At 31.9% G+C, this 72,089-nt stretch overlaps 1 protein-coding gene across 1 annotated transcript; it reads right to left on the bottom strand.

Moving 5' to 3' along the window:
* Positions 1 to 30,626: 30,626 nt before the first annotated feature.
* LOC129228528 (voltage-dependent calcium channel gamma-8 subunit-like) lies at positions 30,627 to 47,695 on the bottom strand. The gene is made up of 4 exons (XM_054863208.1): positions 47,344 to 47,695; positions 40,983 to 41,060; positions 35,952 to 36,089; positions 30,627 to 30,871 (listed from the first exon to the last, which is right to left on the bottom strand). Exons 1-4 carry the CDS (start codon positions 47,693 to 47,695, stop codon positions 30,627 to 30,629), a joined length of 813 nt encoding a protein of 270 aa, XP_054719183.1.
* Positions 47,696 to 72,089: the final 24,394 nt, after the last annotated feature.

Below are 72,089 nucleotides of genomic sequence, written 5' to 3'. Positions count from 1 at the left end.
TTCAAATTGAGTTAATTGAACTGAATCCTTTCATTTAATTTCTTACACTAATGTAGAAAAGAAGTAAAGGAAGAACCATAATGCAACACAAAAATGGTTTCTAAATAGTGTAAAAGTAATATAAGAGCAAGAAATTAATTATAAAAAGTTTTTTATGTGCATTCATTGCTTATTCGATGGTTATGTTAGTCACGTTGCGTTATTCACACACAGTTTTTCGTACATTTTTAAAAGTAGATTGTTTAGATCTTACAAATATATAGGCAAATTTCAAATGCCTGCTTAAGTTTCAGAAAAATTTGCCTCGTGACATAAGCATTGTTTCTCAGGGTTGCAAAAATGTTACGTTAGTCATGATGCCATTTTTGGTGAAAAAAAACCTGCCAGCGCTTATTTTGCTTCAAATTCTTGGTAGAAATTAAAAACTAGTCACCTTGTACACTTTAAATCTGCATATTAAACCAAAACACATTTATTTTTACTCCTGGTGTAAGTAAAAAGAGTTTGAAAATCAGCTGCGAATGTTACGTTAGTCACTATGGAATGACCCAAAACTAGTTCGTTCTAATTTTATTTCACATCGCCGTATGAGATGAGCTCCGATTTTAAAAGTATTTACATAAGACTTTTATATGATATATGATTTCCGGCTCTTTTGATGTTTACGTATGTTGTACTGCAGATTGAAAATCAAGGTTTTTGTTGTAAGTTTGAATATTTTCCCGTTATTTAATGAGCTTATTCGCATGTGTTATATATATATATATATATATATATATATATATATATATATCTATATATATAAAAATCTCGTGTCACGATGTTTGTTCGGGGTAAACTCCGAAACTACTCAACCGATTTTTCTCAAATTTCATATCTATGTGTCATTTGGTCCAACTTAAAAGATAGGATAGTTTTTATATTTTTTTATTGCAAATTTCATATTTATTATACAATAATAGTGTGAATTAATTGTTTAGTTCTAAAAATTTTTAATAGATGGCGGTGTAATTTAATTAATCGATATAACTCTAACATCGTGTGACTTACTGCTAAAAACACCATGATAAAAAAACTCAGAAATGTTGCTTAGAATTTCCATATAACGTTTCGGGATATTACAGGTTATTATTCACTTCCTGAGAAAATCAACTATATTTTTCAAAACGTTTCCTTGAATTGCTACAAATTGCAGATTTCACAGCGTTGTGAAAAATATTCTTCTCCACCAGTATCAAAATTAACTAAACGCATTTAATAGGTGTATCGGTTTCGGAGCGATTACGGTTCGTCCAGATTGACGCAACACCCAATGAGTGCGAAAAGATATCTGGATCACGAAGCTTTGCAAGAGTTGCAGAGGAGTTACATTCGAGCTTCTTGCTTGATAGTCTATCTTCGCGTTGGCAATGCGTGCATTAATGCTTTGAGAAATTTCTTAGAAAAGCACGAAGGTTCCAGGCTATTATATTAAACCTGCGTTAGGCTTCTCTGAAGGTGCCAGAATCATAACTGCCTTTAACCAAGAAGACTACTGAATTCTTCAAAAATATTCCATGTTAATTTCAGGAAGTTTAATGAATTTAAGCGGAAAACAATTATTTTCTTTATTTTGTTCCCCAAGGGATTTTTAATATCATTAATTCTTTCAAAGATACGTTCGCAACAGAAAATTGTAGTGACAATTGCATCGTCAGGCATTTCTGCTACTTTTTTTAGATGGTAGACGAACAGCACATTCAGCTTTAAAGTTGCCTATTAGATATTCATAACAAACAAAACGCAATGTGTAACATTAAAGAAAAAAAAAAAAAAGTGGTATGGCTGTAGTGTTGCAAGAGAGTGAAATTATAATTTGGGATAAGTGTACTATGGCTCATTAGTAAAAGCATTCATTCGAAGAACATCATAGGATTGTGCAAGATTTGAACGGCAACGATAAACTTTTAGGCGAAATTGTTTGAATACTGTCTGGGAACTTCCGGCAGACATTACCAGTTATTCCGATGAAATCAACGCATGTTTAAAACAATCGTTTTTATAGCGTAATGTCGAGATAATGCGATTGACCATGAACATGCGAGTATAAACGCAAAATCATCTAATCGTACAACTATTTTCTAAGCAATTGCTGGGTATTGGAAACGGTGAAATTGAACTGTATCAAAATATACAGTACAACAAATAGCCAGACATTTTCTACACTGCCGTTGAGACGAAAAGTGAACTGATTGAGAGTCTATTCCCAGATAAATTTAATTTTTTTAAAGTCATAATTGCCTCTGTAATCGCGCTGGTTTTGTAGCAGTTTTGTTTTCGGTAAACATTCCCGAACAGACAGGAATATTTGGGATCGTCAATTGTCGACTGTCAAATACATATCCCGATGCATGTCGCAAATTGTATTTATTGGTCGGACAAAGTAATTGGGAGTTGACACTTTCTAATGCAGGTTGGATATAAGGAGAAACAGTATTCGTCAACTGTTTAAAACAATTTTGACGACATACTATCCAACACAATCATCATTTTTTAAGGAGAAACTATATAACTTTCACGTTTGAAGACGTATTTCATAAAGTTTAACAAACACACAAATGTCCAAATCCAGATTTTACACCAGAGATGAATATGAAGCTTTAGTTTTAACTGAAGGTTTTTGCGTTTCAATTTCAAATTTGCCACTTAGTTATTATGATATGCCATCACTTGATAGTTGGGGCACCGACTTAGTTAACACTGATTTGTAACGTATAACAACAGAGAAATGACGCTGTTTTAGCTACAATTATTGCGAATAATGAGCCATTACTGACGGCTGGAAAAAAAAAAGCTCCCCATTGTTGCTGAACAAGCCTATACAGTTGTCGATGAAAACAAAGCAGTAAACATTCCAACTGAATTTTTAAATTCACTGGATACACCAGGAATGCGACTACACGATTTCCGGTTGAAAATTGGCTCAACAATTTATTCTTTTTCGCGATTTAAACCCACCTAAATTACGCAACGGTACACGTTTCTTCATCAAAAGTCAACAACTTTGACGGGAAAGTTTAAAGGAGAAATATTTGTGTTGCCACGTAATCCATTAATAGCGTCATAATTTTCAAACACATTTGAAAGGCTTCAATTTTTGATTCGTTTAGCTTTTGCAAAGACCATAAATAGATCTCAAGAACAAACAATGTCTTCTTTCGGTTTGACTTGAAACGTAAATATTTCTCTCATGGGCAACCATATATCGCCTACTCACAAGTGGAAAGTTATCATACTTTTCGTATTAGCAAAAGGCTGGTTAAGCAAGAACATTGTGCACAACTTAGTGCTTAGACAGTTTTCAGTTTTCAAATAATAGAAACAATAGTTCGAAGTCAATGTTATCTACTTCATTGAAAAAATTTAATTTTTATATGTGTTTAATTTAGTTAGTGTATTTTGTAAAGAAGTTATTGATTACAAACTATAGAGAAAGCTGAGGTGAATAAAATGTAGTGTAGAATCTAAAAGTGTATGGTGGTTTACGCTTAGTTTCTACATTCGGTTATTTTACAATCAGTTTCGATATTTACTATCACTTTCAAGTTATTTTTGCTTTTTTTTTTGGCCGAAGTCATACTTACAAAATTTACTAAGCGTAAGTATAATGCTTTTTCCATAGAAAATTTAGTTAGTACTTACTGAATTCAATAAGTCAGCCTGCACTGCAAAAAAAAAAAAAAAAAAAAAAAAAAAAAAAAAAAAATCCGAAACGTTACTGAGTAAAAATTTTCGATACTTGCTTGCAGTTCTGGTTAAGCTTTGGCTATGTTTGCATTACTGCTTATAGAAGTTCCTTAATAAATCAGAAAGGTGCTAAGCTTTTTTTTTTTTTTTATCCCTTCCTAAGTTTACACTAAAGTTCCAGAAACACGACTAGCTTCGAACGGGAAGATCTTAGAATTTTTCAAGAGGCTTCCGAGATAATTTTAGGAAGGTTATTTACTTTTATCGGAAAACTTTTCGGGTTTTGGCATGACATGTTACTGCCAGAAATTGGACACATCAGCTGCCCATAATTTTCCAGGAACATTTATGAATCGTTTTTACATTGAATCACGCCCATTATCAATCTCTTATGTTTTAAAATCGGCTATACTATTTTAAGCTCTATTAAAAAATTTGTTTGATTCTATCAAAATAATGAGTAAAAGTTTATTTTAATCCAACTTCTTTGCCACAGCAACGCGTGGCTGGGTCAGCTAGTATATATATATATATATATATATATAATTGTATATGTATGTGCATATATATCTACAAAAAATAATCTAAGTAAACTTTTTACTGAAGGTGGACTGGGACTGTGAAAAAAAAGGCTTAAAGTTCTATAAATTCAGTGAGTTGATAAAAAAAAGGATCATAGTATTTAAAACAAAAGAAATGTTTAGGGAAGTCACACAATGAATACTAAGCAACGCTAGATCATATGTCTTTTCTCCTCTTTATTATAGTTCTTCTGATTTTTTTTTTCCTTTTAATTATCGTTCAGTTTATAAATTGTCTTTAAGATGAAGACGATCAGTAAAAGCAATTAAAATCAAAGGAGTAAATATGATCTCTTTCTATTTTTTTTTTTTTTTTTTTTTGAAAATTCAACTTATTCGCAATTGATAATATTATTCTAACTTATGGAAAGAGGAAAAAGTGTAAAATATTTGTCTCGACAACAATACAAAGGAATCTCCCTATCTTTAGAATTTATTTCTTGAAGCGATTAGTTTGAAGGCATTTCAACTTGAAATGCAATGACGTAATTTGCGTTACTTATGTAATTCTTATTTGTTGTCAAACAATGCTGGGAGCGGTGAATTGAAGAACAGATGACACAATACGAGAATAGGTGCCAGATGCTTCCAGCTTGATTAAGCAAACGAATTTAACTATTTTAAGGGTAAAAGATGTCGTTAAAAATTACGCAAGGGAAAGGGGAGAGGGAGGGCTTATGTGAACATGGTATGTTTTACCAAGATAACTCCAAGCAAAAAAACTTTCAATCTCAAGTAATGGAAATTTCAGTCTTGGCCAAGCTTTTAGAGCACTGAATCATTTTACGTTTCTGTGGTGACAGCTTCTTTGTTTTAGTAATTGTGGTAAGTAATTTCATCAGTCCTTTTCTCGTGAAAACATATTTTAAGCCAGAGATGGGCAGCTTTTAATTGCATTGACAATTAAAGATTAACAATTGATTAATTGGTAAACGTAACCACAACAACTAACAATTGATCAATTGTAATTGTGTAAAATTACAATTAACAATTACTTAATTGTTAATTGTAGTTTTCTACAGTTAACAATTAATTAATTGTTAGTTGTAGTTTACTACAGTTAACAATTTATTAATTGTTAATTGTAGTTCACTACAATTAACAATTGTCGATTGTTCTGTAATTTTTAATTAAAACTATAGTGCCTAGAAAGAGTAGTGTGCCGATCGACGGGGAAAAAGTGAGGTCAGATCTGAGGAAAATCCAGATGGCGCTGCGCTCGAGGAGTACGTTATGCTCCTCAATCAGACTCGTTTTAAATCAGCGATTGCATGCTGATTTCGCAGTTTAAAAGCCCCGTTTTTTGGATTGAACTTATTTCTGCGCAAAAGACAAATTCTGTAATAAGTGCTAATTGTTACATGGGTGTTCATTTATTTTTTGAAGCATATAAAATTACCTTATGATAATTTATCTTCAATGAAAATAGTAGACTATAAGGGGCCATTCATTAAATGCGTGAGGGTCCTGAGGGGGAAGGGGGTTGGAAAAGCCTCTACGTACCCTTACTTGGGGGGGGGGGGTCCAACTCATTCTTACGTAATATTTTCCAAGTCGGTATTTCACATTAGAAATTGCGCGGTCAAGTGATTTGGCAGAGATTATGTTCCATTTGCGTCTGGAAGGTAAGAAACGTGTTAGGATAAGATGTTTTTTTATTTGTTTTACAAAGAATTTATAGTGTAATATATAATAAAAGAGTCGCATTGTGTATGGCATGTTTTATTTAATTAATATTACATCAATTTTTTTTTTTTTTTTGTAAAACATTCAGTTTAGATTCTAACTTTTCAGTAACTATTTCTTTACGCAAAAGGTTTAATTTAATAATGTGAATTTAATAACGATTCCAAGATTTGTTATTTTATCAATTTGAAAAACGAAATGGAATCTTGTGTAAGAATAGGGAGGGGGGAGGGAATATTACGTACCCTTACATGGGGGGAGGGGGGTCAAAAATTGTCAAAATCATCCTTACGTAATTAAGGAATGGCCTCTAAGTATTCAATAGCTGCACGTCTCTTATTTCTCTACTAATAATAAAACTGAAAGTCTCTGTCTGGATTTCTGTCCGGATTTCTGTCTGGATCTCTTTGACGCGCCCAGCGCCTAGACCGTTCGGTCAATTTTCATGAAATTTGGTATAAAGTTAGTTTGTAGCATGGGGGTGTGCGCCTCGAAGCGATTTTTCGAAAATTCTTTTTGTTCTTTTTTAATTTCAATTTTAAGAACAGTTTCCAAAGCAAAATTATCATAAGATGAACGAGTAAATTACGAAATTATCATGACGTGGAATCGTAACATGGGAAGAGCGAATGAACATAGCCAATTGGCGAGAAATTCATCATCCATCCATTATTTGTAAATATACAGGCTAATCAAATGACCTTTTAATTTTCTCCTCCGTGCAAAGTCGTGCGGGTACCGCTAGTTCCAAAATAAAACTGCTTCTAAATTCTTGAAGCTAATTAAAATTATGAGGGCTTCTAACAATAATTCTTATCAATTTTGTACAGGATTTTAAATGGCTGAAATTCAAGGAAAAAAAACTTTTTTTTAAATATAACTTACGTGCTCGTTGATTCCGTTCGTCCGAAAGTCTTATGGTCGGTCGCTAACAGTTACCAGGCGTAGCGTTGCTGAGGATTTCCTAAATTTCTCCAGACCTATGAACTGTAGAGGTAGTGCTACCATATACCGTGTCCGAGTCGGGTTCTTTTTCATTTAGGGGCCTCATTGACTCAGGGGTCGCTTCTTTCTGCTTTAAACTCATGCTGGCTACATGAATGGGGCTTGAGTTTCCTAAGTGGCATTAAAAACAAGAACAAACTGCGCCCTAAGCCATCTCGATTGATAATACATTTGCCTTAAAATATAAGTATCAAATTTTCAGAGCCAATTGTGTAAAATTTTGTTTTGAAAACATTCTTGTCTTTGTGTCTACTTCAATAATGATCTTTTTATCGTCAATATTATTTTACACATAATTTTCATTATATACAAAAACTACAATATTTGGAGATTTTTTAAATTTCATACAAACCCAATATTTGTTAGGCAAATTAATATGAACAATTTCATTTATAATACATTTATACGTGGTTATTTCAGTTTCATCTGCGGAAAGATCAAGTTTCATTTTTTTCAAACAGGGAACATTTTTTTAACTGCATAATTCCTGATGGACCTTTTCTTTGGTAATTTTTTAGTAAAGTATGTTGGCAGAATTGTCGGAATTGCCTCATCTTTCAAAAAAGGTTTTCCCCGAGGAATCAAAACTTCCTCACCATTTATAATATGCTTAAAATGCGTTTCAATAAAATGTTTTTCGAAATGCAGAGCACAAATTGAGCAATATTTATCAAAAACTTTATCTAACCTGGGAATTAACGAATTCCACTTTAGTTTTTCTTCACCTGCTGGAGCTTTAAAAAGCGTAACTTTTTCCTTGAATTTTTTGTATCCACTTTTGCACCCTGGTTTGAAACAAGATGAAGCTTTATTTCTTCTAATGTTCAACTTTGATGCCCCCATTAAAAGCCTTAAACGCTGTTTCATGAAATATTCACGAAATAAAGGTAAAAAAGAGAAACGCGGAACTAAATTGTAACAAAATCCCACGTCTACTAATGTAAACACCGCGAAATTGAACGTACACGTCGACCGCACTGCCCTCTAGCGGTTTTCATACAATTTGTCTTCAAGAATCGAAGGGAAAAAAGCGTCGGTCGGCACACTACTCTTTCTAGGCACTATAATTAAAACTAACTCATAAGAAAATTACTGGTTTTGTACAATATATTCTACAGACGACAGGTCTACCTGGGACGTGGACGCTAAACGGGTAGCATATTACTATCTAACTATTTAAATACACATGTTAGCAACAAATAAAATATCAATAAAATATCAGTAACTTTCAGTAAATTACCGCCCAATAGCCAGGGCTAAAGCAGAAATATATGAAATACTCGAGTTGAACCGAACCATTGCTTCGGTCACTCGTCTGGTCTGCGATGATTTGGCATCCAGATAATTTGGCTTCCTTAAGACGTTTTCCATCTCCAGTTCAGTCACTTTCCTGTGGCGGACTGATGCGTGCTAATAAGTACGAAACTGCAGTCCTCGGCTGGAAATGACTGAGCTGGTGGTGTATTTCATGTATCAGTAACTTTATTACGAGCAATAAATTATTTACTGCAGCGTCTGACTTTTCTCAAAATATCTTATGACTCCAGCAAAATATCCTCAAAAAAGGTATATTTCAATTAAAAAAAAAAATTCCGTACTAGTAAAAGTCCGAAGAACACATGAGGGAAATTACAGAAATGCATCTTAATTACACGATTAAAAAAAGAAAAATAAATAAACAGAGCGGTCTCTGAGATTTTACGTCCCCTATTATGTCCTTCTTTCTCACCTCCCCTCTGACAGGTTAAACTATAAAACAATGATTTGCACAATTTTAAAACACTTAATTAAAACACAAACATTTACGTGTGGAAAAAACTTGCCAAGACGAGAATAGTTTACGCGACGAGCGAGCAATCAACACTGAACGAAAATACGAATTCGAATAATACTTTGAACTCTGTACGCTGCGCTGTGCCTATTGATACATTAAGTTAATTGTTAATTTTAATTGTTTCATAAAACAATTAAAAAAATAATTGCAATTATTTTAATCGTGAAAAGCGATTAACGTATATTAATCTAATTATATTAATTGCACAGTACAATTTATAGTTTAATTGCAACTAATTTAATTGCAATTACTTTTTTAATCAAATAACAAGGCAATTGAAAAAATAATTGATTAATGTCCAACACTGTTTCTAGCGAAATACATTCGAATCTCAATAACTCAAAGCTTATAAATCGAATATTCCTTGATTTCGAAGTCTTCGCTGCGTCCCAAACTCTTGATACTGTTGTGAAACCTTTCCACAACTCAAACTACCAACGACTCGAACGTTGTAGCCGGTCCCTTGGGACTTCGAGTTATCGAGAGCTGACTGTATTAGACTGTACTTAATAATTGCAAACCATGATATGACAATTTATGACGATGTTTGATTTTTTAAAAATTAAATTAGAAATTATCCTTTTAAGCAAGTTACTAGATGACGGGCACTTGTAAACACAATATTGAAAGACAAAGTTTAAGCACATTTCTTTTCTTTCAGTCGCTCTGTGACCAAATGGTGATCAATAATTTCTCCCTCCCCCAACCAAAGAGACAGAGAGAGAAAGAGTACAAAAAGGAAATAAGTAATTAAAAAAAGACAACATTTATTAGGATATTTCTTCTACTGTTTCGATTTTGAGCCACTTTTCCTCATTAATGCTTAGCATTTCACTCGAAATTCTTGCCCTGATAAAGTTTCTGAGTACAGAAAATAAAAAGTATCAAATATAACGGTTTATGTTACACTGTAAAAAAAATCCGAAACGTTGCTGGTTATTTCCGTGGAACGGCTCGGGATTTCATACGTTTTCACCTATTTCCCCGTAAAAACAAGTATCTTCACAAAAAAGTTTCCTGAATCGCTACAAGTTGCACGCGTGCAGACCTTTCACTGTTGTGGAAAATAATTTTAGCAACCAGTTTAAAGATTGAGTGAACGTGTTGATTAAGTGTATCGGCCAAAGGCTGCTTACGACCTGTCCAGATTGACTAAGCTCCCAATGAGAGTGAAAAAGTCAACGGATAGCTACAGCTTTGCAAGGCAGGAATAGTAGGCACGAGAGTTTGCTTGGTTCCCTCTTGCATAGCTTTGACCGTGGTCGCTCTGTTTTTATGAAGTCTTCTTAGTAGATCAGGAAGGCTTTATGCAATTACACTAAACCTCCTTATTTTTTTCTAGAAGGTTCTAGAGATATGAATGGCTTTAACAGGGGAGATTTCGCACTTCTTCAGAAAGTTTTAAGGTTAATTTCAGAAAGGTTACTGACTTTTAGCGGAAAACAATCCTGGTTTTTCCAAGATATGTTACTGGAAGAAATTGGGCACATCAGCTGCCTATTATTTTCCAGAAACGTTTCTGAATCGTTTTTACAGTGTAATACTTCATTAACCGCGAACCTGAGTTCTCAATCAAAGCATCGTGATAAGGAAATTATCGATTGCCTTTTGGTAATTTATAGCAGGTGAGTGAGGGGCAACAAATTGCATAATTTACGTCGTGCATTTGTCACTCTGCGACGTAATCTACTGATCAACATAATAATGGAGAGCACTTCAAAAGGGTAATTGATTTTATCGTAGGCATTGTGGATGCTAAATGAAGTAAATGGCTCTGAAATCCTGGAAAATGTTGATCAACAGATCTTGATTACAAGTTTTTAGAATTGGAGTAGATACAGTAAACTCGTGATAATCCGTGGACCGATTATCCGCAATCTTTCTCACTGTCACAGTTTTATGCATTTATCTATTTGTTTATTTACTTGCTAAATGTTGAAAAAATATGAACCCATATTGACGAAAACGTCTGGCAGACCTTTCTTGTAGGGGTTTAAACTATGGTTATTAAAAATTTTGGCTATAAAAAATACTGACCCTAAAACATTTTTAAAAAAATGTGTTTTTATATAGTAGATATTTGAAATATTCAAATCAAGAGCTTTCAAGTGATTCCGAGTTCATGTTTTTATGTAGATTCAATGTGATTCAATTTAAGTATTAATAAGGTAGGAATGTATTAAAATGTGTGCCTAATTTTACTTTCAAACTCGATTTTCTCAAAACGTTAATTTTAAAAACTCCTGTTATTTTTTCTAAGAATTCTTAGACTTCTTGACATGTGTCTTTGAAATTTTCACGACATTTTGTTTTTATGTTTATAGTTATAATAAAGTGAAATTTTTGCTTTAGGACACATAGTTTTTTCTAAGTAGCAGTTTTTATGGTCACACAAAATCAGTTTTTCTTTTTTTATTCAAAAGTGAATATTGCTTAAAATTTAATAACTAATGAACTAAATAGAATTGCCTTAAATGTTCACCTTAGTAGACTCTTAGATATTTCTTGAAAACACTTTGAAAATTGTAAGTTTCTACCATTAAAACCTTTTGTGTAAAAGGTACACAAAATTTAGCAATTTAACATTAAACGTACACTGTAAAAAAAATCCGGAAACGTTTCTGAGTATATCGTGCAGCTGTGGTTCATGAAAGTTTCAAAAACGTTTCTGAGTATTTCGGAATCCTCTTTCTGTAATGTCCAGAAACGTGTCTGAGTATTTCGGAATCCTCTTTCTGTAATGTCCAGAAACGTGTCTGAGTATTTCGGAATCCTCTTTCTGTAATTTTCAGAAACGTTTCTGAGTATTTCGGAATCCTCTTTCCGTAATTTCCAGAAATGTTTCTGAGTATTCTGTGCAGCTGTGGTTCATGAAAGTTTCGAAAACGTTTCCGAGTATTTCGGAATTCTCCAAACAATTTTCAAAAACGTTTCCGAGAATTTCGGAATCCTTTTTCCGTGATTTTTTCTAAAACATAATTCTTTATTATAGTATTGCATACCATATCAGTTTCAATTCTTTCATATCTAAGAGCAATAATACAAGCAATTTTAGAATTATTCGTGGATTTTTTTTTTTTTTTTTTTTTTTGGAATTTCTAATGACAAATAGCATGGTTAACAGCATAACATATGCACAGTTATAAATTTTTGAAAAATTATGAAATAATCTAGTAGTTTCATTCCTAATCACAAAATCGTCGGGGAATTGGAGTGGGGGTACCTTCTGAAAAGTGGGGATTGTTTGTTAAACAATCTTAAACTTCAGTTTTTCTCTCAATATTTTCAAGACAAAACTATCAACATATTGTATTTTTAATGCAGAACTTAAAACCATATCTTGTATCAAACTTGATAGCTTTTATCTTCGGATAAAATTTGACAGGACTTACCTACCCTTCGCGTTCCGGAATTCGTTCACCTCAAGTCAATTTCTCTGACGAACAAAGTGTACCGAAAAGTACCAACAGAGAAATTGATGAATTTAAATATGACACCAAGTCCCCCTGCTGGAACCATTCGGGTTGATTCTTCTGTTCTTGCCCTTTTCCAGTTCATCACAAATATAAATACTTATTCAAAATAGGTTACTGATTTTATTTTTACAGTGTGCGCAAAATGCATTATATATTTTATTTATTAAAACATTGAACTCTATTACATGATTATTCCATTTCATATATACGAGAATAACCCCTCCCCCACCATAAAAGTGATGGTGCACCCATAAAATGCTATGAAGCGCCCACCCCCCCTTGAAAAAGCAACATCATATACATTATAAATCAAAGTATCACATACATTATAAATCAAAGTATCATATAAATTATAAGTCAAATACTTTAATATGGTGTAAAAATACAAAATTATTTTATTAAGTCTTTTTTTTTCTTTTTTTTTTTTGCTTTTGGTAAAATTGAGGCTCGTAAAACGAAAAAAATGAAGACACTTTTAAATACATATATGTATCTATTTGTTAAATAAATTAATACACATTTAACTAATTTAAAGCGTTTCGCTAATGCAAATATTTAAAGAGATATCGTCATTTAGATAATACTGAAGCACTATGTTCCTAATTACAAGAGATAGTTTTTTTTTTTTTTTACTTCATACAATCTAGCTACACTGTTTACAAGAGAATGAAAACATGCAACCTTAAAGACGAACTATCAAACCTGACAATTTGCATATTATAACATTTAATTCATAATGCTTGATACATAGCCAAATATTAACTGAGATTGACACATAAAAACAAAGTACACAATAACACATATTTAATTTTTTTTATAATCTTCAATTCATAAATTTTACAGAATAAAACTAGACACACTTGCACTTTAAATATGTGTTCTATGTAATGTAAAATATTTTCAAATTGCAATAGTTCACAACGAAAAAATAATACTGAAGAAAATAGTTTTTTTTAACGAGATTTATATGAACTAAAATCTCTTTAAAATAATAGAGTTGCAAAGCGACTTACCTATTCGTCGGTGGTGGTCTTTTGCAGGCTTTGGTCACCAAAAAGGTGATTTTTATGACAGAATAAAATTCTGCCAACAAAAATTACCCATTTGGTAGAAAGAAGAAAAGTATCCAAGAAAAAAGTAAATTACCTACACAAGTTATGCGACGCAATGAATTTACATGGCGTCCTCTCGGTAGTTATTTGGTTTTCAATTTCAGTTTGTATTCCTTCCGCAAGCATGCGTCGAGAATTTGCACTTCGTACTTAAAAATAAGTGACATAGCTTCAAATTCAATCTTATGACGATATATATGCAAGAAAATATAAGACTTTAGAATTATCTTCAGTGAATCCATGCGAGGAACAAAACTTCTACTAATCCCCTTGATGAGTGTTACTTCGCATACATGAGTCACAGCACTTGTTTTCATTGCGTGCTTTCGAAAGTTTTAGTTTAGATTTGCTGCTGGACTATAAAATTGTGAGCTGCGCATGCGTCGACTCTTACTTTCTTGCTATACGGGAAACGTTTTTGATTATAGCAGAAAACTGCGGAGGGCGTACGAATCTGTGTATTACGGAAAACTTTTTTATATATTCAGAGAGTTTTCCGAGATTTTTTACAGTGTATACACAGGGTGCCGACTCCTCTTCAATGTTATGACTGCGTTATTTTCAGCTTTTAGATTAGAGAGTGTGTGAGTTTTTTCATATTTCTTGTTTCCTTTTTTCTGCTTTTACACGTATTTTTTTTTTACATGTGCTCATGCAGTTTTTAGCTGCACTGCAATGGGAAAGCGAAGCGCAGTAGCAGCATTTATTGTTCTTTCGCTTTATCGTGCTCGCTTGTTTATTTGGTTTTCGATTGAAAAAAAAGCAAGAGAAAAAAACAAAGAAAAAAAAACGACGATTTCCTCATTGTTAGTATAAAATCCAAATTGCGTTTCTTCAAATATCTTAATCGTATTCAAATATTTGAATGTTTAAACTTATTTCTGCAGGTACTGCGCTTTGCCTTTCTACGGCAATATAGTAATGTATGAGTGTTATTGATTTTTTGAGCTATTGTATACAATAGTATCGTTTCTTACCTATTTTGCGGATTAGTAGCGCAATTCGTTTATCCGCCGTTACCGTATCACTCTCTTCTGTGGATAATGGGAAGTTTACTGTACTTTGACGTTATTTTTATCACATTAGATATTATATAATCATTATTTGAAATTTAATTTCGTTCTTCCCCCTCAAAATTTTCAAGCAGGGAGAGTCAAACAGTCTGGCAGATCTGAAGTAATACGAACAACAGAAGCAATATTTCTCAAAACGCTGTCATCAAGAATTAAATTGGTAATTATTAAGCACATTATTATTAATTTTATTATTTTTTGCATATTTATTTTTTTTAATACTTCAAATCATCAGCTTTCTTAAAGTGAGCTAAAAAAAGATAAAATGATGAAATGCTTATCTCTTCGTGCACTCATGACTGAAAAACATATCGCTTAGGTGAGTTTGACTTTAGAAAGTTACACCTCAAGTATTTATTTTTTACATGGTTTTCTTTTCAAACCACAAAGTATCGTAATAGGAGAAGGTTGTCGTCAGTGAACCACATAACACTTTTGACCTTTTTTAGGAAGTAGTTCAGACTCAAACTTTATATTGAGGATAGGAATAATTACTCAGTACATTTCTTCTTTAATAAAATATTCGCTTTTATGTTATCTGTATTTAATAAAGAATATAAGGTAAAAAGAAATATTTTAGTATATGGTCCTATGATGGGAACCAGTTGCTATGGATGAACCTTTGAGTTTCCACCGATGGACCACATTCTCAAATAAGAAAATCAAACCGTAAAATTCAAAGTTATTGCAGGAGATGAACAAACACTACAAATAATAGTATGTTGTTCAAAAAGAGAAAATTGGTTTTTTAAAATTATTTTTATTACAGGGGAAACATAAAAACCTGTCAGGACTTACACAACACAGCTCTTTTCACTACATCTTGCTACCACTTGATAATTTCCAACATGTAACTTACTCTTCTTAGCTAAAATCTCTTTGGGGCTCTTTTGAATAAATGGGAGTCCTGTTTCATCCAAATTCAAAATATTTGATCCACTAAGATTTTACTCGACGACAAGGATTTTTCTATAGCACGTTGATCACCTCAGCACAATGATCATCACCTCAGTTATCCACTGGCTTTATTTCACTGATTTTTTTTTTTTCACGAACAACGAACATACTTCAAACTGTATTAAAATTTACTTTAACAAATACTGAATGGGCTACACAAGTTTTTAAGTTGAAAATATGATAACAAAAAAGAGTTTCCAAAACTTATTTTAAAAATATTTTTTTATCATTATCACACTTATTTAAAAAGAGTGATTATTTATTGAAGATAATTCAGCTGCAATTTTAATAATATTTGTACGATTCCCTGAATAAACTGCTTTGTTTGCTGGTTCATTCATAGAAGCACTTAGTGGTTCAATAATAGCAACTGAGTCATTTTGAATGTTCTCATAGTTGGCACTGCTGTGACGATTCATTATGAAACTTAAAATATGGGGTACTTGAAAATGTACTCTTTGAAATCAATTCTCTCATTTAGTTGTTCAATAATACTTATAGCATGTAAAAACAAAATTTAAACCTCAATCATTAGTATGTGAACAGTATAAAACTTATTTGGACGTTTAAAAATATGACGAATTGATTCAAGCTCCTTCACGATTCTGCATTGGACTGTTTTAAGACAAAAAAAGACACTAAAGCTGATTTCGTGTCTGAGAAAACTCTGGTGGTGAAAATGTCTTTGAAGTCCAGTCGTGGAACCGGTTCATTGTTGGCAAACTTCCTCTATATTCTGCAAAACACTGGCATAAATTAACTAAGAACAAATGAAGCAATTCATATTTCAAGTTATTACTCCATTATGAACCAAGCACAGAATTGTGATAAGCAATGTGTCGAAAATATTTGTTTTAAACACAAATCTGATCTTAAAAGCTCTAGTAAAAATTTAATATTTCTGTGTCTTAAATAATTTTAAAAATACTTTGAAAAAGAAGACAAAAAAAAACTATGGAATGTGTTTGAACTGGTTTTAATTGTTTACCATTTAATTGCTCTTGATAACGAAAGAACAAAACCAATCTAGGCTACACTGTAAAAACGATTCAGAAACGTTCCTGGAATATAAGAGGCAGCTGATGTGCCCAATTTCAGTCAGTAACATATCTTACAAAAACCAGGAACGTTTTCTGCTAAAAGTCAGTAACCTTTCTGAAATATTAAGAAATCTCCCCTACTAAAACCAGTCGTGAACTATCTAGAAAAATTAAATAGGATTAACTTATTTGATCAGAACCTTCCTGATTTACCAAGAAAGCTCCAGAAATATTAGAGCAGCAACGGCCAAGCTACGCGAAAATTGCAAGCAGGAACCAAGCATATTGCTTGCCTGCAATTCCTGCCTCGCCAAGTTGTAGCTATCCAGTGACTTATTTGCTCCCATTGGAAGCTTAGTCAAGCCGGAAGGGCCATAAACAATCTATAGCCGATACTCTTAATAAACACGCTCCGTCAATATTTAAACTGGTAGCAAAAAATATTTTTCGCACCAGTGCAAGGTCTGCCTTCGTGCATCTTTTAGGAATTCAGGAAACTTTTTTGCGAAGATACTTGATTTTTTGGGGAAATAGGTGAAAACCTCTGAAATCACGAAACGTTCCACGGAAATAACCAGTAACGTTTCGGAATTTCTTTACAGTGTATCTTCAAATATCTATGTATATCAATCTATGTTCTCCAACTTAATTATTTCATTTCACTGTTTTTTTACTTAAGGGAATCAACATTTTATATTTTGTTTTCCAAAGATTACATTTCTATAACTTTAAGCGAAAGAAGTCATAACTCAATTTTTCCTGATTTTATTATTTTGGGAAGGAAATTCATAAATTCATTCAGAAACCAGGATAATTTTAAAAAGATTAAAAACTCTTTGAGAAAGAACGGATTCACTTTTTTTTTCTGTGCAGCAGAAATTGTGTGAGGCTAGATACCTCCTGGGGTTTCTTTGAAAGTAAAATTTTGTTTGTTGTCAAGCAACTGTTATTCTAAGAACATTTTTAATGAAAAAATTGAACAAAAGCGGAAACTATCTTCGGAGCATATTACAAAAAAAAAAAAAAAAAAGTTACTTTTTGTTTAGTTTTTTAAAAATATATACAGCTGATAAAATAATTGTTTTGAAAAGTTGATGTCTTAGAAATGTTACCATAATGTCTCTTTATTCAGCACTCATAAGAAATTAAAAATACCCTCTTTTTTCTTTCTATTTCTTTCTGTTTTCCTTTCCTTGTTTTCTTTTTTTTTTCTTTCTTTATTTCTTCTGTTTTCCTGTCTTTTCTGCAATTTTCGAAATTTTGAGTTTACCAGTTACCATTTCACGTACACTGCAAATCTCCTCACACTTTTTGAACGCGGGAAACGTCTCTCCGTTTTAGAAAACTTAAAAGCACTTTATTTTTTGAACGCATTTGTGAACATTTTTTGCACACTGACACACTTCCCTACCTTTAGAACTCTTTGTTTCACATTTGTGGGGGCACTTTTTACAGCACTAATGGAATTCTTCTTTAATTGTACCAATGTACTTTACCATTAATTTTAAAGCAATCTCGCGATGTAGTGTCACCTCCTTGGGAATGCACGGTCTTTGACCAGAGAAGTCTGTTCTGTGTACTGGCTTTCAGTTCACCAGCCGACAGCGATTTTTTGCAGTATAATTTCTAGTAGAATCACATTGAGGGATTCTATTGACTGGTATTAAACATGGTTGTTGAACTTACAGTGTCTCCAGGAATGAACTTCCTGATTTCAAAATTAAATATCTTGAAAACAAAGGCCAATATTGGAATAAAATAAACATTATGTTTATTATAAAACCCATAAAAATCATGTACAGAAACTTGGAAATAATTAAGAAACATTGCCAACAGGAGGCGCTGCACGCTGTAATTGCAATAGAAATTCCCATAAATAGTTATGTGAAGGGGTTAGGCACTTTAGCAGTAGTTTTGCCTTTCAGGGGTTCTTTACATTATCGTACTACCCCTTCGCAGCACTACTTATGGGGACTTCTATTGCAATTATAGCGCGCAGCACCCCCTGGTGGCAATCTTTTTTCTAATTTCCAAGTTTCTGTACACGAGTTTTATGGGTTTCACAATTAACATACCGTTTATTTTACTCCAATATCGGCCTTTGTTTTCGAGATATTTAATTTTCAAATCAGGGAGTCCTTTTCTGGACACCTTGTATATGTGTATATTCGTATGAAAGAAAGCAATGATTTCTCAGGTGTGTCCAAATTAGTTCTCTATCTGTTCTCAGATGTGCCTCCAATCTGTTCTCGAGTGTGTTCCTAAGTTTAAATTTAATAAATGTCCTCCGCTGGACACATTCGTAACAGATTCGGAGCACATTTCGATCTCTTCTGTTTAACGGAGCACATTTTGGAGCATCAAGCAGCTGTAATATTCCAATCGTATTTATAATGTGTCCTGGGAATTAATATTGAATAGCAGAAATGTAAAACAACAGCAAATAGAAAATATCATGAGAACATGTATGCACAAAGAGAGAAGATAGAAAAAGAAAAGTAACTTTATGGAATTTAAATGAAATGCGAAAAAAAGCCACAAAAATAAAACTTTAGTATTGAAAAAATAAAATTAAACGAGCTGATGTGTGCATCACATGACTTCCTTTTACACCAATTTCAAGTTATTCCCCCATTATTGGCAATTTTAATGTGATTCAATAGTTAACTCTTTAAATATCACCAACAATGGCCAAATGGAAACCAGATTAAAAAAAAAAAAATCGCCAAATTTGTCGCCAAGTTGTTGACAAAACTTGGCGACCAAAAGCTTAGCGATATTTTGCCAAGAGTTTACATAAACTATAACACCACTTGAGTTTGCATTGAAATTGACATTGATTTTACCCCCAAAAAGGTGTAAAAGATCCCCTTTGGAACATTCGAATGCAACCAAAAAGGGAGGTGCACAACTAGACCACCCTCGGAGTCTATGTACCAAATTTCAACTTTCTAGGACGTATCGTTCTTGAGATATACGACATGCATACGCACATACGCACATACGTATATACATACATACATACATACGTACATACAGACGTATGATTCAATAGTTTAATCTCTAAATATCACTAACAGGAGGAAAAAGAAAGTAAGTAAAAAGTGTAAAAGGAAGTAAAAAGTGTAAGACACTTTAAACACAAATAATTCACCCTTTTTGAAATAACCATGATTTAAAAGCCATAAAATGCGCAACAACTTTTATGTTTTTCAGAAAAAAAAAAACGATTTTTTTACCTTTGTATCGTACTCAAAAAAAAAAAGTAAATAACAATAATAAATAAATGAGAATAAAAACGATTAATTAGCAATCCCAAAATTTGTCATTCGTTATTCAAATGGTAATTCAGTTGTCAACTATTTCAAAACATAATATAGTTGTTCGATTATATAGTAAGTCCTTTGTTTCTGATTAAGATTGTCAAAACCTTTTAATAATTTGTTAAACATCATTTTTTTATGGTGTTTCTTAAACTTTTGCTTTGACTTTTGATTCTACTTCTTTTTCTATCGCTTTGCAATGCATTCATTTTTTAATTTTTTTTTTTTGCAAAAAGTATTTTTATTAGTACTGGGTTCAATATTAAAAAAAAAAAAAGTTGAAAATTGACCGTAAATGCAAACACTGTAAAAACGATTCAGAAACGTTCCTGGAAAATAATAGGCAGCTGATGTGCCCAATTTCTGCCAGTCACATATCTTGGAAAAACCAGGAATGTTTTCCGCTAAAAGTCAGTAACCTTTCTGAAATTAACCTGGAAACTTTCTGAAGAAGTGCGAAATCTCCCCTGTTAAAGCCAGTCATGTCTCTAGAACAATGAAGTAGGTTTAGTGTTGTTGATTAGAATCTTCCTGATTTACCAAGAAGGCTCCATAATAACCAGAGCGACCACGGACATAGCTAAACAAGAAGGAACCAACCACATCTCTTGCCTGCAATTCCTCCCTTGACAAAGCTGTAGCTATCTATTGACTTTTACGCTCTCTTTAGGAGCTTCATCAACCTGGACAGGCCGTAAGCAGCCTTAGGCCGATACACTTAATAAACACGCTCATTCAATCTTTAAGCTGGTTGCTAAAAATATTTTCCACATCAGTGAAAAGTCTGCACGCGTGCAACGTGTAGCGATTCAGGAAACTTTTTTTTGTTAAAAAAAATTTTTTTTTACGGGGAAATAGGTGAAAACGTGTGAAATCCCGAGACGTTCCACGGAAATAACTAGTAACGTTTCGGATTTTTTTTTACAGTGAAGTGTCAACTGAATTAAAGATGTTAAGAAGAATTTTCAAATATTGAAAGAAAAGAATGTAATAGTTTATAATGCATTTTTTTTTCAAATTTGTTCAAAGAATTCTACTTGTCGGGAGTTATGTGAAGAACTCCTTATTTGCTCTTTATCCTCTTAATTGTTGTCTCAACTTTTTAAAAATTGATTAGAAAATGAAAAGGTAAACGCCAATGTCCTGGTAACTTTGCTCGAGTCGGATAATTCCATAAAAAGTTTTTAAGAAATTCTGGAGACAGGTAGACAGATAGAAATTACAAAATGTGTCTCTTCATAAGCATAATTGTGAAGATTATAAAGATGAGAAAATGTTCATTTCATTCAGCCATTCGATGTTATATGTATCAATACGATATTCATATCAGCTGATGCAAAAAATGTTCTAAGATTTTCAGAACGAAGCAGTAATTGGAATTGTAACCTTGCAGCAGTATCTTTTTATTTTTCTGGTTTTTCAATAAGATGCTTATTTAATTTGTTTTTATCCAGTGTATATTATATATTAACAGATTATTAAAATTATTTAAAAAGAAAATATGATTGCATTTTCCGAAAATCAAACCTTACAGCAAAAACGAAGCAAACAAAAGAATACATAGTAATATCGATTTGAAGGTATAAAATGTATGGCGAGAAATTTTGTTTCATATTTTTTGTCCCTGTGGTGATAGGTCATAGTGTAACATTCAACAGGGCCATAACGAGAAAATAATTTTGGTTAGGGTTTAAAAACCTTCATGTGGAGCTTACGAACGATAAAGAAAGTTGTGCTAATATTCAAGTCGTCGGGTTGTCTTTTATGAAAGCGTTTTATGCAATTAATATACATATGAAAGAAATTTGAGTTGTGTAACAATATTTGTTGAACATTTTTAAATATAAACGAACATTCAAATGTCAAACCGAACTTTTCAGGGGGGGGGAGGTGGAGTTTGAACAATAAGAACCTCTCTTTGTATACGGCCTTGACATTCAAAGTTGTATACAATTTAAACCAAAAACATACTCAAAAATAAGCAGGTCATAAACATCATATAAGAAAACATGCAGTTAATTTGGCATACATCACATTTTTTCGCTCTCAATAATTGTTTAAAACATATTATGTTACAGTTGTAAGTTCTGCCAATGTAGTCACGCATAAAATGAGCTAAAAATAAAAATTAATTTCGATTTCTGAAAAAAAAAAAAAAAAAATCTCTCTTTATTCTGCCGATTTTAAAGTTTGTGCAAAACAAGAAATAAGAAGTAGTTTCCTAAGCAATATTTTTTCTTTAACTTATTTTTTTTTCAAATGAAAATAATTCAAAGTCCAAAAGAGAAATGAACCATAAACGATTTCAACTCAGCAGAGAAACTTTTTTCGCTGTTTACGCTCTTTAGTTATTAACGACACTGAATTTTAGAAAAAAAAAAATTAAAATGTCACAGCCTAATCCATTTCGTTAGTTTTAATCTCTTCCATTTCCCTGAATTGACATTACTTGAAAAATTTAGGTAAAACGATGACTAGGTAAATTCTGGAAACGATTTGGAATGGGAAAAATGTTAATCAATTTAGCAAAAATATTTATTTTAATCTCTTACTGTGAAAACTTTTGTTAAAAGAAAAATGAATCCTCACTTTAATTCTCGTTTTATTAAAAAATATTTTAAACAGTTAAGCTTTTTTTCGATGTGCACTGTTAAATGATTAGCATGTAATAAGCTACTTCAAAGATAATACTTGTCAGCAACTCAAAGATACATCCTTACACTGGCATCATCTTACTTTTTAAAAAATCCTGTTGATTTATAAAGTGATGTTAAAACACAGAGAAAGAGCAAAAGTTGTTTGGCTTGTTAATTTTGACTAAGAAAATTGAATTTACGGAAGTTAATTAGCAAAGAAAATTAGTTTATGATACTGAAAATTTAAACTATAGCCTTTATTATTTTTATCAAACCAATTCGCTCTTAGAAAGCTGCATGTCGGTATACAAGGAAATTACATACAGTATAACCTCGATTATCTGGACCAACTGTGACCAAAGGCAATCCGAATAAACGAAAATCCCGATAATCAGCAAAACTTATCTTTTATTGCAGCAAAAAACATCTCTTTGTAACAAAACTACGTAATATCGCTTCTCGCGAATACTTTATTGTTTAGAGTTAGGCTTGCCAGATTTCTGAAATGTTCAACCGGGATGTAAGAAGTGGTACCCCCCCCCCCTACTTTTTTGTACTACACAATCTATACGGGTTATCAATTAAATCCACCCGTAGTGTTTTTTTTTTTAACTATATTTCAAAAAAATTTTAATGACTTGCGCCGGTAAAGGTTATAGCAAAGTTAAAAGTAGGTTTGACATCTTTTTGCGCAACGTTTTACGTTTTTATTTTGCTAGAATGAAATTGATCTTAATTTTCATTTTGTTGCTCATAATATGATTTGTGTTGTGTGCATTTTAGTTAATTATTAATGCGTTTGCTTATTATAATATTTATAGTGGTGTTACCTCAAAAGTGGCATTCGTGGGCTGATGTAATATGGGACTCTCATGGTATTATGCCCCAAAGCTGTATTTTTTTTTTTTTTTTGTAATAGAAAAAGGAATTTGTAGTGTTCTGTCATAACTTATTTTACACAGCATCTGGATCTGTATTAAGAGAGGCAAAAGGTATTACCTTTAATTTTTCATTTACATAAAAGTTTAAAAAAAGGTTTCTGCTTGAGGGGGGGGGGGTTGATAACCCAACTCCACGTAGGAAAAAATGTAACCCCTGTGCAAATGGATTGAACATTTCAGTTTTAATGGTTAAGCAGCTTGTCTGTATCTGCACTTTATTTCGCTGCGTGTCAACAAAAATAGGTATGTGTACACCATCATTCGTCTAAGCAACAATGGCAAATTCTTAAAAGTTTTCAATAGAAAATGGTTTCCGATAACGCTCGCTTGCGTATCCATAATTGTGTCAGTAAAGCTAAAACTTTGAGATACCTACTTCGTAACAAACACATATTTTTCATAACATTTTTCAGTTGGTAAATCATCCTCATATACATAATAGCGAATGATCGAGTAAAGTTCCTGAAGTCATTAACAATGAAACTCGCGCCAAGGCATGATAATTTGAAAATAATTTTTGGTAATGTTTGGCATGCAGGGAAATACTTTATTTTGACAAGGCAGAACTGGATTCCGTAACTTAACTGTTTTACTGGTACGACTTATTTCAGGGGAATGAAGACACGAAAAAGTGGTCAACAATGAACTCTATCTACTGGATTTTAGAGTTAATCCACTGGAGTTAGGGTTAAAATTCCAACTATCAAAACATCAACCAAACTTGCAATTCCTTTGTTCAAATATGGAAGTAATTTTCACCCGTCATACCTTGACGGGCGATTTTCTTGCCTTAAATAACTTGGATTACTTTAAACATACACTGAAACAAAATACTATTGCAAATACAATGGAAAATATATAAATACCGACGACGCCTAACATTTATATCCTAATTTTTAACTCGTACTGAGTAGCAGCACCTACCAGGGCTACCACCACCATCTCTTGACCCAAAATGGCTGAGAGTTCCTTCTGCTATTTGTATTAGCTATATCCAATTTTTTAATTTTGATACTTACACCCCTTTTCTTCTAGGTGCTTCACATGTAAAAATCACTGCTGGTGTAGTGTTGGATTGGCTACCTATTTAAAACTATTATTTCCAATCCTTTTTTTTTCTCAAAGCAGTCGTAAAATGACAATACATATTAGTTAACATATTTGAAACATTCTTTTAGTTATCTAAGTTGTTGAAAGTTTAGTCAAAATATTCCTAATCGAACGTTTAATGTGTGTCTATTTAATTTAATGTTTTCCAGCAATCCAATACTGACCTCTGTGATGCACTATCGAGATTGATCTCTATTATTTTATTTATAATTTAATAGGAACCAATAAATTCTATCTCCCAGGAAATTTTAGAGAGATTAAAAGATTATATATTTCCCAATAGTTTACTTTTCGTAGAGCTAAAGTTCGTATTTCAAGAGGACATTTCCGACAAGCGAATTCCGAAATATTGGGAAAATGGTGCCTCGTTCCTGCAACACATTCCAAGAAATGTCGGAGCGGAATCTAAATCTTCAAAGACTCATTACAGCTATCGATAAACACACTTCCAATCTGCATTTTGTCACCTTTATGGCTGCTTAAAATGCTAATCGATTTTGCTTTGCAGAGTAGAACGACCCATAAATTTGGCAGAATGTCAGCAATGTCTTTAAGTATTCCGACTCTAGATTGTTTGAATACGTTGAAACGTTAAAGGGAATTTTTTTAGGGGAATCGGAACTTTGCAAAAAAGTAATAATTCGTATTTCTATGTAAAAGCAAACACTCTAAATGTATTTTCGAATATTTTATCCATTTTCTTTGCTTCTTAGGGGATGTTTTGAAATATTTATTTATGCTTTTAACTCACATTTTGGGAAAGAAGCACGAAACAGTTTTTAAAGAATTGAAAAATAAAAAATGCGATCAGATTTTCGAAGTTTTTTTTTTTTTTTTTGTTATTTTGTTTAAAACTACTGAATAAATGGGAAAAAATTTAAAAAAACTTCGAATACCTAGTGCTATTTTACTTTTTCAATCTTCAGCTCTAGAACTTCCTGACCGGTCATTTTGATCGAAAAAGAATTTCATATACTCTCAATTTTTTTTTTATTCATCTAATTTCTTCGATGTGTTTGGTTTTGTTTAAATACAGTTAAACATCTTCCACCAAGAATTTCATTCAGTTATGTTATTTTGTTTCTATGCAAGTTTCAAGTGTACCTAGATCGGCTAAAGACTATCAAATCAACCGTGAGTTATTATTTTTTTTTTCATTTTTTTTTGGATAATGCCATATGAAAGTCAGGAAAAGTGGTTTGGATTTTTAATGATCGACCTTCAGTTAGTTCTTTTTCAGCAAAATATTCGATTGTACAGATTTTAAGAACTTTTTTCTTTTCTTCCTTTCCAACGGCCAGTCAAATTTCTTCCATTGTATTTCAGCTGAGCGCACGTGAAAGTTGCTTGAAATTTATTTTTCGTTTGTTTAATCTAAATTTCTAAGTTAAACTGTATAAGAGTAACTGTATTAGAGCTAACATGAAGCTTTTTTTCGTTTCATACATTTTTTTTACAACATTTACAGCTTCTTTTAAAGAACGGGCACTTTGACCGCAACCGACCGTTCTAGGTATGACGGAATGTCGGCTGTTCTAAAGATTGTTCACTCTCCTTTTTCTTCAAAAGGATCTGATAACCTATGCTGTGCTAATTTGATGCATGCTTTTCAGATATTGGTCAATACTTCAGGGATAGATTAACTCCAAATATTTTCAGCTACTAATTTACACATTATTTATGGCAGAAGGTTTAACTACCAACTGCCATTTAGTTAACGAAAAACAATAAATTTAAAATGGATCATAGTTAGTTTTTGCTTAAATCATTAAAAAAACAAAAAATGTATAAAAACGTTTGAAACTTGAAATGTGTGTAATATATGTGTTAAATTCAATCTATGAATTCAGAAATCCTCCTGTGTATAATTTTTATGCTAGCCCACAAGCAGTTGATATGTATTTTAAGTACTTTCCTTTCTCTGCAATTTTCTTGCCGTTCGTGGCAATTTTTCCAGCATATGATTCCTTACTGTCAGTGGGACCCCTTTTAACTATTTTGTTTTTAACAAAGCTAACAATAATTTGAATAATTCACTACAAATTTCGGACAGTAAGCGCATTTTATGCAAAGCCGTAAAACAATATTTCGTAGTCTTTGGCTACAAAACACTTTGTGACAGTTGGAAAAATTGAGAAGAGTCTCATTAATTGAAAACTTCCTGTAGGTTCGTTAAAATTCAAAGTATAAGTAAGGGCTAAGATACTTCAATTTAGAGGAAGATTTAAAGTTCAAAAATAAGTTTATGTTTAGTTCGGAAAGATTTTCCTAGTAGCCCGCGGGACGCAGGTTGAAGAGTACCGAGTTAGATTAAAACAATGTGTGCAAATTGACAATATTTATAAGTAATATGTTTTAAATCTTACGTAACACTATGAACGTGTCATATTTTATTATATTTAGTTTGTTTGGATTTAAATTTTGCGTAGAATACGTCTCGAAAATAAAACACAAATAAAAAATACTAGAGCGTGCAACGGTTGTAGTACAAGAAAAACTGCCCAACATGTGAAACACTGAGATAATTTATGGAAAAAAACATGATTTATTGCTCATTGTTCTGTACAGTACAGTGAAAAACTTTATTTTTTTTACACAAAAGGAAAAAAATGCACTGTTCATAATATTACACGACACACTTCAAGTTCGTGCATGGTCAAAATAACACGCACAAAAACTTCTGCAGTAGACCAAAACCACAAAACAAACATTAAGTCTTCAATCCTTAAAAACTATAAAAGAAGACAAAATATTAGGATTTCCAAACAATCAGAAAAATACTCTTAGGTATACTAATTCATGTCTATAAGCTGAATGAAATCAGGAATGTGAATAGTAAAAAATGCCAAGGCAGAAAAAAACTGGATAGCACTTGGGGAAAGTGTGATTTTATTCACGACAACGAAGAAAAATTTAGAAGGACAAAAAGTTACTCTTAACAACTATTTTAAAAAACCATATTTAAAATTTTCATCTTATTAGAAAGAACACATTACATTATATTTTTCCGTATAAAGAGCTCAAAATTCAATGTATGTAAGAGTTTTTTCCCCCTCAAATCGGTCACATTTTCAATCATAAATTTTTAAGGAACTTAAATGTTATTTTTTTTCTAACGCCAATATAACAATAAAATTTAAACCTAAAAAAATAAAAAGCTTTTAAATTTTTTTTATATTTTATAGGTTTCTAAAATTGCAATTAATACTTAAAGTTACTGAGTTATTGTTAGAAAACAGAATCAGTTGCATTACAGTGATATAAAAAATTGTAAATAAAACACTTATTAACTTTTTAAGTTTAGTGCTTTCTTTTTCATTGGCATTTATTATTTTTTATGCTTCATTTTCAAAATAAAGAACAAGATATAGAGATAAGCTAAATCAAACTGCCAAGACAAAAATTCTATAATGTTTTTCGCAAAAAACACATTCATATATATGTAATTTATGGCCCAGTAAAGACAAAATAATCTAGACAAGGCATTATAATCACTGAAACATCCCAGTCTTTCTGAAAGAGTTATGGTATCTTTTCTACTCTAAAAATTTTGCATATGTTTTCTGATGTGCTACACATTAAAAAATTGTTACAAATTTATATAAACCATAGTTCACATTTCAGCTACCAACAAATATTGCACTAGAATAAACGATATGTACTTAAATGAGTTGAAAAAGATCATCTCTGAATCAATTGAACAGCATAGCTATTTTATTAGATCCATGAATAAGTAACAAAAATATCATATTAACTATGGAAAATGCACCTAATAAAATATACCTTTCTAAGCTTCAAAACGACTTGTACTTGTGACCATTTAAAAGTAGTACACATATGTCGATAGAAATACATTAAATATCATATACAGTCATTTTTATTTTCAGGCAAAGTTGTGTTTTGTACTGTTGAAAAGAGTGCAAAAAAATCACATGACACTTAAAACTATTCTACGATTCACGATACTTTTATAGCACAGCATTTCTTAAAAATCCTTAGTTCATCCGCTTTTTGAAATGCTCACCTCTTATTTAAGTCATCCATGGAGATTTTGCAACAAAAGTGACCTTATAAGCGGGATGGCCATACGTCAGATAAACCGACAAATCCGTTCGTTCAATACAAAGATATATGTTACTTTTTGTGTTGAGTTTAATTAAGCTAAATACGAAAAATATTTTAAACAAAACGAATATTATTTTGAATTAATTATTTTGCTTTTTTCAAGAAAAGTTGCTCAAACAGTTAATATACTAAATAATGTTAATGTTTGGTGGATTGGTTAATTGGCTATGCCGAAAATTCAGGTATTTTAATTCATTAAATACTGGCTTTGCAAAAAAAGAAATCCTTAAATACTGGTATTATGTGTACCGGTACTGCAATCATCTACACCCAAACCAGTTTTTATGTTAATGTTTTAATGTTAATGTTTGGTGCATTGGTTAATTGGTTATGCCGAAAATTCCGGTACTTGAAGTTATTAAATACTGGCTTTGCAAAAAAAAAAAAAAAAATCCTTAAATACTGGCATTCTGTGTACAGGTACTGCAATCATCTACACTCAAACCTGTTTTTAAGCGGTGGATAGAGATCGCATTAAAAAAAAAAAAGTTCGAAAATTCACGAATAGCTTTGTTTTGCAACAGTTTAAAAATATTTTTTTTATGCGGTGAATAGGACACCGCATAAAAAAATCTCACATAGAAAATAACCCAAAAACCAACCAAACAATCTTTAAACGAAATCAAAATAAACCAAATGATGATCATTTTTTGCCGAGTAGTCGGACAAAATTTCCCGAATAAGGAAGTTTTTGGGAAATCACAGTAACTTCTCATCGAGGTGCTTATGTCGTCACTTGAAGATGTTACCTCGCACTCAATCTCGACAATTAAATCCCAATCTGATTGAAATTTTATCATACCGCACAAAAAAAAAAAAAAAAAAAAAAAAAAGAAAGAAAAAAAAATCGCACAAAAAAAATCGAATAATAAAAAAAAAAGACTGCATCAAAACAGGTTTGGGTGTATATGGCACGCTTTGAAAGACTAATGTATTATTGCGCTTGTTTCTTCACTTCCCTCCTAATGCAGTTATGAATAAAAAAAGGAGTCTTTCAGGATCTTGAGCATATTCCCTACTTTTATGTTTTTGTATGCAGGAAAAAAATGATTAACGTATTTTAGTTGAACACTTTGCTCGAATAATTATCATCAAACGATAAGTTAAAATACACATTTTGGTAACTGGAAGTAACTAAAATTTTGTAGCACAAATATACAGATTACAGAATACACGTGCTTCGGGGTTTCCAGGAACCTTCTCTTCAATTCAAATCTGTGAGCTTTCGGATGTAATGTACTTATTAGTGTATTTATTTCTTACACATTTTTGTATTAGTATATATATTGCTTATTTTAACATTGTGCATAGTAAAGTCTGCACAAGAAACATTTTTGAAATGCAAATAGGAAATATAGCTAATTAACTCACACTACAATGAAATATTTTCGAAAATATAATAAAGTAAAAGCTGGATATAGAAATTATTTTCAAATACTTTAAATTTTAAAAACAGTTTGCTGAAATGCGCTTTCACAAAACAAGAAAATAATTCACAAAAAGTACCTTTACGTATCAACTGTATTTACGAACCTCGCTTTGCAACATATTTTTATATCATTCATACCTTTTTTCTCTAAGTACAGTATTATAGAGAAAAAGACACATATTTGTGTGTAATGTATAACACATAATCCACAATATTAAAATATATTTACATTGAAAACATTCCTGTTAAGCAAAAAATCCCCATTCTCAATAATCATTTTCTTTGCGATGCTAGAATTACTCAGTTCAATTCGTTTTTTTTTTAGCCTATGCACTGATGCCATTCCTTAAAGTAGAACTTTTAGAGCATAGTAACTCAGATATAAAATACATCAGTTGTAGCATGATAATGAAAAAATAAATTTCTGATACGACCTGGTAATTTTTAGTATGGATTTAAAATCACAGATTAGCATCCAAGGCAGTATGACATACGTTTGGAAGCCATTACAACGGTGATATGTGACTTCACACAATAATGTTTGTAGATTCATTGGAATAGCTGATACACAACTACATCCTTCCTAGAATATGCGGCTCGTCATCGTTCGATTGGGTAGCTCGGTCCCCTTTTTTCTTTCCGGAACAAATGAGAAAGGTAGCTCCACAGGCGACTAAAACGACAAAGGTCATCCAAGCGACGGCGAATGAATATCCATAGGACCAAATTGCTCCTTTTGGATGTCTGTCTTGTAGGAATTGCTCTTCATATTGCACTGAATTAACTACTACTTCTATGACTACCAAAACGGCACCAGCTGCAAGAGAAAAGAAATTAGTGTGAGATAAATTCACTGATCTGAGGCCTTATTTAAGGGTGAGTTTTGAGGTTCAAACTCTTTCCGAAATATTTCAAATAGTAAAAAAGTATTCCGAAAACAGTGTTTTTCTTTGTAATTTCTTTTCTCAAGCAATTACCGTTAACATTTTATTTTGAATTTATTTTTTAAAAAGAACAAATGACAGCTTGCATTTGACGTGGGACTGATAAATCGAGATTTTGAATATTATGCACTAGAATTCGCACCCTTTTCTCGTGCAAAACCGCCTCGAGTTCAGTTAGAATGAATGGAGGAGAAAACGCGTATGGACTTCGTTCACTGTAAAAAAATTCTGAAACGTTACTGAGTATGTTCATGAAACGTCTCGGGATTTTAATGGTTTTTATAATATTCCTGAAAAAATCAAGTATCAGTGTCAAAACGTTTCCTGAATTGCTACAAGTCGCACGAATGCAGACTTCTCACTGTTGTGAAAAATACTTTTAGCTCCCAGTTTAAAGATTAACTGAGCGTATTTATAAAATGTATCGGCTTCAGGCCGATTATGGCCCGTCCAGACTGTTTAGGTTCCCAAAGGGAGCGAATAAGTCCATGGACTACGTAACTTTGTAAAAATTGCAAGAAAGTAAAATTATCGATACTTCTTGCAATCTTGTCTTAGCTTTGGCCGTGTTTGCAATACTGCTCGTGAAACACTCTTGATAAATTAGGATGGTTCCTAGCTGTTGTATTAAACCTACACAAGTTGGTTCTAAAGTTCCAGAGATACGACTGCTTTAAATGGGAAGATTTCAGAATTTTTCAGGAGGTTTCCAGAATAATTTTAGGAAGTTTACTGAATGTTAGCGAAAAACGTTCCAGGTTTTTGTAAGATATGTTTCTGACAGAAAACAGACACATCAGCTGCCCATTATTCTCCAGGAACGTTTCTGAATCGTTTTGACAGTTTTCTCTAGAAATCCCACAAAGGCTCAATGACATTCAGCTCAGGGGACTGGGAACATCGAGTAGATGTTACACTTCATCGTCATGCTTCATCTCCATGTTTGAACACAGTGGTGCTTATAAGTAGTGGCGTTGTCATCTTGGAACACAGGACGTTCTCTCGGAAAGAGAGTCTGAAGCATAGAGGGAGGATGTTCGGCGAGAATGATTCAATAATGCCCCCCCCCCCCTATTATTCACCCTCTCAGGGCAACTAGAGCCCCTATAAGTGGAGAGGCCGACGCATCCGCCATTTTGGAGCAAGAGTACAACAGGGAAAGCTACCTTTATTGGCAATCCTTCGCCAAACAGGGAGCGAGAGAATCGGAGAGCGAAGGTGAACATTGGCGAAATTTTGGAAACAGTTGGCGTCGTTTCCAAGCTGCCAGTCACTTCGCATGCCATTATTTATCCATTTCTTTTTTCTTTCTGCATCTACTGGAAATCTGAAGAGCCGAAATCCTTTTTTGGAGCTATTTACACAATTAACAGCCGAACAACCACCCATTTGACTCAATTTAACACATGCTAAAGAAATGTAAACATCGGCAGCAATGCTAACGCTACGAAGCACTGGATCACGTTTGCTCCAAAATGACGGATGCGTCGGCTCCTCCACTATAGGGGCCTTAAGGGCAACAAGAGGCCCAAATCCAAGCAAAAAAAATTTGCTCCCCACACTTTCCCAAGACGAAAAATATGCATGTTTCAACACTCAAAGTCATGATTGAAAGCTAGATAATGATAAGATTCTCTGCATGACTTGAACCGCATTATTCTTCGTTTGTAGTGCGATTTTCTTGGAATTTTTGAAATTGACAGGAACAATTCAAATCCTTTGACCCAGAAAAGTTATTTTGTCCTTTTGAGTGCATTATGAAAAATGCTCCTTTTTTTTAATCTGTTATTTTTCCCGCAATCTGTCGGGAAATTGTACAGATATTTTTTTGTTCTAGTATTTTTAGGTAGACCGTGAAAAGCCGGGCGACGCAGCTAATTTTATATATAAAAAATATTGTTTTGCTTAACAAATAGACGGGGATAGAAATTTATAGCCGAATTTTATACTAGCAGTGACATTTTTTGTGACACGTTACAGGAAAACAATCCCGCCGATTTACTGGGCAAAAAAGGATGTTGGTTGTTGTTATTAAGTATGAAATCTAAAAAAGAAAGAGGGCGCTGAAAGAGCGCACAGATATTGCAAGTAAGAAAGCAAGAAGGCCGATATGATGTGTGGTTATGAAAGCGAGCGAGTGGCGTTCTATTGACATTGTAATCACTGGAAAGTAGTAAATAAAGAAGATTGAAGAAGTCTTTCCCCATGTTAATATCGAGTGAATGAAGATTCATCGTCACATACACAGAAAATAACAATCGATTTTTCGATATTTTTCTGCCTTTATGCAGTTATTGTAGCAAAATGTACTAAATTTAACATTACAGAGTGTTTATAAAGTCTTGCCCTGATTAAGAAATTTCGTTGAGAAAAAATCGTTTTTTAGATTTATACATACATTTTTTTAAAAGTCCTATCTCATCAAGATTTTTTACCGTTAGTACAATACTAGCTAAAGGCATGGAAGTGGCGCTGAAGTCGAAAACTGAAAACAGTGTCCATAAAAGAAAAAAAAAAAACTGTTAGGGGTACTGCAAGGGAAGCACTGAGGATTAGGTGAACCTTCCAGAATCATTGATTTTAAGACGCTTTGCCCATTTTAATATACCGGTTTATATCCAAGTAAAGATTTTCAGAACCAAACACTCTGCCCTATACTCCCAAGAAAGAAAATTTTGGCTACATTAGTATTTTGTGCTAAGGCCCGATTAAGATATCTAGGGACTTTGGACCGAATACTTTTTTGGATTCCCCTGTATTCAAACTTTATAACTTTAACCGTTGGCTGGAACAATTTTAGAGATAGACTGAAGTAATTTTAGCCATTTGGGGCCCCCTAAATATTGAGGGCCCTAGACCACGGCCTAGTTGGTCTATTCAGTAATCAGACCCTGCTTAGCGCACATTTGAAAATCGTCTAAATCTTCTCAGAATAACGAAAAGTGCGCAAGTAGAAGCGGACGTTGTACATTTTTAAGATAAGGGTCGAAATAAATAAAGGATTATGTTAAAATCAGAAGTATTTATTTTTTTTTAATAAACTTTATTTATCAGTAGCAATACTTCATAAACGACTTGTACTTTATAACGGTATAAGTTTTTAAGACTGCTATATGGGGGGGGATATTTTTTTCAGTGTTTGTTTCTCATTTAAACAGTGCTGTAGAAGAATAAAAGAAGATTATAGTATAGTTGGGGCAAACCTAACCTGTCAGCATTCTGAAGGCTTCACAAATCGTAATCAAATCATTAAACGCTGCCAGGTCAGGCTTGCCGCAACTATAGTTTTTCTTTCTTTTTATTTTTTAAGCCTTTCTTTTAAAACTATATAAGAGAGTAGTGCTTATTTACACATTAAAAAGAAAATAACTTGAAAAAGATTTTACATCTCGTAAAATCTAAAATTTTAATGGTATACGCCAAAAAAAATATTTACGAATACTTTTAATTCTTGAAATTTTCAAGCAAATTAGAAACCGAGTCAAATCTAAACTTTAAAAACTTTCAAAGTACATGTTAATTTATAGTAATCCTTTCACAAATTGACCTAACTTTAGGCATTAAGAATTTTAAAAATGTATTTCAAGGATAAAGTGTAAATGTGTATTGTATGCAGAATTTTGGAAAATATATTCGGACTATAGTAATGACTCCTCACCGCTATTATTCTTGGTAATATAGAAACAGCGCCAATAGCATCTCAAAAGCTGTATAATCGGTGCTTTGTTTACACGGGTTCTGCTAATAAGCTAAAAATAAGTAGTAATAAGATACTTAAACGGGGAAAATAGGAAGAGAAAGAGATCAGCAAAATTTTAATTACTTTTCAAACTAACCAGCACTTTCTTCGGAAGTTATTTTAGAGATTACCGCTGAGGAACAAAATTAGAGATTTCACTTCGCAAAAGTGACTTTCATTGACACGAATAGTTATTTGCCATAACTGTTACAGCTACTTGTAAATTAATCGCCTGGTGTACGTTGTATTTAATATTTATAACTATGTATATTTTTTTTATCGTCAGCAATCTTTGATGCTTATTTGCATTTCGTAATTTAATTATCGTATGCGCTATTTATTGCTTTTTTTCTTCAATTTTTATATAAAAAAAACTGTTAATTACGTAAATTACCGCCCAATAGCCAGGACTAAAGCAGAAATACATGAAATATATTAGCTACCAGTTTGTTTGGCACTCTTGGTTTCCTTAAGACGGTTTCCACCTCCATCTCAGTCGCTTTCCTATGCCGGGCTGATGTGTGCTAATAAGCACGAAACTGCAGTCCTTGGCTGGAAATGACTGAGCTGCCGGTGTATTTTATGTGTTAATTACGTATTTACATGAAATATAAAATAAAAGTATCCGTCAACAACGGGCTCAAAAATAGCATCCATACACCAGCGAAACCATCCAAATGTTCAATCTAATTATTTTAAGCGTTGCCGTTTCAAAATTAGCAACAAACAACGCAGAAGATAATCTTTACTAATGATAAAGCTGAAAGTCTATGTCTCTGAATATCTAGATGTCTGTTAAGCGCATAGCGTCTAGACCAATCGGCCGGTTTTCCTGAAATTTGACGCAAAATTAGTTCGTAGCATAGAGGGGAGCACCTCGAAGCGATTTTTCGAAAATTCAATTTTTTTCATTTTTTATTCATTTTTAAGCCACCATTTTAATTCTTCTGCAGCAATCGAGCGAATTACCATAACATGGACGAGTAAATTGCCATATCATGGACAAGCAAATTAACAAAGCATATTGGCGTGAAATTCATCATCCATTATTTGTAAATAGACAGGCGAAGCAAATGACCACTTAATTTTCTACTACGGGCAAAGCCGTGCGGATACCGCCAGTAAATAATAAACGTAAAACACGGCAGACGGTAAATTTACAAGTGGCAGTAACAGTAACTCTTTATATTCAAGAAGATTATTTTTTTTTTTACCTGATATGAAATGCACGACGCCTGCTAATCTTTTGAACATATATCTTGGCTCCTTAAATGTGTAGACACTGAAGCCAAAACCCATTGCAATGAGGCAAAAACTGATGATCGCAAATGCTGTTTCTGTTCTTGTATAATCTAGGGGGGAAAAAAGAACATTAAATCAATAATTTTTAATCCTTCTGAACAGTAGTAAGAAATAAATGGTAGTTCAACAGCTTTGAAAGAAATCATTACGATGAATTCAACTCTGTATTTGAAATGAATATGAATATTAAACAATGCCATTTGCCTCGTAGTTTTAAATGAAAATGTTAGAGATTTTTTTTCACACAAAAAGTTGAACGATTTAATGGAACAATTCTCATACCATCCTGTCTACGAAAGACTTAATTTTTCAAAATTAATAAATCATCTTTCTCCAAATGCAACTTGTTAACTATCAAATGCTTTTTACCTAAATTTAGATGTCTTGCTCGGTGCTTAAAGAAAGGACAAGAACTATATAAATGGATATATTTTAAATTTAGAGTTCGATGCACTGCGCATGATGATTAAATCATTATCTATTTTCTGTAACAAGACAGAATGCTAAACGAAAATATTCCAACATTAAATTATACAAATAAAAAGAGTACTGCAACACATATTTTATGGCTAAAAAGAACCTCTTTTTCAATGCAAAGGAGGTGAGTTTACACTGTATGGAAATTCCGAAAAATTTCAGGTTACTTCCAGGCAACGTTCCAGGATTTCGCGGGTTTACACCTGTTTCCTGTAAAAATCAAGGACATTTGCGAAAATGTTTTCTGAATTGCTAAAAGCAGTGTAATTGCGAAAAGTGGCTTTTCAGCTACAAGTTTCAAAATATAATTAGCGCTTCTATTAAGTGTTCTTATTTCTGAAATAATTCCGTGCTTAGTAAATCCGAATGGTGCCAAGCGATTACTATAAACCATAATATATGCATGATTCCTTGGACACGCAAAGTTAGGAAGTATTAAACTTACATTTGCTTTCGATTTACTGTTGATATCAATGTTATTTGTTCATGTACTAAATTTCTCTCTACAAAATATCGTTCTTCATGAATTTCTGTTTGAGATATATTTTAATTAAGAAATATAAATCGCGGTTTTATTAAAAGAAAATTCGAAATTGTGCTTTTGTTTTAAGTAAGTACAAAGTTGATTTTCCTATCTAAAAATCTGAAAAAAATTCATTACTTTATGAATAATGGATAATAAAGTCAATGTCAGTTTAGGAGAATTTAGTAGTCAGTGACAAATTTCACTTCTGCTTTCCTGATGTAGCGAATACATAACACAGATATTCTAAACTATTATTTTTAAGAACCGTTGTGGATGTTCAAAAAAAATGATAATAATAATAATAATAAAATAAATAAATAAATAAATAAATAAGAAATTAAAAAAAAACATTTAAGGGGTTCGTGTTTTAGTGCACTTTTAATGAAAACAGTTTTCATTTATTAAAGAAGTATTATCTGATATTGCTTCGTTTTGTGCTTCGCCTGTAAAATCTTCTTTTGTGACATACTGTTTTACCCATAGCAGCCCTTCAATAATTTGACTGCAGAGAGCTTAATTCAAATTATCCTCATACATAACAGCGAATTCACTGATCGAGTAACGCTTCAGACGACACCGACAATGAAACTCGTGCCACATCATGATAATTTGATAACATATTTGTTAGTGTTTGACATGTAAGGAAATGTTTTATTTTGACAAGGCTGAACTGAATCCGATAACTTAACTGTTTTGCTGGTAAGACTGAGTCATTTCAGGGAAATGAAGAGACGAAAAGTGTGGTCAACAATGAACGCTACCTACTGGAATTTAGGGTTAATCCACTGAGTTAGGTTTGAAATTTCAACTATCAAAATATCACCAAACAGGAAATCGCTTCGCTTAAATGGAGAAACAGTTTTCACCCGTCATTCCTTGACGGGCGAATTTCTATTAAGAATAATCAACGGACTTCTGTTTTAACATCTTAAATTTACATAAAGGCTTGTTTTACATCAAAATATTACTAGTTTTCTATTTTGATTTCCATAATAAGACCATGATAAGAGCAATAAAGATCATGATAAGGTCATCAACATGCTTAAATAAACATTTTATGTATTAACTCCAGGTCAAAAGATTTGCAACAGCATAAGTCTAAATGAAACAATTGTTAATCTTTTACAATGTAACTATTGCGATAGATTAAAATTTATACGGTTAATAATCGCGCTTGAATGAATTAAATATATGCAACAGAATTGAACGGATGACACATATTTCGCATTAAAGTATTTGGTTATAACACACGAAAGAGTTGACACTGACGCATTAAAGGCATTATTAAAGTGATTTCCTAATTAACTTAGGATTTTCGATGACGAATTACCTCGCAGTTACATTAATTGCAAGCAGCAGGTAAATCATATTTCTGTAGCATTTATTAAATTGAAACATTAGTAGTTTAAATGCATGTTGAATTATAAACAGGTATAAATGTGCATGTAGTGATTGAATTGCAGAAATCTGCAACTGGGATCTAAGATAATTTAACTTTTAAGCATATTTTTAAGACTTTTTTTGGGGGGGGCGGGGTATTTTTTGTTTTATAGTCTCGAAGCAATGTGAGCTAAAAATGCGGTCAACAGTACAGTTATTGGAAATATATTATTTTAAGCTAGGTGTAAAAATATATAAGGGAAGCATGTTTTAAAGGTGTTAAAACATTTCAACAAAATAGCGCTAGGAGATTTGGTCGTTTTGCGATTTGCGATTTTTGATTTTTCGGTACCGTATTAAAAAATGGCCATTTTCTTTAGAAACCGTTAATACTGCAAAATTGTTTTCATATGATATTTGGAAAAGAGTGCAATGTAGTATAACAGTTAAAAACCCTTGAGATAAACAGATGGGATGCATGAAAAGCGGATTTTAGGAGCAATATAATAATATTTTCGTGCATCATAACCTTTGCTGTAGTCAATAACTGTCAAAATTATTTTGGAAAATTTTAGTAACTGTCCCTTACAATTCTAACATTAATTTCACTGGATTTTTACTAAATATCGCCGTTACCACCAAACTGACACCAGATTTGGCATCTCGTTTTTTTTGCCCAATGTGTTGCCAATTTCGTCAAGTTAGTGAAAAAATTTGGAACCAAAAACTCAGAGATATATGGCTAAGTGGTCAACAGTTTATAACAGTACTTCTGACTGCATTGAGAAGTCGCGGATAGCCTAGCGGAAAGGGGAACTCGGAATCGGGGAGTTCCGGGCATAAAACATAATTTTTATTTTTGAGGAACTGTTTTATGATAGGATGTTAATTTATTCATGAATACATAATGTATTTTTGAATTTATATTTTTTTAACGCTTTTTGTATATGTATTCCGAATAAAGCCATCGCTAAAATACAAATGTCAAATGCACAGGTATTGACCACCTTATAACAGTTATTGGCCGTGAGATCTTACAGTTGTTGGCCATATAAAAATGCATAAAGTCATTGATGGGAAATTGTTTTAATTGTTTTATATGCAATCATACAGTCATGAGGTCTATTAAAGTGATCAATGACTATACTGTTTTCCTTATTTTATAAAAAAAAAGGTTAGCATCATATTTTATACAACTTTTAACCTTTTTTAAAAATATTTATTTCTATATTTTACGGGTTTCTTAAAAAATAGTTTTGTGGGAGCAAAATTTTCATGTTTTTCCCAAAGTATTTAAAAAGTTACAATTTTAAATCAAACATTTTATAAACCAGTGCTTCTTATCATGAAAAAACATGGGAAAATGTGGTAAAAATTCAGTCACCGCTTTCATAGCAAAATGAATATAAATAACCGTAAAACAGTGTGAGAAACTCATAAATTTTATATTTAGTCAACCATTGGAAACAGAAAACGAAAAATCTTCAGAAACTGCGATCATAAAGTACACTTTTTGAGTCTGAGTTATGAGGTGAAGAGAAATTTTAGTAGAAATTGCAAAGAAGAATATGTTTCTTGCGAAAATCCGATACCTTTTAAAGTAGTATTTACTTAAGTTTTCAGTTTTTATCGTGAAATAAGATAGCAGTATCCAGAATATAAAAAAGAGATCTATTAATGGTTATAATGTATTCAGCTTTACTTTAAGTTCATTTTAAATACTACAAGTTAGTTACAAAAAAGTGTTTCGTAAATGTATTCAACATTGCACCTGTTATATTGATCTCGTTCAGGGGTTTCCAACTTGGGGTGCGTGCCCTTGGGAGGCTTGGAAAAATGTCAAGAGAGAGGTTAATGGTGAAAAAAATATAAAACAACCAATTTACCGTTTTTTTTTTTTCATTTCTTTTCTTTTTTTTTTCGTTGTATTTGCGTAATTTTCATATACACATCCAACGGGAGCTTTGACGCAGCTACAAACTTATAAATACTGCACGGCAAATCCGAAAAAAAACCTTCAAAAAGTTTCAGGCATAATTCTTGCTAATTCTTACGCAAAATGACCTCAAATTCTCAAATTCTCAAATTCTCAAAAAAAAGAAAAAAAAAAAAAACATATTTTCAAAGTAAAAATCTGATACACTGATTCAATAACAGCGAATATATGTTTCCTTCCTGGTAATTTTACTTTTACCAATTTGACGAGATCTGCATGATCCCGAAACTTTGCTTTGACAGTCCTAGATTTTGAAAAAATTGTAATTATGTTCCAAAACGTCTTATGTCTAGGTTTTTTTGCTTTAATCCAAACTGTACAGAACAAGCACAATAAGACTTTTTTTCTTTTAAATAAAAGTTGAAACATTTGATACCGAAGAGTAATATTTATTTTAGCACTCAATATCTTTACACAGAAATTTTCTTTTCTTAAATATTTTGAAAGCACATTGTAAGAAAATAAATAGTAGCCATGCAATACAATAAAATGAAAACTCATTAAATAAAATCTAATTATTTTAAATTGTGATAAAAATACGTTACAAAAAGGCTTTGAACTTACCTAAAATTGTTCTATCGACTTCAGGGTTCTTTTGTAAGAATTCTGTTGTAGGGAAGAGTCGATGATTGTGACAGTTCTCTAAAGAAAAATAAATATTTATGTTACTGAATAAAATCTTTCTTGTAAAAAGAACTACTTTCAATACAGTAGTGAACCATCTTCATTTCATTTTACGAATAAATATACAAAATACATAAACAGGTATTCATCTAATTTATTTAATATCAATGAAAGTATAAGCCTAAGAAAGCTGGCCCTCTTTTAGAAATTATAGTTATAAAATTGTGTGATTCTGTTTCGTTTTAAGAGCAAAAGTGACGTATGTCATTGTACCAACAATCTGAATGATTGAATAGCTTCGTCTCCACTTTAGCACAAATCACTATTATTGTTTCCTTTTACATTAGCCGTTTTGCCATTGGCAAATGATTTAACCTAGACTTACACCACTCTCACATTAAGTAGAGTAGGGGAAAACTAATTTTTGATGGAACAAATACAAAGCATAAATAATAAACTGACACCTCTTAAGCTTAAAGTAGAATGAGGGCAAAACTAATTTTTGATGTTGCAAATACAAATCATAAAAAATAAACTGACATCTCTTTCGCATAAAGTAGAATAAGCGTAAAACTGAATTTTGATGGTGTAAATAAAAAGCTTAAAAAATAAACTTACACCTCTATCGCATAAGGGGGAACAAGGGTAAAACTAATTTTTGATTGTGTAAATACAAAGCTTAAAAAAATACCTTACCCCAATTTCGCAACAAATAAAATCAGAGTAAAACTAATTTCTGATGGTGTAAATACAAAGCATCTTCTTTACTAATAATAAAGCTGAAAGTCTCTCTGTCCGGAGGATGTCTGGATGTCTGTGACGCGCATAGCGCCTAAACCGTTCGGCCGATTTTCATGAAATTCGGCACAAAGTTAGTTTGTAGCATGGAGGTGTGCACCGCGAAGCGATTTTTCGAAAATTCGATTTTGTACTTTTACTGTTTCAATTTTAAGAAAATTTTCCCGAGCATAAGATGAACGAGTAAATTACTAAGTTATCATAACGTGGAACCGAGCCAATTGGCGAGAAATTCACCATAAATTATTTGTAAATATACAGGCGAACCAAAGAAAGCAAAGCCGTGCGGGTACTACTAGTAAAAAATAAACTTACACCACTTCTGCTCTCAACGGCTCGTGTATCATGCACACACAAAGAACAAAATTGATCAGTTTTAAAAAGATAAGAAAATGAGTAATAAAATTAATTCGTCAAAAAGTGCGAAATTTGAACAAAAAGCAGCCATTTTAAAGTGGTCAGATACTAACCCTAAACCACGAACTAACTGTTCTTAATAGAGCTACGCAATGCGTCGAAAATCCGGGGTTGAAATTCGTTCATATTTGAATGCCCTTTGGTCATACTTCGAAAAGCAGTACATTTGCGAATCTGAATTATCTCATATTTAATGGAATTTCTACTGAGGCGTACGCCGACAAATTTCACATTTCCAGTTGTAAATGATTTCTATTTATAAGTATGATGAGTTATACTCGAGTGGTTTGGGGGTGCATTATGGCGTTCTATTGTTCGGAAATAATCTGCAGCGCCGTGAGACCATATGATGTATACTATGAGCTAGTACCTATTACCCAGAAGAAGTTTGTAAATATGTTTTTTTCAGACGACTACTGGACAAAGTCGTTGTTGAGAAAGAAAATAGAATAAGAAACCCTATATTAAAAAAAAAAATCTTGAATGACAAACAAGATATGTAAATTGCTTTTTGAACGAAAGTTTGTTATTATATTTTCAAATTTACCAAGCCTCAAAGTCCCACTTCAATTTAAAGTATGACGTAGATCTACTATTTTTTTTTTTGTGGGTCATGAGTTTAAAATTTATTTAATCTTCGAAACTATGCGTAAATATGTTTACTATGTACACGTTTACACTGAAATATTTTTACCTAATGTAAATATGTATTGTTATTTGTGTTAAACTGTAATTTGGTTGATTTTTGATTGAAATTCTTTGCTAGCATTGTTTTTAAAAACGTGTTTGCTTTTAAAATAGGAATGACTAGGATTTTTTTATTTGTAGCTGCATGTAATTGAAAATGCGAGCTATTATTTTACTCATTTTTTTCAAGCAAATACAGTGGCTGGCCAAATTAATAGACTAAAGAGTTTTTTGTTTTTTGGTACACTATTTGTACTAAAATACTATTAATTTCACTGTTAAAGTACAGTACATACTGTACACAGATTATTACGTTATTTTAGCGTAATTCAATGTTTACAGGTGGCAGCACTGTCTGCTTTGTTTATGTTCTTTGTTTATCTACCTACCAGGAACATAACCTTAACCAGCTTAAACAGTTCATTAGTTCTTTTTATTAGTGTGTTCTGTTATATTTAAAGTTAGTTATATTGTAATTAGTGGGTATGTGTATGTGAGTATATATAATAGTGAGTATAAACAATCTTTTACCTTCTTTTTTAAAAAGTTAAGAAATGGTGTAAACCTTGCGAAAAGTATGCCAAAAAGACTTAAAATGCTCATCAAGAACAAGGGAATGCATACTAAATATTACATAATTATTTCACTGTTCGTTAATGTGTTTATAGTTATGTAATCAATAAAGAATTTGCTTTTAAATTTTTAGTCTAATAATTTGGCCAGCACTGTAAAGCTTTTAAAAAAACCACCGAATAATGTAAAAATAAAAATAATTACAAAATCCAGTCCATATGAAAGACACAAATTTCAGCACACTAGTGTTGCGGAAGATCAAGGGCAAAACTATATAGATTCGAGATCCTAATGTAACAAAGAGTAATAAAATGCTTACAAAATTTTATTATTGGTATTCTTAAGGGTAAAATTACCAGAGCGGTCAGGTAAAAATGGAGGACCGGTCAACATTTTCCGCGAAATGGGACCAGCGGTTAAGAATCATTGTAAATTAGATTATGCTACCATAGTCTGTTAATGAAAGGTTTAACAATTCAAGAAACAAAAATAATAATAATAACAATAATAATAATAATAATAATAATAATAATAATAATAATAATAATAATAAGATCAAAAAAAACTAATAGTAACATAAATAGGCTGAACATGAATATTTAAAAAAACAACATAAAACAGGAGCTAAATTTTTTTTTAGAGTTCTAAAATGTTGTTTTAGTGATCCGTAAAAACGTGGACTTCAGCATTTGGCGTTAGTCCTGTTGCTTTGTTGACGGCCCAAAAACATTGCACATTCCTTAGCTTGAAACTTTGCCAGTTTTTCATTTCGTTTGTTTAAGTTGACAGATGGAAATGAAACAGATTGTTACTTAAATAAATTTATTGAACGTGGAGAGATGTTTTAATTGGGAAGTAATTGAATCATTAATTGGATTCCAGAAAAAATCTCGGTTGAAAACTTCCAAGAACTCAGAAAAGAACTTAATTATTTCTGATAGCTTAACTCGAGGAATTAGATTAATTGTTCGGTTACTTTCTAGTGATTGTTTGTTAAAAATATTTTTTACTTCCTATTTTAACTTACGTAAATTGAATCATTTTTTTCAAAAACCTGTTAAGCTACAAAATTGCTAATTCTGGGAAAACATCTATATCACCTTATTAAATTATTGAATAATGATTACAACATTGTTTATTGAAAGGAATATACCTACACATGTATCACTTTTAGTTTAAAACATTGAAATCCTAATATAAAAAAATTTAATTCGAAGGTAAAAATGTTTTTTCGAAGTTTTAGCGTTTGTCGCATGACTGGTTTTTGAAATAAACGGTTAAATTAATGAAACATAAAGGAGAAATTTAACAGAAATAATGCACTTTAGTCTCAATTTAGCAAAGAAACTATGCTAATAGGCTATGCAGGCTATAAGCATGCTAAAAAAGACAAATGCGTAAAAGTATGAAAGATTCGCGAACCTAAAAATAAACTAGCACACTGCCCAGTTCAAATATTCGCGACTAACATGGCATAAATCTGTAATACTTACAAGTATTTGGAAACATTGTACAAATTAGTACAGCGGAACAAATGTTCCAAAAATTTTGATTTAGATGCGAAAAGTGAACTGTTTCCAAAATCAGAAATTTTTCGAAATACATCTGTCTGTGTTTGTAAAAGAGATTTTGTATACTACCGTCAAAATCTAACAGTTGCATAGTTTTTTAAGCAGAAAGTCAAAATCTTTAATGAAGGCAACTTGCTAATAACGAGTATGGTACCCCTTTTTTAACTGAAATCTATCCTTGACAGCGGCAAGGAAGGTTCATAGTAGTAGCTTGATTTTTTGTGTTATTAATTATTATTCCTGTTGTAAATCGTGATGGAGTTTTTAGTGAAAGGTGAACTGCAACGTGGAACTCTTCTTCATAACCTATCCCATACACGCTGCATGGGTTTCAGATCCAGTGATCTAGCAGGCCACGCCACTTGTGTTAGTTTTTCTCTTCAGATAATTCCTCTCCGATCATAATGAGGTCGTTTCCAATATTTTAAAAGCATTTTTTTTCTGAAAAAAAAAATGCTTAAATACATAATATCTAACAATTTTTTAAATAATTTGTTTAAGTTTAATATTTTCAAAAAATAGGTACTTAAATCGGTGATCTTTCATTGTTTACATTTCTTGCCGATGACATCACAAATGATGAAATGCCATTCTGTGTTGCCATTCACAGCGCAAAATATTTAATTTGCATCTTTACTCACGTGTATTGGCAACGATATGATTGATAGCAAGCGTAGAGCACAATTTTAATTCGCTTCTTGATTATCATAACGTGGAAGCGCGGTATAAAGATCGCCAAAAAAGCATCATTTGTGAGGTCATCAAGACCACGCCTTATTTGAAAAATTGGACATTTTAAAAAATTAATTAAAAAATAACTGTTGGAAATATGGAAGAATTTTCTGGGTCCAAGTTTTTTTTTTTTTTTTTGCTTATTCTATCAACTTCAGTGACTGAAAGTACTACTTTTGACTGAAGGAAACAAACCTATTTTTATGCCATTTGCTCATTATCGTTCACTAATCTGTATCTGACTGACGTAAGTAAAAAAATTCGAGATTTTCAGTTTTTTAGTGTGTTGTATGTAGAATCATGTTCCACATCTATGTGAACGTAATTCAAAAAAAAAAAAAAAAAGTTCTTTGTCATTATTTACCAGCTTTAAAAGAACGCGCGTTCCATCGTTTGCAAGCGCCAGATAACCGTTTTTCCTCTCTCCCGTGAAGTCGCGACTTACGTTGTTCTGGATCTCTGGTGCAGATATATCGACCCATTAGCCATTGCAGTGAGAAAACTTCGCACTAAAGGTTTAAGATTTCGTCTTGATGTCTAAGAGACGTATGAAGTTCGCACCAAAAGTCGCAAAAACAAACATGCAAAAGTCTGTTCAAGCGTTTGCTGCTATCCCGAGCAAACTGGCCCCTCTATAATAGTGTTTTCTGGTGATGTTTTCTACCAGATTGAGTCACTCCGGATCTCACCATAGCATTGCTCTTCGGCAAACAATTATGTGTTCAATTGAGATTCACCAGTAAAGAGTACGTTGCCCCCCACTACTGTGGTGCTCATTTGTGATGTTCACAGACTCAATGTAATCTTGCTCTGATGCACGCTGGAGACAAAGTCATCCAAGCAACAACTCATCATGAGATCAGTCCTTCTTCACACAGTCTGCATAATTAGTAGTATAATAATAATAATAACTTGTACAATAATCTGCGGTTTCAGTGATTGTTTCAATAGAACAATTTCCATTAAAAAGATAATTGTTTTCCTTGCAAAAATCGTGTTTCCCACAAAAAAAAAAAAAAAAAAAAAAAAAAAAAAACAGTTATAGTGCACAAAACAAATAGGCTGCAAAGATTTATCACATACAGAAATAAATTATTCAGGGGTACAGCGGAGAGGCGTTTTGTTTTCTATGTTTAACCTAATTTTTAAAAATAGTTAAGCAAGTGCATAAAGAAGCCTCCACTATATATCGCTTTGCCAAAAAATTATGTTTTAGTAAAAATAATATGATTTATCTTTAAAATATTCGTATATATGTTTTATATGTTTTATATATAAGCCCAAAACCTAAGAATTATACACAAAATTCCAAGAATCCAAGCTCTCTATTGAAAACCAAAGATTTGGCACAGAGCTTTGGCAACACTGGTTACAACTGCTATGATTTGAAAAATATTTCAAAAGTTGACGTAAAAATTACAGCATTTTTAGTGTAAATTACAGCATTTTTACAGTGTACATAAAAACTATTACAAAAATTTTGAAACTATTGGAAAAATTATTTTAAGTAAAGATATACTTACTTGATGCCAAACTTGTCAAAGTTCCATTTGCGTGAATGTACTTGCAAATAGTCCAAAGTCCAGAGTGGCTTCTGACAAAAAACGAATTTGTTCTGTTCATATAAATAGGAGTGCCATCTGATGAGGACACATGGAACCAAAAGTCTGTACTAACAGCTACTGTCCACAAAATAAAAGCTAAGATCAGTCCAGCTGTGGCTGCTACTAGCAACTTCCTTTCGAACACAAGAACTGCTGCCGGATCTCTGTTGGCTACTCGTTTTCGGATTCTTTGCATTGCACTCGCTTTGCGAGTTCTTTTTTGATTTTGTTCATCTGGGTTAGACGGTTGAGTTTTTTCTCGACCTGACATCTTGATACTTAGTTCTCTTTCAGTGTAAGTATGAGCATAAATTCATTTATTTTATTTAATTTTTTATTTTGAAGCCCTTATTGAACTCAGTTTAGTGTTTTTCGTTGGATTATTCATATCAATGCTAGATGGATTCATTATTTTACAAAACTTCCCATGAGTCGTTTAAAATTTTCTAAATTAGTTTGATAAGCCCATCAGTTATTTTTTTTCATTAAAATAAATAGCTTTTAAACTTATGTAAATATAAGGTATTCGTATTAAAAATGCCTGTATTCTTCCATTTTCTAGAAACTTCTTTTCTGAATGCAGCGAAAATTTATGAAATTATTTAAAAGGGTTTTAAAAACAATTTCACAAAAAATTCTTCCCAAATGAATTGATTATTTTTCATATTTGAAAAACGTAATCACATATCAGATTCTGCATATAGTTTGTTGAATCAATATCACAGAGACTTAAAACTATCAATCTTCTTAAAATGCAACTAAGGCACTAGTATAAACATTTTGATGCAGGGTAGGCTTTTCAAAATAATTTCCAAATCGATGCAGAAAATACAAGAAAGCACTGTTTTACACCATCCTGAAAAAAAAGGAAGAAATTATTATTATTTTTGAGATTTCATGGTAAAGTTTTAGTATACATCATTTATTATTTTTTTGTGGATTATCTTGTAATGATAAGAAAAAAAATTGCGTTTCATAGCCGTATTTTAAATCGTTTTAAATTATCCTTAAAATATTGAAAGAGTAGGTGTAATCTTTGTAATTTCACGGTGTTGGTGCTTTCGACGTTATTAAGGAAATGGCAAGGATTTTTAAAAAATTAATAAATCTTTAATAAAACCACCGCGCATTACTGCAAATCGAACGATGCTTCTACGCATTGTTTTTCTCATATATAGTGGAAACCAAAATAGGTTTAAAATTAAAGCTCAGGATCCGTGTTTTAAATATTTAAGTTAACGAAAAACATTGTATCTGCTACTGAAACTATAGGGTAGTAAAATAGTATTTTTATTAGTAAGAAAAAAAACCCATCTAAAAACTTTCAACTTAAATATTACGCCATGAAAGTTTGTGAGCAAAACTGATATCGATAGTTTACAGTTTAAGGTTCTAATATAAGTTGAACCTTAAGTTGTGGACTTAAAATTTAGAGTACTGTCAACCTATTTTTTTTGCAAAATAGTTTGGCAACATTCTACAAAGCTAATTGTAAAATCCAATGTGTACACTGAAAATTCCCAGTATACATTAGAAACACGTTTGGAATACTTTAGTTCAGAAAAAGTGCGCCAGTTGTCTGAATGTGCACAAAAATTAGTTCCTAATGTGCTCAATTCAAAAGAAATATTACTGAAATGTGCCCCGAATGTGTCCTGTTCATGATATTTGTAAATTTAAACTTAAGAACACATTTTAGAACAGATTGCGAGCACATTTGGAAGCAGATTGGAGACATATTTCAGAACGGATTAGGAACACATTTATTCACTCTTGTTCACCAATCTTGCTATATTTCACACCAACACAATTTCAACTTCTTTCATTAGCTACTTGTCGATAGATTCCTTCATTGTGATATTAGTATATATTTTGTTACAGTAAATCGCTGTTGATCGACGTCTCTGCTATAAAAGGTGGCTATCCATGGTGGAAAGAAGACTAGGAAATGAATGAACTGTTCTGTAGTAACTGATGGCGTTATATGGTACAGTTACGTTGAAAGGAATCCATTGTTATTTCCACAGTGCACTGTGATTATGAAATTCTAAGACGATACAGTTATGATACATTTGCAATCTGAAATACAGGCAAAAAAAAAATTTCCTTTTCTCTTCATTATCTTAAGTAATAAGCGCATAATAATAAACTGTTCTACAATAATTCACATATCTGTTATGAAATGATGTAATTGGAATACAATTACTTTTATTTATTCTTTATACAAAACTATTCGTTTAAAACATTGTACATGATAGAACAAACTTAAGCAATTGAGCGCAAATTATAAATTAAACAGAATTGCATGATTAAATTTACGAATTTATTGGCAATTATGTTTACCATAATATCATGGATGATTTAAAAGCCACCCCTATACTTACTGAACATCATTGAAAACTCAGCGTTCAATATTTACCAGATTACAATATTTATTAGATTAATCTCCAAACAGCTTCTAATTTGCATTTTCTCAGAACCAGTACTCGTATCGTCATGTGCCAACCAAATTGATATTCTATGCGTTCAAGAAGTTAATTTCAAAATTTATGGCAAGATACCGGAAAATCCATCCTTATAGGCTCTGAAGTAAACATTGAATCCATAGCAGGTGCCGCTAAACTTTTCAAAATCTCATTACTGCTTCAGAAAACGTCACTTTTCAAGGTACAATTTCAATACCTTTTATGTCAAAATGCATAATGCAATTTTTGCCGTATAAAAGAATATTTATCTCCATGCATATGTCATGCACGTCAGCCCCTTGAATCATTAATTTTGCTGTGACATGAACGACATATTGCCCCGTCACCTCTCGAATAATCTATGGTGATGTACGTTGCTCAGAATGAAGCATTGGTGTATGAGTTTAACGACTTTATAAAATTAGGTGAGATGAGCTAAAATGAAGATATGATTACATTGTGGTATTGATGGAGATCTTGGTTATTTATTAAATAATTTACTGGAGCGTTCATGTGTTAAAATACTTTTAAAACTTACGAGCTGTTAGGTATTTTAATAATTTTATTAGAAGAATGGTCTGGAAATCTAAAATTGATTACTTGCTTAGAAAACACACGATAATTAAAGTTTGATGATTTTTTTAATGATAAAAGAAATGTTAAAGGAATATTATTAAAAAAAAATAAAATAAAAAAAAACAAGAATTTATAGCCGGTTTTGTAGCATTTGATAAATCTATTTTAATTTGTTAATATTGTAAATTAAGTGAAATGTTCATTTTTTAATATTTATAGCTGACTTCGAAAAGGAGAATATGCCTCTCACTAAAAATAAATTAAAAGCATCTGCTGAAATATATGCGTAAAAGAATAAATAAACAAGCTACCAAAGTAGTAGCACCTTTAAAAAATGCAAAAGCAGAAAATATATTAGTTTTTCGACAAAAAAAAAAGAAAAAAAAATCACAGGAGAGATATTTGAGCTATAAATTCATTTCATTTTGAATCAGTCGTATTTATATTTGACTTGCGTCAATACCAAGTCTACGAGCGAAGCTATTTTGATTTTCATTCATAGCGTTTTTCCTATTTCTGGAAACCAAAAATTAAGAACATATTAAGAATTTGCAAATATTTTTCCGAATTTTTTGTACGAAAAAAACAAATTTTAGTGTTGTTGTTTCCTTAAATTAGAAGTTTTGAATTTTCCCAAAGACGTTACTGTTAAAATTTTTTGAACTGTTCAAAAAAAATATTTTTTTCAACCTTTTGGTATCAGAAAATGTTTTTTCACGTTGTCATTGGAGTTACAAAATTTTAATTGGTTTTAAAAAAACCCTTAAAATAGCTAAATCAAAAAACTTTTCTCTGTACATATTCCTTATCAAGAGCTTTTCCTAACAAAATTTTTTTTTTGAAGCAAATCTGTAATTAAGTTTGAGATTCATATTTCCCACCAGAGGTTAATGTTATTATTATTATTATTATTATTATTATTATTATTATTATTATTATTATTATTATTATTATTATTATTATTATTATTATTATTATTATTATTATTATTATTATTATTATTATTATTATTATTATTATTATTATTATTATTATTATATTTTGAACTGTTCAAAGCTGAATGATAAATTGTTTGCATCAAAAACTATGCGAATGAGGTGCCCTCAAAGAAATCTTTCGAAAAAAAATTTTTTTGTTCGAATATGACTATTAACTCAAAAGTAATTAGGGAGGCAAACAGATATACTGAATAATAGGCCGACTGACACATCGACAGACAGACGCACCGGCGTATACACATTTCTCCCATTTTAAAACCATACTTTACAATTTCTAGTTTGTAACTTATTTAATTATTTTATTTGTTACGAACTTTTCTGTTTTCAACGACATTTTTGATAGGTATTAATCTTTATCATCATACTGTTTGCTTCATTCTCTTACCTTTTCGGGAAAGTTGGCTAAAAAAGATAGAATGTAATCAACTCAGTCATATATTTTTTTTAATCAGAAATTTCAATCTATTTTACTTCGAGGAAGTGCTTTAGCCAAGTAAATTTTAATTTTTACTTTTTTTTGCACAAACATAAAACTGCAATTTGAAAAAGAAAAATAAATAGAAAAAAAAAACTACACGAAAATTCGTGCAGAAATTATGATTTTATACATTATAATCCTCCTATATGATATTAGAGTAATTAAGTTAAACATTTGAAACACACAGGCACACATTTTTTACACACACAGATTTTTCGCAGATTGTTTTGATCAGACGAAGGATGTTTTACTGGTTATCGTGTGGATGGAAGCAAGACATAGTTAAATCGATGCAAGTTTAGAAACACACAAAGCAATGTCTTACTTTGGCATTAAATGACCTCAAATCCTCAATATAAAAGATCTAAATGAGGCTAATTTAATGTTTTCACTCTGTTTAAGAAGTTCAAATGACATCAGTTTTTATAATAGTTTTTGAAAACTTTCATTTTTTAAGTAAAATTTTTGCAGCTTCCCGTTCTTTAAAACAAATAAATCGAAAATTCATATTGCTTCGATTTAAAATCCTACTTGAATTAAAAGTTTTAATTTAACTTTTCTTTAAACTTTTCTGAATTTCCTAGTTTTACCCATAGAAACGCAAAACGTCCAAAATGTGCTTTTGTAGATTACTCAATATTTTTGTGCCTTACTTAATTGGTTTTTGTTACAGAAGTATTTCTTGTACTGAACATCGATGTACTGAAACATCGGAATAAAATCAGTTAAAAGTTCTAATTTTTCAAATAAAAATTGTAGACAAAAATTTAAAAATTCGTGACTGTAGCTCCATCTCAAGAATCTAACCGATATTTGTCAAACTTTGCACATTAACTATCATCAAAGATAACTTTTGGCAGCTCTCACAAGCCACAAGTCAATGTAAAATACCTTTATTGTTCAGCCTTACATTATTATTATTCACTTCAATTCCTCAAACACACAAATACGCCCTCCCTCTCTCTTTCTCTCTTTCTTCCGCCCCCTCCCCAAACACACATACCTACAACGAGAGAGTAGACTAACCTGCACTTTATTACCAAAAGCTATATAATTAAGAACTTTCGCCATTCGATGTTACTCTAATCAGCACTTTGTTGTACTCGTTTAATAATGCCTATTTGTAACAGGTGATCTAAATGACTGTGAATCCAAATAACGGCTGGTTGGAATGACTAAGCTCCTGCACCATCAATTTACAGGAAAATGAGTATTTGCTTTATGTCGAGTAAATTAAAGGTAAGAATTGATTAATTATTAATCAAGAAACTTTTGCTTAATTAATGAACTCTTTTAATGAAGGTTATAAAAGATTGAATTTTCCCTGTCGTGGACAATAGCTGCCTGAATGTAACGGTAACCGCAACGGAAAAGTCGCCGCGAGTGAAGCACGTTAAGCTAGAACCCTAGGAAAGGAGAGGCCGACTTATCCGGAATTTTGGTTCCAAGATTGCCTTGGTTCTAGTCTTGTTTCTAGTATTTATAAATAAGTTATAATATTTGCTGGTTGCTATGTCGTAAAACAATTGATGATAAGTTGAGTAAAATGTTACTTAAGGTAAATCTATAAAGATAACTTAGTTCACAGATTCAACAAAAATGTATCGGGAAATGTTGTCTGTAATGAACTTCATTTTCACGCTTTATTTGTTTTAATTTGCATTAATTAAATATTTTTCATTTGCAGAATAAAATAATCAAACATCAATCAGGCAACAGATCTAAAGCTTGGGCACCAGTTTTCTGTAACGGGACTTTTGTAAAAAAAACTAATTTTGTATCCAGACAAATGTCGGCTGAGTTAGCTCCGCTTATATATTAGCCTTGCGTAACGCCACTATATACGGGGAACTGACTGATCAAACATTTTGGTCCTAAAATATTAGTAATATAAAAGGATAATGAACAAAAAATGCCTATTTTTTAATGAAATATACAAGTTGCCATTGGGAGACAATATGGCGGATTTTTCGTGTAATGACTTTATAAAACATTTCCAAAGTGGCTTATAAAAATAATAATAAAACTGCACATAAGTATCTACAATATAGTAATTCATTCGTAATATTGTTTCATGAAAAGTAACTTTTATGTACCTCTACTACATCATTTTTCAGATAGAAATATGATATACATTCGAGCCCCGATTTACGCGAGGGATGCGTTCCGAGACTCCTCGCGTAAGTCGAAATTTCGCGTTGTGGAAAATTGCATGTATACAAATACTTTAGAAACATATCAAATTCTTTTAGACTTTGGTAAACACGCCACAAACTGCTTTAAAGCATTCCTCAATTATACATTACAGTTTCTTACATAAGAACTGAACTTAAAAAAATAAAAAAAAGCTGTTTCATTCAACACAAAATACTTTAAGATGCACAAAATGAATGACAGATTGTAATAAAAGACATAAACTAAAACAACATGGTACGCACAACATAATATGTAGTAATAATAAAATGCTGCGCCATAACAGTACTGTACAGTAGATGCAGTAATAATACCTGTAATTTACAAAAAAAATGAAGCTGCAGATGTTATTATTCTTCTTATCTTATTTATTAATTATTAAATATTATAACTTATTTATTATCGTTATTCTTATCTCTACATAGTATAAAATGAAGTCTCCAAAAAGCGTCTGTTTGTTTGAACTCGCAAAACTCGAGAACTACCCGGCCGATTTTGCTGAAATTTTAACAGTTTGTTCCTTTTAAGTCCTGAGAAGGTTTGCAGACCAGTTCGAAAGCAATTCGATGAATAGTTCTTTTTTATTCCAATTTAGGCCCAATTTTCACATAAATTCCCGAATATGGGGGTGAAAAATTACTTGCACATATTAATATTACATATCGTTCGAAAGGGTAGAATTTTCCGCGTTCTACGCTATTTGTTTCAATGCCCTAACTTTTTTACAGCGAGAGTTATTTGTGTTTTTAGCTCGATTTTTTTTAGGCTTAGCTGAAATTTAGGTACTACTTTCTTCATTAAATAAATCAATAAAAAGTGAAGGAATTGTCTCACAGCTTTCTTTTTGACGTCATTGGAAAAAGCGACCTTTTTTACTCCAGAATTAACTCGACCTATGGTCGAAAAAATAAGCTTTTATCTCGAAAGGAAAAAAAGTTACAGGCCTTTTTAAATCAAGTTTCAGAAATCTCGATTCCATTCAAATTGTGAACCATTTTCTTTCGCATTTTAATTCCTTAAACTTATTTTATTTTGTGTTTCCATGGTTACGCATTTTAAATCCATTTTTCTGGATTTAATTTCTTAAAAGTATTTTAATATTTGCCGTCATTGTTTGGAAGGGAAATCATGATGATTTTTTAAATTTATTTTTTACGCATGATTGTTGAATATACATCACTTGACACAATTTTTATTTTCAAGTAGGACCGGGCAAATCTGGGCAACGCAGCTAGTCTAATATATTTTTAAATTCAGCTGCTTCGCCTTTTCTTTTATAACTTTTCCATTTATGGCAACAGCCCCTGTTCCTGATCTCTTTAATTCACAATAGAAGAGCAAGATTCTATTTTCATAGTATTTACTTTGTTTAGACTGCAAGCTTCAATATTAAAACTAAGTTCCAAACTTTTATGAATATCTTTTTGTTTCGGCTCATACTTATTGTCGTGCTACCGTCGACGTTTTGAGTTGTTCAAGCATATCGAGAATCTTTAACCTTTTATTTTGTTAGAAACTTCCTTTTTCTTCCCATCTTCATAAACCTTAGTTGAAATAGCTAGAATAAAAAAAAAAAAAAAAGATGCTGAGTGGTTATTTGATGCATTAACAACGGGATGAGTAAACTAGTTTGATATGGGATCTTTTTTTCTGTCAATGATGCTAATGGGACGTAATAACATTCACAAAATCAATATTTAATAGTCAGTAATAAAACCGATACTTCCTTACAAAGCAAAATCGTGTTGTGGACGAGGAATTTGCGTTATCTCTAAAAGACGTTACTTGTGAAGAATTCGTCTTTAAGTCATTTCGCGTAAGTTGAATCGCATTGTAAGAGGAGTCGACTGTATTCTTAAAATGTAAAAAATATTATAAATATTTTGTTTCTTAAATTTACACATTTCGTGGTGGTCATGCAACTGTTCTACCATTCGTACTCGCATGAAATTCAGAAAGTGGAAATATTCCGAATTTCCGTATAATGCATTACGGAATATGAAAAAAGTGAAGTTTAATAAAACGAATTCTGAGGTTAATTTAGAATTTTAATATGCGGACGTGGAAAGAGACATGCATTTAATTACGAGGGTACTTTGAACCACATTAACTGCTGAGACTCATTTTCTTCTGCAAAGAAAGTAATCTTTAACTCAAATTACATGCAAATTAATATTCGTTGTTGACCTGACATTTTTATTGAATCTTGGTATTTCAATATTTCATGCACTAAAATTTCCCTTTTAAATGTAAATTAAAGCATACGGTACTAATATGCATGACTTGATCAATTTAAGGCATAAAACCGTTTGAAATGCATTTTTTGTTTGTTATCGATCTAAAAGTGAATGCAAGGTACTTCTCAGTAATCGGGGGATGCACTTTAAAAACAATTCAGAAACGTTCCTGGAAAATAATGGGTAGCTGTTGTGCCCAATTTCTGCCAATAACATATCTTGAAGAAAAAAAGAAACAGGAATATTTTCTGCTAAATTTCAGTAACCTTTCTGAAAAATTTGGAAATCTCCCCGGTTAAATCCAGTCATGTCTCGAGAACCTTCAAGAATAATTAGGTTGGTTTTAATTGATTAGAATCTTCCTTAAGTTACGTTACCATAGCCAAAGCTAAGACAGAATTCCGAGTAAAAACCAAGCATATCTCTTGCTTGCGATTCTTGCCTTGCACTGTAAAAACGATTCAGAAACGTTTTTGGAAAATAATAGGCAGCTGATGTGCCAACTTTCTGCCAGTAACATATCTCGCAAAAACCAGGAACGTTTTCCGCTAAAACTCAGTAACCTTCCTGAAAAATCCAGAAATCTTCCCGTTTAAAGCCTTCGTGTCACTGGAAGTTCAAAGTCATCTCTGGTAGGGATAATATTACAGCTTGGCACCTTCCTGATTTATCAAGACAGTGCCAAAAGCAGTACTGCAAGCATGGCCAAAGCTAAGCTAGAATTGCAAGTAAGTATCAAGCATCTCACTTGCTTGCAAGTCTGGCAAAGCTACGAATTCCATACTTATTTGCTCCCTTTGGGAGTTTAAACAGCACGGACGAGCCGTAAACCAACTGAAGCCGATACACCTGATAAATACTCTCGGTTATTTTTTAAACTGGAAGCTAAAAATATTTTTTACAACAGAGAAAAGTCTGCATTCGGACACCTTGTAGCAATTCAGGAAACTCTTTGACAGTGATACTTGATAATTCCAGGAAGTGGATAAAAACCATTGAAATCCCGAAAGGTGACACGGAAATAGCCAGTAATGTTTCTGAATTTTTTTACAGTGTGTAAAGCCGCAACTACCCAGTTCGCTCCCATTGGGATTTTAGCTAATATGGAGGGGCTGGAATCGAAGTAGAGCCAATAATCTTTAAACTGTTAGCTAAAAATATTTTAAGCAAAATGGAAAGTCAGCATTCGTGCAACTTGTAGCAATTCGGGAAACCTTTTTAAGAATGATACTTGATTTTACAGGGAAATAGATGCAAACCAGTGTAATCCCGAAACGTTCCACGGAAATAATTAGAGACTTTTCGGAAATGTTTTACAGTATATGTTTGTCGGGAACTAGTTTAAAATGTCTGCTAGTTAAGCGGTTCAGTTAGTCGTAGAAAGAAACGTATTCGAAGTCATTGATAAATTCATGCCTCAAAATATATTATATTGAACTGAAAGCTTTGTTCTATGAAACGATGAAGAAACGAGCTGATGTGTGCATCACATGACTTCCTTTTACTCCAAATTAATGTCATTTCCCTATTATTGGCAATTGTAATGTGATGCAATTGTTTACTTCCTAAATATCACAAACAGTGGACAAATTGAAACCAAATTAAAAAAAATAGAAAAAAAATCGCCAAATTTGTCGCCAAGTTGGCGTCAAAACTTGGCGACCAAAAGACTGGCGATATATCGCCTAGTGTCCGACAAATTATAACACAACTTGAAGGTGCACAACTAGACCTCACTAGAAGTCTACGTACCAAATTTCAACTTTCTAAGATATACCGTTTTTGAGTTATGCGAGATACATACACACGTACACAGATACAAACATACACGCACATACATACGTATATACGGACGTCACGAGAAAATTCGTTCTCGGGGGTCGTCAGAATGGATATTTCGGGTGTCTGTACGTTCCTAGGCATTTATCCAAATGTGATCGGGTCAAAAAAAAAAAAAATCAACAGTCATTCGGGGGTAAGAAAAATGGAAATTAACGCAGATTTTTAAGTGAAAAATTTTTCGCGAATACAATACTTCCTTTTTTGTAAAAGGAAGTAAAAAGAATGAGCAGCGGGAGTATCTATAAATTATAGTATATCGCTCCCATGGAAGAAGAGTGCCACAATGCGAAAAAATGAAATTTTTCAGAAGAAACATTTGAAGTTTAACTTTTCAGGAAATTTGCTGTATGATAGTTAAATTTGCTGTTCTCTTCAGTGCTTAATATTAGAACAAAAAAATCTCTCATTATTTTTCTTAAGAAGATAACATTAATTGAAGCCCTTTAAGAAAAAAAAAAACTAAAAATTTTGTATTGTGGCACTCTGCTTTCAAACGAGCGATATATTGTTGAAAAAAATTGAACTGGAAAGGTCTCAAGACAGTGTTTCTTCCAACAGTAGGCTCTGGAAGCTTGATTATTGTGCCCTGACAATCCATTTTACTCGTATCGTCACACTGAAGGTAAACAAATGTGTTCTTTTTGTTTCTTTACATACTGAACAACAGGATTTCGCCCACCAAATTCTGTTGCTTCTCCAAAATCGTGCATAATCGATCACCAAACATTTCTAGGAGGTAAATTGAAAGCAAGAAATAAGAATGTAATAATCACAAGAACATTAGGGTAAACGTGTACTATGAAAATGATGCCCATCCCCACCACATCATGAAGACCCCCCCCCCCAAGAGCGAGAGCTCACCAAAGAGAGAAAAAATACTCCTTAACACCATGCTAAGTTTTTCAATGGCACAGTCCGTGCCATGACTCCCTTAGGTGGGTAGCACAGACTGTGATAAATAATTACCCCGCAAAAAGTACACAATTGCCCCTGCGAAAAATAAAATGTGCGGGTAGTTGTGTAACCCGAAATTGTGTACAACCCCCTCCTCTTCCTACTTACTTGAAGTGGTTTACCGACCACGAAAAAACCGACAAATGAACAGCAAACCAGTTGTACAGTTGGTTTGCAAGTGTACAGCAAACCAAAAACTGCTAAACAAATTCCTAACCACTACTAATCATAAAACTGAATAAACAAAGAATGATTGTGCATCCCCTTTACCTGAATAAATTGTACTACCATCTGAGACGTGCTTTTGGCAATTAGGGCTTACAAAACGAATTCTATTGTAACAGCTAGTCTCACATTTTCACGGTTTTTCAAATAAGAACACATTTAACCCATTAAACCCTATTGAATCACACAGTTTTCTGAAAATTTCTTCCTAATAAAATTATTTTTATCATGTTTTGCAACGTTAATTTTTTTTTCTAGGTTTATTGCTTGTAGTATAAGAGCTGTTAAAGTTTAGATAATACCTTCTTAATTTTTAAGTTTCAAAAACAAAGAAACAAATCTGAACAAACAATTTAGTTTATTGATGCATTTTCTTATCTAATGTTGGTTGGATTGAAAATATATACATGCGTTATTTATCTGTGTAATATTTCGTTTTTATTCATTCCTCACCCCGTCCCTATTTTTTTTCTTTGACCAATCAACAATTTGATAAATTAAGATTTAAATTAAAACTAAAGAGCGACAAGGAAAAATAGAATAATAATGATAGTTAAAATAAAATAAAAAAAGTCACCTTAGTTTTATTTAACCATCCTCTCTTCTTTATTTTAATAACAGTATTTGAATTTTAATGCAGAAGAACAAATTAAGTAGTTTTTCTTTCAGAACAACAGAACAAAATGATTGCCGTCAACTTGCACATTCTTTAGCAGACTTCTTACGCTTTTCTTACATCAATTTGCTGATTATCTTTGACTTGTAATGTAAAAGAACTGATCTCTTATATCTTTGGCAAGTCACAAGAGATTTTTATCACTGTTGGAATTGTTCTTTGGAATTGACAAGTAGAAGTGAGCTTTTCATGTTCTCCCAGACTAGTGTTGTCAGATATGGGTATGACAAGATAATAGCTAATAAGACGCATTTTACTGAAGTTTAGTTTTGGACTCCAAGTAGGGGAATGTGGGGCAAAGTGATATAGCGGGGCAAAGTGAAATGGTGAAATAGTTACTCTGTTTATAGAGCCAACTATTTAGTAATATTTTAACTATGTTAGTAACACATGCAGCCTATGCCAGTCAAGAAAAAATTAACTTTTAAAATTATAAAATAAGATAATACAAGCAATTTTCAAAAAATGATATTCATATTGTAAGATTTTGTTGTAAGTCGAAAATTATTTTTGGTATTATTAAATTTCAAATTCTTGTAATTAACATCTGAAATATTAATTGAGACCTTCTAAGATTCGGTGCAGCATTTATTTAGTTAATATTAAGCTTATTTTTATTTTAATCATTTTTTAAAATTAGACAAGCACATGGGGAGCAAAGTGGAAGGGGCAAAGTGAAACAGTTAATTTCGTTTAGTTGTTCAACATTCATTGAATCTCTAAGGCATTTTTATTAGTTACTTTATTAACATACCTTAATTTAGTAATTCACTAATATTTATTAATTCATTCACCTATTTTCTTATTCATTCATTCTTTTTCTTACTCGTATATTTGTCCTCATACATTAATTAGTTTATTTATTTAATTATTCGTTTATTTTTTTCAGCATCTTTTCTTTTATGCATTCAACCTTTTATTTACTGATTCATTTGATCAAAAATATTTCTTTCTAATCACACAGAAAACATTTCATTGCAAAATGTGAAAGTTTTCCACTTTTTTTTAAGCGAAAATTCACTACCAAAAATTAAAAAATAATTTTTCGCCAAAAGTTTTATTATAAAATACAATGTTCTTTCTTTATGTACTGTAATTTTGAAAACAAATTTCCGACTTGTTCATTTTGAAAAAGGTCAGTCATCTTAACCATTTCACTCTGCTCCACACTCCACTACGTTTTTTTCTTTTTTCGGTTTTGAGTAGTGTGAAATAAAGATCGTACAATCTAAAGGTAATACAGTTAAATTCTCTTAATACGATCACGTTTAATACGAAAAAGCGAACTAAAACGAATATTTTGTTTGTTAAGTTTGGTTTGCTATCTAATTACATTTAAAATTTCACGTATAATACGTACATTGTAGTGAAAGTCTCGGCTAAGACGAACAAAAATTTCTGACATCTTCACTTAAAATGGTTGTGGTTGAATACACCAATTTTCTTTTTTAGAAATTATTCAACATTTTGTAAGGTAGTAGAATTCTCATTGTGTAAAGAGAAGAAAATATTAAATATTTTACATAGAAAATAAAGCCCGTACATTTGTTTACATGTGGATATTTTAATATACTCGGAGATAAAACTGTTCATCTTTCATTGTGGACTACAACCTGCTCCGCGATTGTCCATTATCACTTTCCTTTTTCAAAATTTTTTAAAAACATTTATTTATAAGAAATAAATGATTTTTTTTTTCCGAATATATATATGTGTACTAATAGTTAAATTACAATGTGTGTATTAGTAGTAATGTTTTTAAAATCTATGTCAGCATTTTTTCGTTTTTTCACAGAATCACTTATTCATGGTTGTTACGAATAACGGCTAAAACGAAGGAATTCGCGGATTTTTGACATTTGGACTATAGTTGTAGGATTATTCATAATAAAACCTAAAAAAAATAGATTTATTTAATTATATACAATGTAAGTTATATTAATTTTAATAAGATATCATGCTAAACTCTTTATTTTATTTTTTTAATTAAAAAAGAATTGCCTTTCAAAGAAATGAAGAGTAATTTTTTTTACCCTTCAGTGTTTATAATATTAGTTATCAAACGCAATGAATAGCTATTCATTGATTTTCAATTAATTTAAATCTTAACCTTTTGTATAGGTATATGGTGTAAATGTTTCCAAGATTTTTTTAAAGGTCAACGAAAAGTTTAAAGGAGAAAAAAACAATTAATACTCTATCCTACATAAACATCACCATATCTCTACAATGTTTGTAAACTTTTTAAGACACAAAATGTAGAATGCTTGTTGTAAAAATCAAGACTGACAATACTTTTAAGAAATGTCTAAATGGTAATAGAAAAGTACATACTAACATCAATGCTTCAACACTAAAATATACGACACCCAACTGTATCAAATATATCAAGGGGCATTAAATATCAATTAATTACTGGAAATACTTACAGATGTATACCGTTTCAGGGTATTGTTACACTGGTCCCGCTGGTGAGGATAGGCTTGCGCACCGTCACAAAGATTACTGATAGCTGTATGTTTATGTACGTATATTTCACCTAAGACAAGAAAAATTTTAGATTGTACTTCTTGTCATTTTATGTTCACCTACTTTAATAAGAAATACGACTCTTAATCCTTGCCTAAGTGTGTAAAAAACAGTCGATTTCAATAAACTATAACTCTGAAAGAATACTTGTGAGAATACATGTACTCATTTTTCTTTTCGAGAAAAATGTATGTTCTTTCTTTTACCGCATTTTTTTTAAACCCAAATATTTGTAAGTGTTTTACAGTAAAACCTGTCTACTACGATACTGTTGGGACTTAAAAAATAACGTAATATACAGGTTATCGTTAAAGACCGTTTGATTATTCATGCTGACATTTTGCTGGTTTTAAAAAAGAAAAAATGTTATAGACAGGCTATCGTTATAGACAATTTCGTTATACACAGGTTTCATTGTATTAAGTGTGGAATTAATATGGGCAAACATTTTTGATGAAAATTGCATTTGTCACTGCCCGCATGATTACAGAAAAAATGTTAGTCCTGACAGAATATAGTTCAGTTTATTCAAATAACTCAAACATTTGTTTGAATAAATTGAACCAGTTTTTTTTTTAACATTTATGTGTAATTGTTATTTTATATGGTAATTTCACTTATCGTGTCAAAAAAAAAGGTCCCAATTTCAACATTTTTATACCCTACATATTTTTTCAGGTAAGAAATCGTACTCAAATTGTGGTTCACTTCATAAAACAAAGCACTACACATGTTCAGTAAATATTTCATGTCAAAATATATCTTAGTTTTGAAGTTATCATGCGCGTAACATCAGAAAAAACGCATTTTGAGAAAAACGACTTTTAAATTATTATTTACGGTAAATTATTTAAATGAGCTGATACGTTTTCTTAATTACAAAAACTTTTCAATGCGGTTCGTTTTAAATTATTCAGGAGAGGCTGGAGAGAGAACAATATACATATTTTCCCAAAAAAAGTTTTTGAGATTAATACACTGTAAAAAATTTCAGAAACGTTACTGAGTATTTCCGTGTAACGTTTCGGGATTTCAACGGATTTTACCCACTTCCTGAAAATATCAAGTATCATTGTCAAAAAGTTTCCTAAATGGCTACAAGTTACAGGAATGCAGACTTCTCTCTCTTTTGCAAAAATATTTATAGCTCCTAGTTTAAAGATTAACTGAAAGTGTTTATAAGATGTATCGACTTAGTTTCAATTACGGGTTGTTCAGATTGTTTAAACTCCCAAAGGGAGCGAATAAGTCTATGGACTACGTAGCTTTGCAAGAATTGCAAGCGAGTAAAATCCTTGATACTTACTTGCAATTCTGGCTTAGCTTTGACCATGATTGCAATACTTCCTATAGAACTGCTATATTATCCCTACCTAAGATTACTTTAAAATTCTAGAGACACGACTGTGGCTTTAAGCGGTAAGATTTCTGGATTTCTCAGGATAATTTCAAGACGGTTACTGAGTTTTAGCGAAAAACATTCCTGGTTTTTGCGAGATATGTTACTGGCTGAAACTGGGCACATCAGCTGCCTAATATTTTCCAGGAACTTTTCTGAATCGTTTTTACAGTGTAGTCAAATGTCTCCTTAAACTGTTTACTGTTCTATTTCTAAGGAAGAATGTGTGAAATGATTGGATTTCTTGCGGGTTGGCACGTTGCCTGTTCTGCTTCCGGGCAGTATCTGTGAAACGTTAGAAATCGTGCTAGTACATTAGAGTGGTACAAAGAATCAAAAAAAAAAAAAGAGTCTCTGTAGCATGGAAAAGTTGCAACTGGGAAAGAAATATACAAAGAAAAAAAAAAGGCAATCGGATAGAATCTTCTGATCCCGCAATGATCCTGGATATATTGAGAATTAAAATGAAGAATTTCACTCTTTTTTTGTAATTGTTTAACATTTTTGCTTCAATGTGTTTTATTGCTACAGGTTTGCGTCTCATCTTAAATCCAAGTTTTTATCAAATCAGGACTCATTTGCAAACGAGTTCGACTGTATTATGCTTATAATCTGTATATTTGATACTCCAACGGACTGTGTTTCTTATTATAAGTCTATTTTCGTTTTATTTAACTTTTTTAAGTTAATTTAATTTAAAAGAAAGTCGTTGGCCAAAAGAAAGCAACTAGCGTTTAAATGCGAAGAAAGAAAAAACTATTTTTTATGTCCAAAAACTGTGGCAAAATAAGAAATATGCAAAAAAAAAAAAAAATCCCTGAGACGCATTAGTGTGCTTGTATTTGTTATTTAGCTCTGATAATTGTTCTTTTAGCACACTGTAAAAAAATTCCGAAACGTTACTGGTTACTTCCGTGGTACGTTTCGTGATTTCAGAGGTTTTCACCTATTTCCCCAAAAAATCAAGTATCTTCGCAAAAAAGTTTCCTGAATTCCTAAAAGATGCACGAATGAAGACCTTGCACTGGTGTGAAAAATATTTTTTGCTACCAGTTTAAATATTGACGGAGCGTGTTTATTAAGTGTATCGGCTTTAGAATGTTTATGGCCCGTCCGGATTGACTAAGCTTCCAATGGGAGCAAATAAGTCACTGGATAGCTACAGTTTTGCGAGGCTGGAATTGCAGGCAAGGAGTATGCTTGGTTCTTGCTTGCAATTTTCGCGTGGCCGTGGTTGCTCTAATACCTCTGGAGCTTTCTTGGTAAATCAGGAAGGTTCTAATCGAATAAATTAAACCTATTTAATTTTTCTAGAAGGTTCACGACTGGCTTTAATAGGAGAGATTTCTTAATATTTCAGAAAGGTTACTGACTTTTATCAGAAAACGTTCCTGGTTTTTGTAAGATATGTTACTGGTAGAAATTGGGCACATCAGCTGCTTATTATTTTCCAGGAACGTTTCTGAATCGTTTTTACAGTGTACATTAGCATTAATGTCAATTCTATAAGATGGCACTAAGAATTAATTAATTATTTTGAGGAACTATGCCCAAGTTGAATCGTCATGTTGCATTACTGCATCTCATCACTACCGCTCTCTCTCTCTGTCTCTCTCTTCTTATTTTTATGCCTCCTCCTCCCCCCTCCTATATAAAAACAACTCTGCATTGAACTCTGGATAGAAAGCAGTTAATTTTAAAGCTTTAAAACTAAATAAATGTTTTGGAAAAACAGTGTTGAGAGAGCATTTGTTGTCTTTTTAAAACTGCAAGACACTAAGTTTAAAGCGTTTACTTAAAGGAACAAAATAAAATTATGTTTAGTTCTATATGAAACAATTGAAAACTACACTGTAAAAACGATTCAGAAAAGTTTCTGGAAAATAATGGGCAGCTGATGTGCCCAATTCCTGCCAGTAACATATCTTGCAAAATCCAGGAATATTTTCCGCTAAAATTCAGTAACCTTCTTGAAGTTTTCCTGGAAGCCCTCCTGAGAAATTCAGAAATCTTTCCGTTAAAAGCCAGTCGTGTGTCTGGAAAATTACAGTAAACTTAGGAATGTATAATATAATAGCTCGGCATCTTCCTGATTTATCAAGGCAGTTCGATGAGCATTATTGCAGCCAGATTTGCAAGTAAATGACGAGAATTTTGCCCGCCTGCAATTCTTGCAAAGCAAAGTAGTCCACACTTAGTCTCTCCCTTTGGGAACTTAATTAGCATGGACGGGCCGTAGTTGAAATGAAGCCGATGCACTATATAAATACATTCAGTTAATCTTTAAACTGGGAGCTAAAAATATCTTTCACAACAGTGAAAAGTCTGCATTCGTGCGACTTGTAGCAATTCAGGAAACTTTTTGACAAGGATACTTGATTTTTCCAGGAAGTGGATAAAAACCATTAAAATCCCGAAACGTAACACGGAAATACCCAGTAACGTTTCGGATTTTTTTTAGTGTACTATAAGTATTTCTTTTAAAAACTAAGAAGTTCAACAAGTATTGTATACAAACTGGGTGTTTACTTTTTTTTTTCCACTGATTTTATCTATTCACTTATAAAGCTTTACCATGGGAGATATTTTGCTGACATTCAGTTCAAAATTTTCCTTCAGTTTAAAAAAAGTTAAATTTTAAAATTTTATTATTTTGACTTGATATTTAGAAAATGCTGAAATGAAATGCCTATTAGTTTGAGAAAATGAAATTGAAGTTTACATAATAGGTAAAAATTTTTCCTTTTACTAAAATTGATAATTTTGTTTTTAATATGTGCTACAGCTGAAAACAGTACAAATTTAAAACAATCAAGTAATAAAATGGAAGGAGGGAGAGATCATGAAAAAAAAAATCGATCCTAATTCACAAAAAAACAGGTTCGTTTGGTTCTGAATGAAAGTCTTGCATCAAGTTCATTTCAATGTTGAACATGTCAGGTTTGTCCAAATGAAAATCAGATAAATTGCCGATTAAAATTTTTATTTGTCTATAAGTTAACGAAAGTATTCTTATACATATCGCACCATTTAAACAGAGTAACACAACTTTAAATTTAAAGAAAAAGTACTAATTTTGACTTAAGATGTAAATTTAATGCTCTTATTCGTCATTAAGTCGAATGATGAAGTTTGTAACTGGTGAGTGGAGGCGTGAAAACGAGATAATTAAAACTGAAGCATCGTTGAAATTTTATAGTTTAAAAGAAAATTTTTCAAGCTTTAATTATAGATTAGCTGCATCGCCCGGTTTTGCACGGTCTACGTCCAAAATAAAAGTTATGTCAAGTGACGCATATTCAACAATCAGGCTTGAAAAAAACAAAAAAAAGAAAAAAAAGAAATGAAATCATTAAAATTTTGCGGCAGATTGCAGAAAAATAACTAAAAAGGAAACATTTTAAATCCCCCGATTACAGGAAAAGCCTCAAAACAAAAGCCAGAATTTTATTTGGTCAGAAAAAAATGGCAACAGATCTTTCTTCTCAATCATTTACTTCACGCTACAAATTTTAATAAAAGCATTGTTACGGAAAGTTGAGCTGAAGCAATAAATAATAATTTGAATGGAGGAAAGCAGTCGAAAAATAGGGATTTTATTTCGAAATCGAAGTTTCATAATTGATAGCTTTTAATTGATATCTCAGCTAGTTATCTTCCGATGTTGATGTTAAACAGCCAAACATAAAGACGGGAAAATTATGAATCTATCGATACTTGGCTAGATGGTCAGTTCACTGGCGTTCGGAAGAAGTAACTCGGACATAGATGATTGATAGATACCCCCCCCCCCCATTTTTTAACTTTGTAAGATTGTTAATTTAGATTATGGAAATTAACTAGTAAAAATAACACCATAATAATAACTTGACTAATGCTAACAATAATAGCAGTTGACTAATACTACGCGTAACGCGTATTGTAACAATTGAGATGAAAGCTGGGAAAAGTACCTTAGCGTAAAACCTTAGTTTCTTCGAATATTGTTTCATTTTATTTTATTTTATTTATTCATTTATTTTTTAATGTGTATCATTTCTGATGCTGATAGGCGACACAGTTCAAATTCGGAAAACAAAAAGTTGTAATAAAAATGTAAATTTATTCGATTTCATTAACTTCACTTTCCATTTAAGAAGTGAAAAAAGATCGATGTACAATTCTGAACAAGAAAAAACAGGAACACGTCAAGTCAGCAAAAAGAACGGTAACGGAGAACTTGACACTTCAGTTCGAACATCAGACGATTCTATGCAATTACTGTCACAGAAATATTTCTTGCTATCTGCTTCTTGTCACGAAAGATTAATGAAATGCTCAAGGTTTGCTATCAGCATTGCTTGGAAAAAGAAGAGAGAGGTATTTCGAATAAAATATGGGATAATAGGGTGAATGCGGCTGTTTTGAAGTGACCTGGTGAACCGACAATCCGTTTAGAATTCAATTTCGATAATATGGGGAGCTGAGAAAAAAGTTTTAGGAAACAAGCTTCGAAAAGTTTTTAAGATATATTAATTATAATACGAGTCTCTGAATGCAAGTAGCTAAAAACCGTCTCAGTTTTTTTGGAAGACTTTTGTATTGTAATATGGCATTGTAACGTAAAAAATGATTTTTTTCTTTTTTTTAAACTTTGAAGTCTTGAATTCAAATTATTGTTTTCGCAATCACGAATTGCGATAGGACCCTACTAGGTGGATTTCTTGTTTCTACAAAAGAAAAGAATGGGAATGGCCAAGAAATTTGCAACCGTCATATTATGACTGTTAATTTTATAAAATAGGTAATAGGAGGCATATCAATGAAAAGAGAAATGGTGATTAGGATGCGGTAATAAAGATTTTATGACTGATATCCAGCAGTATACTTATCATAACTTAACGTTATGTAAATACTTATCATTAACTACATAAAGTTATGTATTTTAATTTGTTATCAATCTTAAATAATGGGAACTAGTAATCTGGAAAATTTGGTACGTTAATAAAGTTTTACTGAAAAACGCAATTTAAAACAAAAAAAAAAACCTTTTTAATGTAAAGCCTGTTTGAGTTAAGCCCTGAAAGAAATACGAGTAAAATCAAACAACAGACAATTTGTAATAATGACAACGAACATTTCACTCTTTAAATAAACATTAAAAACAACCGTTATCACGATCATCTAATAAACATCAACTTTGGTCACGGTAGGATAATAAGCAATTCATGATTGCTCAAAAAAAAGGAAGAAAAGAAATAGTGTTGAAATAAATATCCAACTTAAGGTTGTCTTCCTCAAATATGAAAAGTTTGATTTTTGAATGAAAAATATTTTTTTCCTTAAAACTTCGAGAAAAAAGACCTTTTTGAAGAAACTAAATATGAGGGAAATTACTGTTTACTTGATTTCCTTTTTATGCTACAGACACATAAAATGTTTGGCTGATAAAAAATAAAGATAAGTAACACTATGATATGAATACATTTTTTCAGGTGTATACGTAGACATATGTTTTTGTTTTCAAACTTTAAATGTAAAACGATTTTTGTCCAATTGTGTATTTTTAAAGAATCCCACATTTAAACAAGAAGTTCCATCTAGAACTAAACTAGACTACTCTCCAGTAACCCAGCACCAACTTTCTAGCAACTGTTCAATATTCTCTTAACATTTTGACTGCAAATTATGTCAAACATACATTTTTGACATTTAAAGTTGATTTCTGAAAACAAAACATGCCTCTCTAATATCATCAAATAGATACGTAACAACTTAATAAACGAACAAAAAAGGAGTCGCATTTTTTAAACAACGCAACTATTATAATTTTTCTATGAAAAATTCTTTAATTGTTTTTAAAAATATGAATAAATAGAAAGCACATCAAAATAAGTACATTTTATTTTTAAAAAATCGTTTGTAGATCTTTTAAGTAAAAGTAAAGTGCATCGGATTTTATTTTTCCCCGTTGCCAAAAATTAAATAAATAAAAAAAAGACTTTGGAGAGAAAATGATTAATTAATAAAAAGTTCTATATAACAATTTTTTTTTACGCATGCGCTTTGAATTCTACTGAGTGCAGGTAGGACTTTTCACAAAACATAGTGCAAGATTCCTCCTGCAATTTGAGTTTTTGAAACAATGATACTACACTCCAGAATTCGTGCAAAGTTACACTCATGAATATTGCAAACCTTACACAAATGTTTTGCAGTGTGTACTAAAAAAATGGTTCTAAAAATTATTCAAATAACAAAATTTACAATGTTTCCCACAGATAAAAGTAGTAGATTCACGTTTTCTTGTTATTTTCTCTTGTGCTACGTTGTTGCCATTACGTTTCAGCAGCGCAAGGTTTTTTGTAAAGTTTCCAACACGAATATCTATTTCTTTTTTCATTTTAAACATTATACTTCACTACAGAAGCCAATTGTTTCCAATGTTATCGCTTTTACGACTGCTGCTGCAAAGGTAGAAAAGCACATGATCCAGTGTCAGTTGTGAGCTATTTTCGTTAAAGCTACTTAGTTCTATTTTGCCTTTGTCATCAACGTACAAGTCAAGTCAATGTTTTCGTTCAGTTTCTTCAAAAAGTTTTTTTTTAGTCACCTACTATCTTTTTTTATTTAGTATGACATGAGGTGAAATGATTTAAAGATTAGTAACAAACCCAAATGCGTGGATGAATTTTTTTAATCAACCGCAATGAACAATTTCAAATTAAAGCCTTTTTAAAATCTAAAATACTTTAAAAAATTCTGAAAAGTTTTTGTAAATTGTATTATTTTTTTTAACTACGTGCATCTGAATGTAGCTGCAAGTGCTCATAAAACGGGAAATCTTTCATCCTGTGATTACTAAAAACAAATTCGAAATGTTATAGGTAATTTCCATAAAACATTTTGGGATTTCAAACGTTTTCACCAATTTCCTATGAAAATTAAGTGTCTTCGTCAAAACGTTTCCTGAATTGCTCCAAGTTTAATGAATGCAGACTTCTCACTATTGGAAAAAATATTTTTAGCTTCCAGTTCAAACATTAACGGAACGTATTTATTAAGTGTATCGGCTTTGGAGCGATTACGGCCTATTCAGAATGGTTAAATTCCCAGTGAGAGCGAATAAGTCCCTGGGTTTCCATACGTTGCAAGTGAGGGGCTTGGTGCTTGCAATTCTGTCTCAGCGTTCTCCCTAGTTGTAGAAATGCTTTCGGAGATTTCTTGGTAAATCAGAAGAAAGCCAAGTCACTACTTAAAACCTACTCAAGTTTTCTCTGAAGGTTCATGAAATATGACTGGCTTTAACCAGAGACATTTCCGTATTATATAGAAAGATTTAAGGATGATTTTAGGAAGGTTACTGCCTGTTAGCGGAAAACATTCGTGTTTTTTGCAACATATACTACTGGCAGAAATTGGGAACATCAGCTGCGTATTATTTTCCAGGAACGTTTGTGAAACGTTTTTAGAGTGAAACGTTTTGCTGACAATTGAAATTTTAGATGTCATTATTTCGCTTGGTTAGTTTATAAAGTTTTTCTAATTTGGTGGCAAAAAATTACTTTTACTTGTAGTTATGAAATTTTGGAGTGCAGTAGAACCTCTTAAATGCTTATTCTCGTAGTCTGAAAGTCCGCTAATCCGAACGATGAATTAGCGCCTAATGCACAGCAGCACAGTACTGTACTAAATGTTTATTGATCTATTTTTTTCTACTGTAATGGTGTTTACATTCTATGTTTACCACTAATTAAATAAACAATGTTAGCCTCTGAAAACGATTTCTCTCTTTTCTGTAACACTTATGATCCACTTTAGCGCTAGCAGTTACTAGTACTAGCCAGTTACTAGTAGTGCCATACTAGCAGTTATGTAGAGAATAAGTGAAAAGTATAATATGTTCTGAAATCCCAAACGATTTGATAGTCCGAGCCTTCGGCCCCAATTTGTTCGGATTAAAGAAGTCTTACTGTATTAAACCAGGTTAAGCTTATTTTCCTTGCTCTGATAACATTGCTTATGGTCGAAATTCGACAATGCGTGATAGGATCGCTTCCTTTGTCTTTCCATCCGAAAAGTAAGATGGCTTCTTGTTGGCATCACATAAGTAT

Source organism: Uloborus diversus, chromosome 8 (genome assembly GCF_026930045.1).
Source record: "Uloborus diversus isolate 005 chromosome 8, Udiv.v.3.1, whole genome shotgun sequence".
Classification (NCBI taxonomy): domain Eukaryota; kingdom Metazoa; phylum Arthropoda; class Arachnida; order Araneae; family Uloboridae; genus Uloborus; species Uloborus diversus.
This window is presented reverse-complemented; position numbering and strand designations above follow the sequence as displayed.

Coding starts and splice junctions, on each gene's coding strand:
- LOC129228528 (XM_054863208.1), bottom strand. CDS start 47,695: ATGTCAGGTCGAGAAAAAACTCAACCGTCTAACCCAGATGAACAAAAT. Junction 41,061..47,343: donor TTTGACAAGTTTGGCATCAA/GTAAGTATATCT, acceptor ATTTTTCTTTAG/AGAACTGTCACAATCATCGA. Junction 36,090..40,982: donor AGTCGATAGAACAATTTTAG/GTAAGTTCAAAG, acceptor TTTCCCCCCTAG/ATTATACAAGAACAGAAACA.